The sequence below is a fragment of the Mya arenaria genome, chromosome 10 (assembly GCF_026914265.1).
Source record: "Mya arenaria isolate MELC-2E11 chromosome 10, ASM2691426v1".
NCBI lineage: Eukaryota > Metazoa > Mollusca > Bivalvia > Myida > Myidae > Mya > Mya arenaria.
Window position 1 is genome coordinate 55,564,440 of NC_069131.1, and position 71,427 is coordinate 55,635,866.

The 71,427-nt window shown below is 34.2% G+C and overlaps 4 protein-coding genes across 7 annotated transcripts; 1 reads left to right on the forward strand and 3 right to left on the reverse strand.

The window, feature by feature from the left end:
* Positions 1 to 1,932: 1,932 nt before the first annotated feature.
* On the reverse strand, positions 1,933 to 20,903 carry LOC128204057 (uncharacterized). 2 transcript variants are annotated; one of them, XM_052905394.1, is made up of 12 exons: positions 20,827 to 20,903; positions 12,310 to 13,329; positions 11,817 to 11,965; positions 11,600 to 11,729; positions 11,302 to 11,511; positions 10,911 to 11,095; positions 10,624 to 10,747; positions 10,244 to 10,479; positions 9,834 to 9,978; positions 8,474 to 9,223; positions 7,969 to 8,140; positions 1,933 to 4,870 (listed from the first exon to the last, which is right to left on the reverse strand). In XM_052905394.1, exons 2-11 carry the CDS (start codon positions 12,431 to 12,433, stop codon positions 7,974 to 7,976), a joined length of 2,220 nt encoding a protein of 739 aa, XP_052761354.1. In that variant the 5' UTR covers positions 12,434 to 13,329; positions 20,827 to 20,903; the 3' UTR covers positions 1,933 to 4,870; positions 7,969 to 7,973. The 2 variants fall into 2 exon arrangements, with proteins under 2 accessions (XP_052761354.1, XP_052761355.1); XM_052905395.1 differs by lacking the exon at positions 20,827 to 20,903 and adding an exon at positions 16,854 to 16,923.
* Positions 20,904 to 27,575: 6,672 nt separating this feature from the next.
* Positions 27,576 to 41,460, reverse strand: LOC128206647 (uncharacterized). Of its 3 annotated transcripts, none has more exons than XM_052909240.1 (19): positions 41,315 to 41,460; positions 37,969 to 39,706; positions 37,734 to 37,859; positions 37,512 to 37,606; positions 37,272 to 37,344; positions 36,709 to 37,149; positions 36,363 to 36,617; positions 36,078 to 36,260; positions 35,712 to 35,942; positions 35,471 to 35,596; positions 35,247 to 35,380; positions 35,006 to 35,078; positions 34,588 to 34,772; positions 34,269 to 34,392; positions 33,916 to 34,142; positions 33,314 to 33,458; positions 31,484 to 32,766; positions 31,006 to 31,177; positions 27,576 to 30,606 (listed from the first exon to the last, which is right to left on the reverse strand). In XM_052909240.1, exons 2-17 carry the CDS (start codon positions 39,686 to 39,688, stop codon positions 32,711 to 32,713), a joined length of 4,194 nt encoding a protein of 1,397 aa, XP_052765200.1. In that variant the 5' UTR covers positions 39,689 to 39,706; positions 41,315 to 41,460; the 3' UTR covers positions 27,576 to 30,606; positions 31,006 to 31,177; positions 31,484 to 32,710. The 3 variants fall into 3 exon arrangements, with proteins under 3 accessions (XP_052765200.1, XP_052765201.1, XP_052765199.1); XM_052909241.1 differs by having other exon boundaries at positions 34,687 to 34,772; positions 37,512 to 37,645; XM_052909239.1 differs by having other exon boundaries at positions 37,512 to 37,645.
* Positions 41,461 to 46,101: 4,641 nt separating this feature from the next.
* Positions 46,102 to 47,535, forward strand: LOC128204054 (uncharacterized). The gene is made up of 2 exons (XM_052905386.1): positions 46,102 to 46,236; positions 46,348 to 47,535. Exon 2 carries the CDS (start codon positions 46,368 to 46,370, stop codon positions 47,301 to 47,303), a length of 936 nt encoding a protein of 311 aa, XP_052761346.1. The 5' UTR covers positions 46,102 to 46,236; positions 46,348 to 46,367; the 3' UTR covers positions 47,304 to 47,535.
* Positions 47,536 to 56,993: 9,458 nt separating this feature from the next.
* On the reverse strand, positions 56,994 to 59,345 carry LOC128207002 (uncharacterized). The gene is made up of 2 exons (XM_052909784.1): positions 59,267 to 59,345; positions 56,994 to 59,143 (listed from the first exon to the last, which is right to left on the reverse strand). Exons 1-2 carry the CDS (start codon positions 59,274 to 59,276, stop codon positions 58,200 to 58,202), a joined length of 954 nt encoding a protein of 317 aa, XP_052765744.1. The 5' UTR covers positions 59,277 to 59,345; the 3' UTR covers positions 56,994 to 58,199.
* Between the last annotated feature and the right edge of the window lie 12,082 nt (positions 59,346 to 71,427).

A 71,427-nucleotide genomic window follows, 5' to 3' on the forward strand; every position in this document is an offset into this window, starting at 1 on the left:
GTTGTTTTTAAAGTGAACTAGCGTTCGGTTGGAACGAACCGATGAAACCGCCACCGGTAGGGGTTTCGATTGTTTCAAAAACCGGTTTCGGTTTTCGTTAAAAAAGCGATAAAACTGGTTTTGGTTTCACTTGAAACTGTTACAACAAATGCACAGTTGTTCGTGAAATCGATATAAAACCGAACCCAGTTTAATTATCAGCAAAACCGCCCTTAGTGACGTCACTCAATTTGTCAGGAAACAAAAATGGAGGTAATGCGTCGTATAGAATTTATGAATGATGTTCGATAGGTATTGTTAGTCTTGTATTTTGAGCGCTCCCTTGTTCAGGACCTCATGGGTCGTAGCATTGTGCCTCAAGACAGATCTTACATTTAAATGATAAAGCTCGTGTATTGCCCATCTCACTTCCTCTACTATGTGTCTGCTGTTTCACTAGCCACGATCCAGAATGTACTGATGATAATTCAGTTACATATGAATATTACGATGACCTGCCAATACACGAGTCTAGCTGCACATTGACATTTGGCTGTGATTGATATTCCATAGGAATTCACTTTATAGTGAAATAGTTCATTCCCATCTACATAGTGTGCGGCAATATTCAAAATATCAAATGGAACAATTGGAGCGTTACACGGGATAAATTCAGACAAGGAAAGAAGTCGGTATTGGAGCGTCAGCGTACATGTTTTCACTATTAGACAGAGGAGAAGATTGAGAAGAATGTCATATTCAAATACACACTCATTTTTATATATGACATTTAGAAACCCAACTAAAAACAAAGCTACTGAAACATATTCACGATACTAGCAAGGTTTCACTTGTTCACGGAAATCAGGTCAGGAAACCCGCAAACGGTTCATCGTTTCATGAAATAGAAAATGTAGTCTCCTTCTTTAGATACATGTACGTTGCAGTTAATTACGGACTGCCATGCAAGTTGCACCCTTCTGGGTGAGAAAGACAAGGATTCTTCGATTTCCCTCCCCAGCTCAAAGACAAAGAAGACGTTGTAAACAACGTATGCAAAGTGTTGGGAAGCCGCCTCTAGATGCGTCGAAGATAGGACACTGCATACTGTTGCACGAGCTATGACAATACATCGAGGTGTTATATGAGCTATTCACCACTTCAATCATCTTTATTTCCTATTGTAAGCTTCATTTCCACGACAGCTTTGAATTGTTTTCTTCTGATACTTGTGCCATAATAGAGGCTCTTATCAACTTAACCAGCCCAATTAAGATTTCAACAACAATTAGCAAGGACACTTACAATACTTTATGCACCACAATAACAGACACACTATCCTCAAAACAAGCACAATACATGCATGGTAAAACTATCTTTAGGGACTATTCCTCCAGCAAATAAAACCACGAGTAGGAAATTATTGACCGCCAAAAGAAGGTGTATGAGTTGGCGCGGAAAAACAATTCTCTGGATTTCTAAAATCAGGTCACGACTCCAGCCACAGAAAGCAGTTTGGGACAAACAACGTTTTAAAGAACTCCGCAGTTCCTTTCCTCATTACTTTGTCTACTGTTCGTTATATAGCAGCCAGTGAAACAGACATATTTGCTACAAATTAAATCTTAAGTACATTTTAGATATACAGCAGTTTTAATGCCGCTCTTTGCTACTGTATAAATTACCTTTTTAAGCGGCAAAAAGGTTTGTTCTTTCAAATTTTCACATTAAACAATGTTTATCTATTGCAAACAAGCTTCTGTATTACTGTCTGGAAAATGCTTAAGAAAACCTGATGCAAATAACAGTGACACAATGACATAAAAGTTGTTTGTTTGGTAAAATTTAAAGTTATTTGACATGATAGAATTGTTAATAACAATTCCAATTTTGTAACTATTTCGATAGTATTTTGCATCAATGTCTTTACAAGAAAAAACAAATTACTGATTACACACTTTATTTACAAAATTTATAAGTTCTTCAAAACACCACTTTAAGGCATTCAGAATTCCTCGGCCATTTTCTATCAAAACAATCTCGGAGCTTTGCCGGTACTACAATTAAAGTAGTTCGTAATATTTTAAATTAAATCGTTAATTAAATGTAGTGCTTTTGTAGTAGCATTGTAAATCTTAGTTTAAATTGATTACAAAAGAGGTGTATTATAAATGCATACATAATACAGATTTCCATGAGTTAAGTCAAGTTTAATTGCCAAATTGAGATTACTGAGCGATCTTCTTGAAGCGAAGTTAATATGGACCGATTTCTGACATTGCAAACCGTCCATATACATCAGAGGTTGTTTGGATAGAAATAGGCCGTCGAGTTCCGAATGCGTTTTAAAGCTGCACTCTCACAGATTGAACGTTTTGACAACTTTTTTATTTTGTGTCTTAAAACGAGCCAATTTTTGCGAAAATCCATGAAAACCAGTTATATAAGACTGCTGACAAAAACAAAGATCGCATAATTTTATATTGAAGTTCCAAAATAATTATTGATGTTTTATGCAATTTTCTTAAACCGTTAGTAACGGTTTAAGCCACAAAACATGAATATTCGAACGGAAATATGAAAATCTACGGTCTGATTTTTGTCAGCAATCTTCTATTATTGGTTTGCAGATATTTACGCAAACATTTGATCTTTCCAAGACAAAAAATAAAAAAAAGTTGTAAAAATGGTATATCTGCGAGAGTGCAGCTTTAAGGCCGATATCAACAGTTTCCGCCCTACCGTCTATAACACTCCGTCTATATACTTTTCTCAATGTTAACCAACATTTTGGCAAGGATTCCAGTTAAGATACTTACGCAAATTGCACATCATGTAACTTTTATAAAATAATATATTGGTCCAATAAAGGACAATCTATAGTATTTAATGCTTGATACCCAGTGATTAAAGTTGAATTAATAGTATCCAAAGTTCCAAAACAAAATGTACGTTAATCCAGTTTTTTCAACAATATCCTTGTTGTTAACGTGTATGGTATAAGATTGCTACGCTGCCTATTTGCATCAGAATGATCTTCTAAAACATCGATTGTTTTTTCAACAAGTGATTTGAATTGCTGCCAAATATAAGTGAACATGTATATTTTCTTAAATTTACACACTGTACACTATCATGTATTTAAATCCAGGCCAAGATGTTGATTGTAAATACTCATATAACGTTATCAAAAATAATTATACAACATTGTTCACCTATTACAAACTATATAATATCATACACCACTATAATATACGTTCTATCTTTAGCCTTAGACTTCCATTTCCTTATCGACTTACATATATGCACCGACCTTTTACCATATGAATATTTAGTCCCATTTTCTTCTTAACACGTAGATCAGTGGTAGGAATGTCATTAATTGATATATCTTGATGGTCTATCTGCTTGGTACAACATGAATTAACTCTTATCTTTTCATTTCATTAAATTCACCTAAGCAAAATATTTACAATACCAGATTCATTTTGATAACAAATCAATGTCAAGATAATCTTATACAGATAAATTGCATGGCGAACTATATAAAATACAATGGAAAAAATGTACATAGCATCAGAAAATAAACTTTGGTTTAACAGAACATAAAACCAGTTTTGACATAAGCGTAAATAAATCATCAAAGCATTACACGAACTACTTACAAGTACAATTTATACATACATAATGATATGATCATGTAGGGTAAAGCACATGCCTCCTCTATATTTTAAAATACTTGAAGGTAATTGGACTTAATGATCTTGTCACTTTGTAAGTGAACATGCTCAATAAACTTATTACTGCATAAACAAATTAATGTGATAATATTTTTTTCAAATTTTCTTTAAAAATACACATATATGGCCTTCGCAATGTATCCCTTACCTGGACGGTAATAAGCTGCTACCATATCAAATGTTTAACACTTTAAATTGATATTGTGGTTAACAAGTCAAAGCCAATGCCTGAATCGTGTAATGTTCTATCCAATCCATTAATGTTTCAGGAACCATGGTTATACACAGTTCAGACTCAGATTAAAAAACAACAACATTTTTATGATTGAACAATAGATAATCTTATTCCATCTGAGATACAAATATATATGTGAATATTAGTAAACATTCATATAGTTACATAATTAAACAAAGTTCACCATTAATGCAATAATTATTTGCTCTTCAGACTGAACACAGATTTAAGACTGTCCGTAATATAATCACTGTCCCTTAAATAAACGGACTGTTGCTCAGTTTGACACCCTTAATCTTAGGTCAATATATATGCAAAAAGCTACAGAAACATGCTCAGTAGCAAAAAGTTTAAACATAAACCCGGTTTAGTGGCAATGGGCAAACGCCAAAGACATAGAACACAATTTCACAAACAAGAAACATAGAACAGCACAAAACTCTACAAACAGCACAGTGCATAAATACTATATATATATATAAATAATTGATATGTTTATCAAGAATTGTTAGGTACCGCCTTGGAACGGTCAGTAAAATGTTATTCAAATACTACTAGATTTTGCTGATATTATCAGACATATTAGCATACAAAGGCTGTTCCTATGATTGACTCAAACCCTACCTACAGGTAATCATTCAAATATCTGCCAAGTCACTTTCCTGACAACATCAGCACTACCACTGTTTAAGAATGTTGATTAAAAATGCCATATCTTAACACCTAAATAAGTTCTTGCCAAAAAAAACACACACACAAGTATTTGTAGGTGTTTGATAGATGTTCTAACAATCATAAATAGATATTAACCGTTGTTATTTACTTAGATTATTTCTTATTCATATTCAAAATGCCTGCTGAAATCTTTTCTGGTATTTCAATGCCACATCTTGTCCAGTGTGTGTAGGCCATCCCACTGAAAACAAAAACTCCTTTGCTGTTACATGTCTTGAAAGCTACACGACTTTGAATTCTGGTGACATGTCGTGCAGACATTTGTAGGTTTCAATAGCAATGTATCTTACCCTGCTCAGATGTAATGCTGGCAATTGAACTCTATGAAGAAGATTTTTGTAAGTTGATGTGTGATCATTAAAACCAATTGTTAAAGCTCTGTATTGCATTTTTTCTAAAAAAAATTCTGTTTTGTTATTGCTACTATGATGCCCTCAAAACAATACAGTAATTAAAATTGGATCTGATTAAGATAATAAGCTTAATATTACTTTGAAGGATACGCAGTTGCTAAGCGGTGTTTTAGAAATCTGGGCAACATTAATACATTATCTAACTGAACGCCTATAAGTTTAAAACTTGCTTTTCAGAAACAATAGTATAATTAAATATATTGATTTGTTTAAGTCTTGAACAGTCTTTGAGTAAACTGAAAATGCTTGAAAATTGTCATGGTTAACCTGCATTTGATTTATCACACACATAAAGAGTATTGTCATCTGCATAATAATATAAGACATTAATTTTGAAAAACGGCATTGAGAAAGATGTTAAAGATTAGAGGCCTAAATGTTGGTCTTTGTGGTATGCCTTTCAGGAAGGAGCCCCACTCACTGGTCAGTTGACCAAGTTTGATACTTTGTGTTCTGTTTATTAGATATCTGTGCATTGGTTTACAGGCTTGGGCTGAGAGCCCATAAGCAATAAGCTTGTCTGAGATGAAATCATGTTTTTCAAACTATACCGAAAGTATATTGAAATTGAAATTTATCTATGTACCTGCATCAATAAGGCCAAAAAAAAACACCTGTGTATCCGGTAACATGGCAAAAGCAATAGGGTCGGACGGTCGGGATTTTTTTTACAAAAAGTCAGAAAAAAACAGACTTGTTTAATGTCTGAAATCATTTCCTTTTCTTCGACTACCGTATTTTCCCGCCAATTTTGCCCATGAAAGTTGGTGTTTTTTGTATACAATACTCCTTTATAAGACGCCGCGATCGGTTTTTAGAACAAATCAAGCACTCCAATTACTACAAATCTATGATGTTGTTCTAGCGAAACGGTCATTTATCAACTACATTTGTTAATTTACTTGAAGAAAATCGCCGATTTTCTCGTCAACTGTGAGCTCTCTTATGTGGAGGTAGGTTAATAATAGAACAGGTAAACGCAGGTAAGGATTTATTTTACGCATCTTATTTTATTATTTATAATTTATCATTATTCTCGTACCAATCAAAGTTTTATGCATATTCTTAGTGATTTCAAACATTCCGGTCATTGTTTTAAGATTCCCAGACGACGATTATTGATTATTAATATTACATTTTTTCGATCGTACGGTATTTTCTTACCAGCCTAGACGAAATCCTGGCAATCAAATAGTATTATACGGTATCCGACCGACCGATTTAAATGCAAACCATAGCCACGCGCCTTTGATCTTATTACCGCTCGTGCTATTACGTCACAAATTGAACCGTTTGATCTGCAGCCGACACATTCCTATAAATGTGTCGTTATAACTTTCGCAGGTTTTTGTTTGGATTTCAGTTCATGGGACTTAAATTAGGCGAAATAAATAACCATTGTTAACTGCGGATAAATAAATGTAACTATTAATGAAATGTGAACCTCGCAGTTAAGCCTGCATGAATTCGCAAAGCCTAATCGTAAGAAGCCTGCATGATATACGCAAAGCCTAAAAAAGTAAGTTCTATTTTGGACATGGATAAATAACACCGCGAACTATATCCTTTATATTTTCATTTTGTGATCAACCACGTGTTTGGACCATAAACATGCGTTTGCCTGATATCGGACAGGAATCGCCGAACTCCGCCATTTTGTTTCCCTGTTGACAAAGCGTCTCGGTAATACATAATCAGGAATGAAAGTTTATTCTCCGGGAACAGATACAGACAAACAACGAAAATAACGACGATATATTTGAGTTTTTCCTTTTTGCCTAAAAAAGATTAGGGTCGGCGAGGCAAATATAGGGTCAGTCGGGTTACCGGAAACACAGGTATTTTTTTTTGCCTAATCAATATGAAAAAAACAAGGTGGATGTCAATACACTACCAACCACGCGTTCTTTAAAAATGACGCGTTGCCACCGCGGGAGAGATTGCGTCATCGCGGGAAACCGCGGCGATATATTCCGCGGTAGCAAACGCGGTGGTGCGCGTATAGCCGCGTTCACCTCTGCTACCGCGTGCGACTTCCGAAAATATGCACGCGGCGTATCGCCGCGAACGCAGAATGGGTTCCACTTGATTGCTAGGGAAAACAATTTCATCACCGACGTTTGATCATTATGTCGATGGAATATTGAGTGTTTCCTAAAGTATTTTTAATGAGTTGATTGATACCAAAATATGCTTTCGAAATGGCTTTAACGCCTTTGTACTAGTAGCTCCGGATCCGATCGTTTATCACGCGTCTTTGTTGAAAGAACAGAGATCATTGTGCGTTTTTAGGTGTCAAAATCACTAAAACGAAAATGAATTTAGTTTTCGTTTAAAAAGTGATCATTGAACAAAGTGTTTGTTTGAATGTAATTTGTAAAATGCATTTAATTCTTAACGTATATTACAAATATTTAATATATGTAAAGTTTCACATATTTTTAGGGATCAAACTACGTTTTAAGTACGAACCAAGAGTTTTAGAAAACGGATCGAGTTTGTATGCAATGACATTTTTATGTTAATGCTAATAAAACTTTGACTTGACTTGTATGAGTTTAATAAAACTAACTAGAATTACATGTATAAGAAGGGAACAAAGAAAACGCCTTCAGAGAATTGACAGCTACCTATTTACCTTCATAACCGTTTATTGACACATCGTTCTTCCACCGCATTCTATGGCGTCGAGCCACTGCGATACCCGGCGTAAGAACGCGTTGGGCATTATAAGTCAATCGCAGCGTATAGGGAAAATTATATCAAAAAGATAACGTCCGCGGTAAGGAAAAATCGCGGCGAGGCGCGTGGTTGGTAGTGTATGTCACGTAAATATACATTTCAACGGAAAGGGAAGTAAGCGTACCTTTTTCAAGTGATAATTTGTACTCTGTTCACGTTTCCAACTTGAACGGCTTTTATGTCGTATTTCCCTTGTATCAAAAGCTTCAACGAACATCCTTCTATCAAAATCCGGTTTCCTTTTAATGTTTGCAAACCCTTCTTCTTTATTGTCCGCAAACCTTCTTTGACATCATCTGTAAATTGTTGAAAATTAGTTTAAATTCAGGTTTAAGTTCAATTGCAGATTTCTTCACGTTATATATTTATTATTGTTTTGTCTTTTTTTATGCTGTCTCTATGATCAACATTTGACTCAGTTTGTATTCAAAACAATAGCCAGTTTATAGGGGAAATTGATATAATGATAATGCAAACGATCATAGGGGTTTTCCTGGTTTTCTCTTTGGAATAACAGAGTTTTGAACATATCGTCAAATAATAAAGAACACGTAATGGGGGTTTATTTTCTAACAACAGTGTATATAAATAGTCAAAGCATATTTATGTGGAATCCCAGCAATACTTACATATGATTATGTATTGTTCTCCAATTGACAAGACTAACTGTCTCATCTCTTTGATACGGATGTGGTGGTCTGATTCACCCTCCGCTGATTCTTGTGTTGGGGACACAGTGACGGTGAGACATTCTTTTTTACGCTCCATAGGCTTATACCATTCTTTGTCATCCGTTGCAGTTGAGTTCATTTTACATTTTATGCCAACGCTTGTATTCTTAGAATTGCCATTTGGACAGTCTGAATCGTCAATGTGAAACTCCACATCACTTATGGCATTTTCTATATTTAAATAGTTGTTGTTTCTGAGGTCCGATGTACCGTACATACTAATGTTAGAATAATCGAAATCTTCAGTCCTCGCAGATGACATGGAATACATACTGCTGTAAGAATGATTGTTGCTATGGTCAGATGCACCGTACATACTACTGTCATAATTCTTTATTTCTTCGTTTCTCTCAGATGAAATGGAACCAATACTTCTGTAAGATCCATTGTTGCTGACGCCAGATGCTCCATACAAACTACTGCTATAATTTTCGTAATCTTCGTTCCATTCAGATGAAATGGAACCAATACTTCTGTCACTATCATTGTAGCTGACGTCCGATGCATCATACATACTACTGGCATAGTTCTTTAGTTCTTCGTTTCTCTCAGATGTTATGGAACCAATACTTCTGTAAGAATTTTTATTGCTAACGTCCGATGCATCGAACATTCTGCTGTTACTCTCAGAATCCATACTATTGTAACCTGAAATATATGGATACATTTTAGAAATCTGTATAATCTGGGTGCAAATGTATAATAACATTAATGTTAATATATTTATTTTATAACCCCTTTAATAGTCAATATGTTGTGTCCCTTAGGTTTCATTATATTATTGCTATTTTATCTGTCTACATTTCACAACCCAATCAATATATGTATTTGGTTGTTGGTAAGGGTTTGTACATGTTGAAGCAAAGTTAATCGTACGAAATACAAAACAATGATTATCTTTAAGTAAATGAAACGTGATTTTGGATAATGTATTGCTACATACATTATTATTGATTTCATTTAATTGAAAAAAATGTATTTAAAATTGAAGTTTCTTTTCATGCGACTTTCTTTTGAAAACATATCCTTGTTTTCAATTGTTTTAGAAACAAGTTGACTCATCTATTTATTGTACAATTAAGTTTTAAAGCCCATACTTGACATCATTCAAAAAGGTTTCAACGATACCTTGTTTAATTCGTAAACTTTATCGTGTAACTTTTTCAATGCACCCTTGACACCTCTATATATCTTTATAACAATGCGAACTACATGGACATCCTGATTAGCTTAAAATTAAACTAGGTGAGAAAAGTACCATCATCGCTGTCTGATTGGTCGAGTATTAACGTTTTTTGCTCCCCAAATTGAATTGTGGTTTCCTCAAGTGACGACTTGTCGGTCAAAACATGTATACCGATCTGCTTTTCAGACTGACAGTCTATGTCGCAAAAACTTATTGTCTGAAAAATGGAGAAAAAAGGCATACTGTAGCACAAACCAAGAAGCACAAACTGTATACGAAACAAGAAACTGCGATTTGATTGTAACAGCTCATGGACAGCAGTAAGAAAGTCTAACACTTATGCCTACAATAACTGGCGTAGGCGGTATCTTATATCCAACAATTAATAACACATTTTCAATAATCAGGACCAGAAAATAAGTTATAGGCAACATTCTTTTAGAAAGGTACTGTCATAAATACTAGTATTGATAAATCTTTACCATAAGAACTATTTTGCAAGTTGAAGAATCCGTTTTCGAAGATTGATTTGTTAAGCACCAAACAGGAAACAGAACGTCATAATAAAGTCCACTTTTGCATTGGAGATCCTCAGGTCTCAGTATTTGCAAATTCTTTGTTTCTTCTAACTGTTCTCGGGTGTCAGGGATTGTATCCACTTCAATATCGCTTTCTGTATTAGTGACGTCTTCCGTTAAACTTTCTAAACTGCCGTAGCCTGAACAAAACATTGATAATGTTTACTGTCGCGTACAATTATGTTTATCATTTTCTTGGATTATGTTTACTGTCTTTTTTAAAATTTAAAATAATAGTTGTTTACTTATTATTTTTATTTTAATATTGCAATATGTATAATTACCAATATCAATTTCATTGCGTAAATCCACGCAAATAGAGTTGGCTTTCCCTCTCTGAATTGACCCGCCTTGAGTATGTTTTACGCTCGACACGTTACTTTTTTGTGTCGTTTCTTGGCCTTTATGCTTCAATAAAACAATACGGTTTTCAAATAAATTTAGTGTATGCATCCCATATAGAACATGGGCATATACATCTACATTCCTAGTATTTTAAATAATACTTATAATAGTGTTATGTTTCGCATAAAAACATATTGTGCCTGTGTTTACATAACTGATATCTTACCAACTCCTCAGATGTGACAGCCAAATTGTCTGGCCTGCTGTTTAGAGATAACCTGTCGAAACGTGTCGAATTCAAACTGTAGTTTCTTTGAAATCCTTGCACAATCATGTATTTTGAATTGTTCGCAAGTAGTTGGTCTGCACGACATAAACGTATGTCGGAACATGCATATGCTTCCGTCATGTCTGTAAATAATTGATTGCAAGATTTATACATTCTGAAACAGGGGCATAACATAAAATACAACTGTTATTGCACCATTCGCCTGAACTTAAGTTTATCGCCGTCGTTAATGTATATTACCCACATTTTTCATGATGGCAGTTATTGTACAGCAAATTGCCTTTACTGTCGTATTCAGCAGCATAACACTCTGTTTCAAATATGTTACCTTCCGGCAGTTTCTCTTTTTTCTCCAGGGAGACATCATGGACATCAGGGTACTTTCTTTGATGTTTGTAACACTCTCTTTGACCATGTTTTACAGATTCGATATGAATTGGTTGAAAGCTTTGATTCCAATTTGCTTGAATTGTATTTGGGAATACTCTTATTGTGTCAGCTTCTTCAAACTTACTCGCTAAACATAGATTCACATGACCTGCAATAAGTAGAACATCTCAGTCATGTAAGAGATACATTACATGGGCGAAAATTAAGATGAACACATAAAAGTGAAGCCAACTTACCTTTTAAATCAATTTGTAGTTGTAGCTTGAAGTAATGCTCAATAACTACGTTTTTAAGCGGTCCTAGATAGCTGAGTTTTATTTCAATGGTACCCGAACAGAAAGCTCCAGGTATCGTAAAATGATGTTTCTGAAATGCATGTAATGGATGACATTAACCTGAACCTACATATTACATATATGATGTGTTACAAAATCCAAATGATATACAGCTTACCAACAACCGAAACACCACTACAGCAATACCCCGTTTTGTCACAACGCGACAATGAACTTCAATCCGGTATGTATGTTCATTCTTCGACCGATATGTTGTATGAGCAGTTTTCGTTCGGCCGTCTTGACCCTTTTCTACAGGGCCCGCATCTGCAACAGTAAAAGCCTTTTTAGAAATCATCAATGTCTGTAAAAGAATTATGTATTTCTATGTCTTCATTCATTTTTTGTTAGTAGGAAAAATGTGAATATCAAACTCGACTGAGTTTTCCACAGCAATATGTTCAATATAATCAACCATTTTAATTGCAATTGTTTCAGAGACGGCTTGTTTGTAGTCGCGTTAGCGCCGTTCGATGTTAGGTTGTAAGTTTTATCTGTGAAAGTTGGTAACAAACATACATAGATACACTGCAAGTGTTTGCCTAAAATAATAGTAATTGCAAATGTTATTTCATATTAGTCAAAAGAAACATTGGTAAAGTATACCTTACCGATGTAATCATAATCTGATTCAAATTGCTCTGATTGTTCTGCAGGAAGTTGGTGAAACTTTGTTTCATCGTTTGATTCCAAAAGCCCTCGTATATGCGTCAAAATGTTGCATGTTGGACACATGGTGTTAATTTCTAAATCATTTGTATTGCATGTTTTATGCACTTCTTGGCATTCTAACTCGTATTTGTGAAGAACTTTCTTTTCTTTGTTGTGTTTGACGTTTTTTCGAACGTCATCGCGCAAACCAATCTTTTTCTGCGATAAGGTCCGTTCTCGTACACTGCCATGAGACAATGTTTCAGAAGCAGAATCAAATTTCTTTTCCGGTGGTAATGTAGCCGCTTTAAAATGACTGCGATGTTAACAGCGAGTGTTCTTTCTTTTGCGTTTCACATTTGACATAACTGCATGTGTGTGTTTCTCAGACAATGCGTTTGTGCTTCCTTCAGGTTCAACAGAGAGGTTTAATCTCTCAATCGGCATTTCGCGTTCGCATTCCCTCAATAACTTACCACCAACCTCGCCAGCATCTCCAGCAATGCCAGCAACGCCATCACCTCGGACATCAACACGATCGACCAGGTTTTCCGGTCGTACATTATTTGAGCTACAGGGAACCGCCTCTTCCACAAAGAAGAGCGTTTGTTTTTGTGAATTCCCTTTCTGTTCTTCATCCGTTACACCAACAGTTGTATTAAGTGTTTTTGTCACAGTGCAATAGCCATTGTTATCACTAAATACAACAATATGTTTGTCCACGATTTTTGGTCGTAAATAATTTGAGCTACAGGAAACCGTTTCATCGTCAAGGGAGAACGTTTGATTTTGTGAATTCCCTTTCTCTTCTTTATCCTTTTCAACCACACATGTATTGTGTTTTTGATTAGTTTCACCAATTTGTGTGATCAAACGACGGAGGATATATATAACAAAGATGTGCAACACTACACTTAATACAGGAAAGACGATACACGCCAACACCGTAATATCAAACATCGTGGTTGCGGCCTCGTTCTCTGAAAGAAAAAGAAAACTTGAAACAAACATCCGGTCGTTATGGCATAAAGCAAACGAGTTTACAGATTCAGATTTTTTTATTAATGTAAGTATTAAGCCATTTTAGTCGCAAATAAACGTGTGTATTTAGAAACGATATCGTTGCATTTCCAGGTGTTTCTTGATTGATAATACAATTAGGGGGTACTGTTGCCAAAAAAATAATAAACACACTGGCACATGTTATTCTGCTGTTTCAGTTATACCATTTATGAACTATATAAAGGTATGCTCATGTAACTATAGATTCCACCTGCGTAGTCTTCGCCCAATATCATTTACATTTCGAATCATTTTAATCTTAAATAATTTCCCTTAGTGAATATTGAAAACGTCCCTTTGTCGATGTTACCAGTGCCTCAGATTGTGTTCAATCCCGATTGCTATAAAATTATTATCATATAGATTGGGGGGGGGGGTATTTGGTTGTGTTTCTAAATAGTTTTGTTCTTATTATTATACCACTCAAAAGACTACTAATGTCTTTTCCTCAGCTTGTTCTGATAGTTTCTCATTTCATTATAACTATCTTGTATTTAATATGTCCAATATTGTGACAGACCAACTGTCATTTAAACTATTACTGATGTCATTCCTCCTTTGAAAACAGCTAATGGTAATGTTGCTACTACTAATAAAGAAAATGCAATATGATTTCTTCGTGTCAATATCTAACGAGGATTCAAATGCTATTCTCCCCTTGTTCACTTATAAATCACAGTCACGGTTATCTAACTTCGTAATTACAGAACGGGATGTAACTGATGTTTTAGAAAACCGTAATGTTAACAAAGCTATTGGCCCAGCTATTGGTTACCACTAGTGTGTTAACAAGGTTTTCCATATTTGGGCTCTGTGACCTAGTTTTTGACCCAAAAATACATATTCGAACTTAAGCTAGAAATCAACGAAACAACCTTTCTGACAAATTTTAAAGATATTTGGGCTTAAAATGTTACCTCTAGGGTGTTAACCACGTTTTGCCATATTTTGGCCCTGTGACCTCGTTTTTGAACCAGATGACCCATATTCAAAGTTGAGCTATAAACTGCAAAAACAATTATTTTGACAAATATCCAGGATATTACGGCCGAAAATGTCACCCTTTAGAGTGTTAACAACAGTTTGCCATATTTGGGCTCTGTTACCTAGGTTTTCCATATTTGGACTCCGTGACCTAGTTTTTGACCCCAGATGACCCATATTCGAACTTCAGCTGAAAATCAACCAAAGAACCTTTCTGACAAATTTCCAGGATATTTGGGCTGAAAATGTTACCTCTAGACTGTAAACAAGGTTTTTACATATTTGGGCTGTGTGACCTAGTTTTGACCCCAGATGACCCATATTCGAACTTGAGTTAGAAATCACGAAACAAGCTATCTAACAAATTTCTAGGATATTTGGGCTGAAAATGTTACCTCTAGAGTGTAGACAAAGTTTTTCTGTATCTGAGCTCTGTGACCTAGTTTTTGACCCAAGATATCCAATATTGGAACTTGAGCTAGAAATTAACAAAACAACATTTCTGACAAATTTCCAGAATAATTGGGCTGAAAATGTAACCTCTAGAGTGTTAAAAATGTTTTTAATTATTTGGGTTCAGTGACCTAGGTTTTCCATATTTGGGCTCTGTGACTTAGTTTTCGACCCTGATGACTCATATTCGAATTTGAACTAGAACTCAACAAAACGACATTTCTGACAAATTTCCACTAATTTCCACACAAATATTTGGGCATATTTTAAGTTTTGACCCTATATGACCCATATTCAAACTTGAGCTTAAACATCGAGACAACCTTTTTTGACATATTTCAAGGATAATTGAGCTAATAATGTTACCACTAGATTGTCAAAAAGGTTTTTCCATATTTTGGCTCTGTGACCTAGTTTTTGACCCAGGTAACCAATATTCCAACTTGAGCTAGAAACCAGATGATCCATATTCGATCTTGATTTAGAAATCATCGAAACAGCCTTTCTGTCAAATTTCCAGGATATTTGGGCTGAAAATGTTACCTCTATAGTGGTTACAAGGTTTTTCCATAATTGGGCTCTGTGACGTAGTTATTGACCCCAGATGACCCATATTCGCACTTGAGCTGGAAATCAAACTAAGTGTGGACTGACGACGGACGACAGACGACAGGCGACAGACGTTTATCGATTCTAACAACTCATCCTCAGCCTACTGCTAAGGTGAGCTAAGACGGCTAAAAATTCATTATGGTTTTAGTATTGTTCGAGCCCGGTCAAGTCAAGAAAAAAAGGAAAACCGAGCAGCCTTGTCCTCACGGCCACCGGGACGGTAGCGCGAGTTGTAGGTATGTTAACATTTTAAGGATACATTGATAACATCACATGATAATGTCAATCAACCAATCACGCAACATCACAGTCGTAATAAATTTTCAATCGCGTTGCTGTCTTCAAAGACTATAATATCAACATTTGCTGAAGGGAATTTAGTATTTTTGTTTTTAAGTTAACACTCCTTATGATTTGCCACTCTTTATTTCGTAATTAAAAGAAATTTGCATGTTACAAATCATGAGCAAGTTACTTTATAAAAGGTTAGTGTTACATATTTTCCTAAGGACTCGTTTTTGTTGAATACTACGTTATGTAATTACCAATTCGTGTGTTCATCGTAATTTGGATAAACGTTATGTGATTTGTTTTGTTTTTGGAATTGAATTTGTTGTTGTTCTTATCTTATTTGTTAAATAGTTGTTTTCTTGTTGTTAGTTCTGTAAATACGGATGAGAAAGCAGACAGATTTGCAGACATTAAATACAATAAATCATTAAAACGGATAACTACAGGTGGAGTGCAAGTGTTTATTAGTGGATGACATCTGTAGACCGTTCGTCATCAATCTCACTCAAGTAATTCGTCTAAGTCATCGAATGTCAGTACCGATCCTTCTTAACAGACATGGTCATTTCGAATTGTATCAAATTGACGTCAATCTGAACGGGTGTCAGCGTACGGTTATTTCAAATATCTCAAAACAAAAGTATGACCCCCAAAAGCATTTCTGCCGGAAGCATGATTTAAAATTCATTCATGGGTACCATGAATCGTAAAAGAAGAACTTTTAAGAATGACGAGGGATCTATTATTAAAAGCATTGTATTATACATGGTTTTAAAACCCCTACAGTGACCCCCTTTAGTCATATCAATCTGATTAAAAGGACCATAACAAGGAAGTATATTAACAAAAGCAGGATGTTATTTTATGAGGAATGTTTTTTAATGAAATACGTGTATGTCAATAATTTGTTATTGATTGTTTTACCTTAAGAAATATTTATTGTATAAATATAAAAAAACTCAAAGCCATCTTTCGGAATTTCTAAGTCTAGCTTACCCGGAAATGGCATTGAAAATTAGGGTAGACTATAAAATTAAAAGGTTTTAAACAGAAGAAAGTTATTTAAAGAAGTACTAAAACTTTTGTATTAATATATATTTACCAACACACTAATAACGATTATTAATTATATTCCTTTTTGAGAGTTTAAAATACATCCAAATTTAAGCACGTCACAATAGCTACTGTATGCTAGTTATCTGTGGGAAACCATAAACCATACTGTATTACTTCGCTACAATGTAATTATAAACAGAAGTATTAATAGCAAAATAGTGGGCAGTTGCTTCGATTATAAGCATTTAGTCACTGATAATCGGAATAATTCGTTTATATTATTCATCGTTTCTTGTTTTATTTTTGACTGAATAATTTGCTAACATCATGATGAATACAATGTCTCCATATGTTGAATTTTTCTTTTTTGGAGGGCGATTTACAAAATTCCTTGCACGGCATGAATTAATAAAGAACAGTTTGCCCAGCTGCGAGCACCATTTGATTTACTCCAGAATACACATTCCCTGAACTGGGCTAGCAACTTGTTATTGGGGTTATACATTTTGGCCACTGGTAGTAAAACAACCGAGTCCAGCTGAGATGTGATTAAGGAAAAGACTGTTACCTAATTTGGAAAGATGCACCACATCAGAAAACAGACGAAAAACGCTTAGCTTTATGTCACTACTTGATAAAACTGTCCCCCATGTTCAACACCAGTCTTGCTGCATAGCTATTTATTATTTTTCTTGCCTTTTTCATGGAAGATCAATTTGTACTATGAAGCTATGACATTCTTAGCAATACCTGAGACCAAATAATGATAGTACCCGGCATATTCTGATGGAGAAATTTATTAACTATAGCCCGGATCAAGATGCATATTTAGACGGACTTTGTTTCGCCGATATCGTTAGCACCACAGTGAATCAAAATACAGTTTGGGGGATACCTAAACTTATACACAGTCCTTAGTTTGCTCCAGCACTCGAAGTAACCCCAAGCCAACTGAAGCATTGCCACCAAATTTCTAGGTTTTGAAACCCCGGGGCTCCAAGCCATGCCAAGAACGCCTGTTTGATTGTTGATGAACCAAACATCCAAACAAAAATAAATTAAAAACATGACTGCCTTCATAGAGGGGCCAACTAGCATGTTTATAGTATTTTAGAAATGAAACCATATTCGGGCGTATGTACATGCGGACAGAGTCAGGGCACCACCTACCGGCGAGCTTATTTTCATCCAAAGGAACCCCTATTAGGGCTACTAAAGTTGCAGCCCAATTCGAAAGCTATGAGAGCTAAAGCAGGCGTAATAAAGTCCTAAGTGCAAGACAGGTTTTTCAGCACTGTCGAGAATTGGTTCCTGGTGACTGGGGGTCCATTGAAATGACACAATAGGGGGCCCTCGAATTTTCGAACTTCGGTATTTGGTTATTGCTGTAACGGGGCAAATTGGACCGCTATAAGCCAGTTGTTTGATCCACTATGACGCCACATACTGGTCATTTTTTGAAAAGCGCAGCCTTATTTGAACAATTTCCTTGCAAACAGAGACGTCGCCAGCCGATATTCATTCCTTTGTCTTGTGAATTTTCCTTTGTTACGGTAAGTTTCCCAACCCGCAAAAATGCATCATGTATATTGCTAGTGGTATCTGGCTGTTTCTTTATAATTATTCGTTTCCTACTTTTATACCATTAAAAAGAGCTACTACGTCGGCTGCTCTTGTAGTTTCTTATTTCATTATAAGTACATTGAATTATATATATCCAATATTGTGTTATTAAAACCATAATTAATTTTAAGATGAAAAAGACATTAATAAAACTCATTATTCGGAAGCACATCCAAACACAGCGGTCTCGGCAATCGGAACAACTCGGTCATTATCCAACAGATATTGACCCGGAAATTATATAGTTTAATAGTCAGTCCATCGTGGTGTTTCAACTGTCAATGGTCATATCTAATGTTTTAGGTTAGAGAAGTAGGGTCATTATAGGGTCATTATACCTGTCCTAAAATATTATTTTCAGGTTTCTCGAAAGAGTAGTTAAGACATTTATTAAAATCATTCATTTCTGTACATTGTTTGAGTTAATCGCGGCGCCCGTATCGCATTTTCGTATATCTTTAAGTTTTTTGAAAAGGTCTATCACGAAGTTGCCGGATATGGCCGAGTTGTTACAATTGTGGTCTTGGTTTTAAAGAGACTGTTTGTTGACGGCAATAGTTGGCCAAAGTAGTTCAATGGCTTAAGTGTCCTTCTTTTAGTCAAGAGGCTCTGGGTTCGATCCCCATAAGGTGTAATGTTTTCATCAAAATGGATACCAGTCCTGGTTTCTACACAGACACGGACGCGAGTATTATTCTATGAGCTGTCCGCTTCCGTCACAACGAAGTTAAAAGAAATAAGTATACTCTCATCTCAGCAACGCTTGGCACCGGCACAAGCGTTTGTTTTATTTTCATGAACCACAGGTTATATTTATATTGTTCTGGCAGATCAGAAATTGCAAAATTCGAACCGACACAAATATATATAAATACCTTATCATCCGACGTATTTCCCCGGTGCACTTTATATTGTAATTTATCAATATATACTTCATAAACTGATACATCGTTATTCTATATTCATGAATCACTAGGTCTTAGTGAATTTGTGGTTGTTCTTATCTTACTTGTTTTGTTTTTTTTCTTATTGTTTGTTGTGTAAACACGGAAGTAAATGCAGACAAATTTGCAGACATTTAAATCAATACATCATTTTAATGGATTTCTACAATGGGGACACTATAGCGGTTTAAACGGAAATATCTTAACAGGTTTTTGAGTGAATTACATCCCCAGACCAAGCATAATCAACGTCTTTTGGAGGCGAGTCATTCGTCTACGTCATCAAAGGTCAGAACCGACGCTACTTAACGGCGACGGTCTTTTTAAATTGTACCCAATGGACGTCAATATGAACGGGTGTCCAATACAGACGCCACTTTACTTCCACGCTTTTTCAAATTATATCTCATGGACGTCAATTCGAACGAGTGTCAAGTATGGACACTACTTTACAGCGATGGTCATTTTAAATTGTATCCAATGGACGTCAATATGAACGGGTGTCAAATGCAGACGCCACTCTACAAAGACGGTCGTTTCAAATTGTATCTCATGGACGTCAATTAGAACGAGTGTAAAGTATGGACGCCACTTTACAGCGATGGTCATTTTAAATTGTATCCAATGGACGTCAATTTGAAAGAGTGTCAAGATACCTGTTGAACAACCATTTGAGATTTTTTTTGCATCTGTTCGGACCGAATGTTTATTCGGTATAAATTGTTCTCACAGTGTGATAGAAGACATTTTGACTGTGATATACCTGTTTTTCTTTGACGTTATTTATTATTCATTATTACAATAAATTGTTTGATCCTGTTCACATATACTATATATTGTTTTACATTTTCATACCAAAATATTTATTCGGTATAATAAAATAAGTATCAGATCCCATGGAGGGAGGCGTTAGATGAGGGTGACATTCTGTTTCGAGGGTTGACAATATCAATTAGTTAAAATATCGCTTTGTCGGTCAAAAGGATTTTACAATTGTAGACAAAAGTGAGGTATAATAACAAATAATGTTAACTCTCTAATGTTAACGCCTCAGTTGACATGAACTTTCTCGGGTTAACAACTGATATTTATATAATAACATTGTATTATTCATTATTCCAAAAGTCCTTCAGTGGCAGTCTTTAGTCATATCAAGCTGATTAAGAGGAATATAATAAGGAAGTATAATAAACAGGAAGTTATTTTATGTAAAATATTTCTCAATTAAAAACGTTAATTGTGTAGATATCAATACATTGTAATGAATTGATGTACCTTAAGAATTAAATATTTCTTTAAAAAAACAATACCCACTTTTGGAAGTTCAAAACTAAACCGTTAGTGGCATTGTAAATGAGAAAGTAAAACATTGAACTTTACATTTAAAACAGAGGAAAATTGTTTGAAACAAGATAAAAAAACATTTGTATTATGATATATTTACCAACATACCAATAACGATCGACTATTTATTATCTTCCTGTTTGAGAGCCTAAATAAAGATATCCAAATTTAAGGTAAAACGTCACAATAGTTATACGGGAAAACCGATACTGATTCACTATAGTGTAAATAATATGAACTAAGGCGCTGTGTTATTGCAGGACACGTTAAAGTTAAAGTTTACCTCACGACTAAGTAATTAAATAGCGAGCATTTTTGCTGCGTTTTAAAATTTATTTAATACATGCAAACACACATATACAATAATATTGTATACATTATACTATAATTATATCAAAACTGGAGTTGTCCTTATCAATTCAACTTAAATAGAGCTACTGTGCATTTGAATTAAAGTACCCATTCACATAAGATGAATATGAAACAAAAAGAGAATAAATAAAAAAATATCACATAACAATAATGAATGCACAGAAGAACATAACTATCAGGAGTAATTGTAATTTTTACTGGAATTGAATGTGAAAAAAATATATTTAAATATGATGGTAAATCATGCACAAACATAAGTTTTCAACGTATAATAATGAAGCAAAATGATCCATAACCCTACAATTTGAAGAAATTATTGAGTGTACATTAACTTACAAAACATCTCAGTGAGAATGCAGAATGTATTCTTGTTTTAGATTTTTACAAAAATAACACAACCCAAAAAACTTTTGAAAAATGTTGCAAAAAAGTTAATTTAAAAAATGTGTTGATTAGATTTATACAAGGAAAATACAAATATTTCTTTCATTAAGACCAACACAACAGAAAAATATAAGCAATGATTTTCAAAAACTTTTAAAATCACTTTAAGAGTTTGAACTGATGACTGAATTTGACAAACATCATGTAAAGCTAGAAGTGGTGTTCTAAACCTGTTTAATAATATTAAAAGTACATTAGACTTTGAACAATATTTGAACATTCTACCGCATGACTTACGATTTTATATTACTAAATAAAGAGTGTCTGCTCATTCATTAAGAATCCACACCGGTAGATATGCAAATAACAACATTCCTAGAAATGAACGTTATTGTACTTTTTGTAATTCAAATGATCTAGAAGATGAATTTCATTTCATATTAATATTTATCACATGCTTACCCTTGTTTTCCGTGTAATATACCCATTACGAATATGTTTATCTTACACATGTGTAAGATAACCTATCAGACATTTCGATTGGCCAGACTAATCACACGCAACCTAGATATCCCTCCGCATTGTTTGTAAACAAAATGGTTTAAATGCCAGCAAATACTAATAATTCAAGAATTTTATTAAACTCGTCCATGAAAGTTGTTAGTAAGCTCGCCAGAGGCTCGCTTACTAACAAATTTCATGAACTCGTTTAATAAAATCTTGTATTAAATGACAACTCGTGTCAGATCCTATATGTCCTTGTTATAATGACATCAGAAGGAAATACATTAAAAATATTTCTATGTCAGACCAAGCATGTACAAGTTTATAGAACTGCTTAAGTCAGACAACAAAAATACTGTATTTAAATTATCCAAATATATAAAAGAAGCTCTTAAACATAGAACTTCCATTACATATAGTGATTAGTTTATATCAGCTCATCCTCATGTTTTATCATTTGCATATTATTTTTTTTCACGTATGGACAATTATTCATATCTACATATAGACATTGCCTGTATCGAATCTGTATTATGTGGTATGTTGAATTCACGTTATATAAATGTATTTATATTCTATGACTATGTACCTTGTTGGTATACGTCGAATAAAATTATGTTCTGTTCTGTTCTGTTCTGTAAACAGGTACATAATAAAAAATAACTAATTTCAATTCATTAATATTTTAAACAGCCTTGCTAAAACCAGATATATTCTAAAAGAAATCTGTTTCAGACATTTCACAGTTAAATAAGTATGCATGTACACATGAACTTTTTATCTTTCTTTTTCAAAAAAAGGTTTACTTTTTACATCTGGTTGGAAACTAAATTGTATGAATAAGTTCATGTTAAAATTTTCAAGGCCCAATATGTTTTATAAATGTAAACTTATCTAAGTGTATGTGTATTCAAATGGCCTCTCTTAACCTTTTTTGGCATCTGTTTAACCCAAGAATGGAAAAAAATGGATTTATCGCAAAACAATTATGCAACATAACTGAAAGTATGTTCTGAACCATGTGACTTTCATTAAGGCCCAATATGTTTAAGCAGATAAAACTTATCAACCCGCATTTACATACAAATGACTTCTCTTAACCCTCGCAAAGTATTTTAACCAACATGATGAGAAAAGAAATGCAGTTATTTCAATTACAATTAACATTCAACAGAAACAATACAATGTAGCGTAAAATTATATGATATTGAATATTGGTGGTTTAAAATAGTTAGTGACATTTTGAGGATTATTCCACAGAAAACAAGGCAAGTAGGCCATATCCATGTGCTATGAACTTTAAATGCATGTTTGACCTTTTAATTTAGATTTGCAAAATATCTTTAAATAGTCACATATATTGTAGCCTGTTTCCGGTGTAGTGTATTTATCAATGTTTTTACTATATAAAAAATGCCATTATTTAGTCATGATGCAATTTAACTTAAACATTGTCAACAAGAGCACGTCTCGTTCTGATATGCATTGGCAAATAAGACTGCATCTATTGAGGTAAGCTAACTTCATGCAAAGGTAATGTTTTTAAAGTCTATTGAATATATTCTCGGAAATGGACCTGAAAACAGCTATTTAGTGTAGCCATAAAAAATGAAATTCCTATATAAAGGGAGGATGGCATACGGGGAGTGCTTTCGGTAATACCACCAGCCGCACAATACATACCAAACATCACAATCATTTAAGCCCTTAAATACAATACACATGTCAGTTAGTATGTTGTTTTAACGAGATCAGTAAAAGACACATGAACACCTAAACAAATAAACATGTGTATGTTACATCAGTCTATTACCTTCTGCTATTAATGTGGCAACTAGCCAAATTATTCTTTTATTTCAAATGTTTTTAATTTTTTCATATTATTCAACCCTTCAATACGTACAGCATTGTGACTCACATATTTAGAAAGTACAGACTAAATACTGTTTAGTTTTTGTGTGTTATAGGTCATAATGCAGATCGCTCAGAATATTCAAAATGGCCGCGAACTTCGGCATCACACAAACAATTATGATGATTAAGTATAACATTTTAGCAGCTTATTTACCCAAACAAACGTAGTAAATCGATACTTAGACGTTTTAACTCATGATGTCAAACATCAAATGATCAATTTAATGAATTATAAAGTGTATTATTAAAGAAAAGTCTGTGAATGTAAAGTTAAAATGCTAATATTTACATTGTGTCAGAACGGATGTTGGAGATTTCGTACCACTTCAATATCGTATCACTACTACATCTTACCATTAAAGGTAATTCTTTCAAGCCGAATCATCGTCGATTGTTACGAATGCTTCTGTAACGATATTGTAGTGGTTACTGGAACGAAGTATTCGTAAATCGGGGGAAACCCGTACCCTGAAATCAGAATCTCGGTTGGAAAGCGAAGATTTAGTTTCTAGTGAAAAGTGTTCATTTTATGTACTATGCAATACAAAATCAAATTTGTGCAGCTCAGATAAACCCATGTTTACAAGATTTAATCAGACTTATTTGCTCTGCTTCCAAACTGGGAGTGGGCTTTGCCATTGGTATAAGTTCCATATAAACAAAATGGCGTCCAATGTTCACGTGAAATCTTCACCAAATTCATTGTAGCGTGAAATGCGGATTAATATATTTAAATTTCATTCCATAAATATTTAGTTTTAACAATACTTCGTGAATTTGTCGGGTTTAATAACTGCTTAAATGACAAAAACAGTTTGCTACGTGCTGTATTGTACAGTAATAAAACATACTTTCTTATCAAAAGTAGAATTATGGTGAAGGCATGTCCATATATGGTCGTGACGATCTAATAAGTACATGTACCTCAGGTGTTTCCGTATTGAGTTTCTATGGTTAACGGAGGTCAAACCCCGCCCAAATCATATACAATTTGCTTGCCGGCCTGCACGTGCTTTATATTAACTATGTATGACAAGCTTTTCTGGTTCCCATTTTCATGGTTCAGTGGTGCCCATTGTTTTAAACCTATCACTCCGTAAAAGAAAGAAAATAGTTCCTTGCGTACACGTTAACGTAAGGGGCTTGTAAAGACAAACGCATCAATTCCGTATAAACAGTAGGTTAAGTTGCAAAATAGTGTGCAGTTGCTTCGATGATTGGCATTTTAGTAACTGACAAGCGAGATAATCATGTATAATTTTCATAGTGTTTTTAACTTTAGAGTGAAAATTTTTCTTACATTAAGAAGAAAAAAATGTCTTGCGTCGTTGAGAAAACGTACTTCTTTTATACTTTTTGATGAAGTATGAAGTTTTATTAGTGAAATAACAACAGTGAAGTTATCAATTTGATATTTTGACTGCAAAATAAGGAGTGAAAATATCAACTTTTACAATTTCTTTTTAAAATCTGTGTAGTTACTTCCCCTTGATCAAAACAAAACACTTCACGTTGAACAAGAAAATCTTGCCAATTTTTTTTTTAAAATGAATTTTAAAAAAAGGATACATAAGTTTAAATACAGATATATTTGAAAATAAACAACATAACGTTTATTAGAAAAATGGTAATCCCGTTTTTCAAACGTTTTCTTGAACTTTGTGGCTGCATGTTCGAACAGTTGCTTTCATACCAAACATATTACAGACGAAAACAACTGCTCGAACATAAATAGAATATTATATCATCGTTCAAATATAGCTTGAACTGTTTGTCGTTGTAATACGTAATAGGAACTCCCCGGAAAATATCACACGGCAATTAACTTATGATTTCTTTTACCCCACCAACGCCTCCAAATTTGTCAAGAACCTAGCGTGGTCTTCACTCCTTACCTCGAAATCGACCTGTCTTCAACGGACCAGACTGGTCTCTGAAAGTGGAATGACTGAATACCCATGTATCATAAAACAAACTCTAAAACTAAGAAAAATGTTTTACAAGGGAGAGGACGTAATTTCATTTCATGCAAACATTAAGTGAGAAAAATATTTCATGGCAAACAAAATGGCGGATTTAGAAAAAAAAGTACCGATTCAGGTACCAATTTTTGCCTGGTAAGTGGACTTTTTCTTTAAATTTTGAAAAATGTATGCGTCCAGTATATTATTCGATCGACATCTTAGTTTGGTAGCAGAACTTTAAAGATAAAAAAGGTTATTAAACAGATGGTGGCTTAGGAGGCAATGTTTACAAATAAACGTATCGATTTTATCCACAGCTTTAGTATTTTCTCGGCAAATATGGCATATCTGTGCATGTTGTAACTGAACTTGCATGTATATATTCCTATTTTTCAAACTTCATGGTTATAACTCGACTGCACACGTTTCTTGGCCGATTTTTTGTTCCTTAAATCCCCATTTTGTTTATTGCAAGCACATTACCCACATTTTGGTGAAATGCAAACAAATTTCTGCACAGTTGTTTAGCCTTGAGAGGAAACGTTTTTAGTTCTGAGAATCGCTAATGATCACGAGTCTTTCAGTTTGGTATGTGATGTGTGTCATAATTTGAAGTCAATGACGTTTTCACTTTCGGAACGGACTTAAACTTCACCATGTCCAGAGTGAAGGCGAACGAGCCTCACGTTATTCAGAAAATCACAGAAGACCGCAGTGACAAAGAAATCCGTCAATACATGAACAGAAAATGCTAGCCTGTCGCCGATGAAAAATCGCACTGGTGCGATTACAACTCTCAAAGAAGTTGGATTATCAGTAAACAAAAATATATATTCATCGTCTTTAACCCCTAACAGCAGAAGGTGGATGGAGATTTCGACGCGGATTTTTTCATATAAAATTAAGACACGACTCATACCACAGTCAACAGTTCTGGACATATAACAGTTTTAAGAACATTTGCGGCAATCAGGAGTTCCTTCCCCAGTCACTTCGTTTATTATTCGTTATATAGTAGTCAGGGAACCAGACATATGCGCTACATAAAACATCTTCAGTACATTTGAGACTTACACCAATGTGAGTGCCGTTCTCTGCCGCCGAATCAATTACTGCATTATGTGGAAATAAGTTTTTTTCTTCAAATTGTCTTCCCAAACAATGTTTGACTACTTCATACAGGCTTCTTTCTTATTAAATGAATAATTATCTGCTTTAGAAAAACTGATGAAAATACAAGAATGATATAAAGGGCGTTTGGTGAAATTCAAAAGTCATGTTACAGATTGAAAATTTCATAGCTAAAGCATTAAATATTAACAGTAGTGGCCTAATTATCGTTCATTAACTGTACCTACCCACGATTGTAACGTAACACACATAGTCAAAGTGGTAGTATTTATCATTAACTGTTTGATAAGTAAAACAAATAATTGATTTCAGGCTTTATTTACAGATATTTGTTTTATCAATTTTGACATGGTCCTATCACTTGTTGTTTACAAGGGTGATATCGGACAGTCACATTGCATGTTTTTCATCCAAATGCTTTTCTAAAGCATCGATTTAAACCTTTAAGCATCTGATTAAAATTGCCACCAAATAAAAGCAAGCATGTGCAGTTTACTGTATACTATGATGTACATATATTTATCTCGTGCAGGCAATGGTATAAAACTTAGATAGGGTGTCCGAAAAATGTCCAATGTTAAGGCTAGGTTGAACATTTAAAGTGGCACTTTTAATCAAAATCAATATATACACATGTATAACAAACATCAATTTTGACTGAACATTCTTTAGCTACTTATTAAGTAAAACATTTATGGAAAATATTAATTACTGATAACAAGATTGTAACCGTGTATTTAATAGCAGAAAGCGCAAAAATGTTAAATGATTGGTGAATACTAAGAACTTTACTGTGGTCTACTATAGTCTCATAATGTAGAAATACCGTGTTTTATGCTCATTTCTCTCAAATTATACTCTGTATCCTTCATAAGAACCATTGTTTTCTACATTTATTCATCTTTTTTAAAATATTAAAACAATACTATTGGTTGTGGTAAATCTTATTTGTGAGTAAGAGTGCATCTTGAAATGATTTGCTTTGTTGTTAATATCATCTTCTTCTAATGGCATTGACCGCTGAATAACTTTTTTGGCTTACTCAAAACAAATACTTTAGTGGTTTTGTACAATTGGCTGCGTGCCAAAATATTGATTAACCAATATGCATGATACATTATCAAAAAAAATAAGTAAACATCATGTCCGAATAACAAATAATATAACAATATAAGCAACTATGTTACACGTACTATCTTTGCGAAGACTTTCATTTCCTTTTCAACTTACACGTGTGTACTAACCTTTTTCCCACATGAATCTTAAGAACCATGGTGGTTTACATCTGGACCAATGGCAGGAATACCATATATTATATATTTATGTTCTATATATCAGCCAGGTACAATATGATTTGACCCGAAACCTCTCATTGCATTAAATATTCTAAGCTTAAAGGTCAATACCAGATCCATTTTGTTAACGAATCAATATCTACATTATCTAACACAGATAAAATGCATAATACAAGAAATAAAATATAAATGAAAATATCTTAGCCACAGAAAATGTGGGAAATAAACTTGTTCACAACAGCAACATAACAGAATATTGATTTTTGACTCAAGCATAAATAGCTCATCATAGCATCATACAAAATGCATACATATACAATTCATACATACATAAGTATATTTTCTCCCACCTCAGATAAGTAGATCCATTAATTTAACCATGCTCAAAATTCTTATCTTGCACACGGTCGAAGATAAAATGCCCGTATGGAACTTCTTTTAAGAGTCACCACATTGTAATTACCTCCCTTGTTGAAGTCTGTAGCGCATCATGGAAACCTTGTCTGGTCGCAATATTTAGAACACGAGTTAATTATTTCTCGCTTCAAATGTCACCAGAAAACAGTTTTCACGCACCTTTCAAGAAATAATGCTTCACTCTTCTTAGAACTATTTAAAGACCGTCAGACCATTTACATACTCTAAATCACTGCGCGAATATCCATGACAACCACGAATTATTGCATATCCGTACGCAATTATTTTTACTTAGCACAAAAGAGTTCCGGTAAAAAAATACATTTTTACTTTATTTTGTTTGACTTAGGTGGGAGAAAAAGCATCTACCATAGCCGCTCGTGTAAGATAGGTTCATCCCGACCCTCGCGCAGGGTGTTTTGCGGAAACTCGGTAAACCTCGTTTCCGCAAAACACCCTACGCTCGGGTCGGAATGGACCTATCTTACACTCTCGGCCATGGAAGATACTTATAATCTCGAATGGTAAAGTATGGACCTTTTTCCATATTATACAGATACTTGAACTGAATGAAGTGATTATGTACAATGGAATTAATGACATCGAAACAAATAAATTCTACAATATGCCACATCGATATATACAATTATAATGAGTTTTGAATTTCATGTTTTTTTTTCAAATATACAGATATGCCCCGCCATTCAACACTCTTTCCTGAAATGTAATGAATTGCTACCATATTTAAATATAAAATATTCACAACTATAAATTGAAATGTTCATGTATAGTATTTGAAATCCAAGTCCATGTTAATACAGCATTATCTTTATTATATATTATTGCTATAAAATCTTGATCGCACATTCTTCAATTCCAATCCATAATTGTTCCAGGATAGACTGACATTTGCTCGGTCGAGTCGGTTGGTTTATTGAGTTCCCAATCGATGAATAAAAAAGGTCCTTCTATTATTGCGCCTTTTTCTTTACCTCGTTCTGCTTGTTTACTGGGATCAAATGTTTTTCCGGCTTTCCAAACGGTCATTGGCCATTGCTTTACTAACACTATTAGAATTTTGCTTTAAAAATTGCCAATTTTAATTGAATTTTTCGAATTAGTTCGCGACTAGTAATTAGTCAAAAATTGTAAAGTGCTGATGCAAGAGAAAACATGGAAATGAAAAAAATCATTCCATATTCAATTATAAATATTGAATCAACATGTAATGTATGTTCCGGACGCCTTTTTACAATATACTGTGAACATGATGAAAATGAAAAAAATAATATTATGTTTTAACAATCATCTTTATAATAACAATTGTTCAGATACGCTTAGCGATATCATGCAATATACTTCTTACAATCATCTTATACTATTCTTTTAATAATTGACATATAAAATGAAATTCAAATAGCCAACTTAATCAATCAATATACATAAAACTACTAGCTATATATACGTGTTCAAAGTTACAAGAATTCAGACGAATTACCTACTTTTTCCACTAGTGCATTACGCTCCTCCCCACGCTCTATACACATGTCAAATTATCCAAGTGAAATGTTGATGCAAAAATGATAGAAAGAACATAAAATACATCAAAATGCACGATTTTAAACTTATATTTGTCAATATGTTCACGGGCGAAGACACCCAAACCCACATTTAATGTAAATATTTTAAGATCGAAGGACATCAGTCTCGAAGTGTACCCTAAGTCGCAAGTTCCTCTAGCGGAAAATCCTGGAAACTGAATTTAGTTGAACTCAAATAAGAGTTTTCAGTTCATTGAAACTGATATAACTTTTTTGGGTGTTGTTTTTCAAACAATACCGAAGGTATATTGAAAATGTCATCTTTAAAGCCGTTGCGTTGGAGAAATTATATATATATATATGTTCCTGCAATTTAAAACAATATTGTTAGTCATGTGGTGTTGAACAACATTAAGTGTACAAATCTTTCCATGGAAACACACTCAATGCTACTGTCCATGGTAAAGTAATACTAGTTAATAGGTCATATATTTCAGCTTCCATCGAACCACGAATTCAATAATACACTGGACACTTAAATGACAGAAGTGTAAAACGTCTGTTTTAAGGAACGATGATCCAAACCCAATATACTTTTGCGATTTAGATAGTCGTTGCTTTGCCACCAGTCGGCAAACCATCAACATTTAAATTTAAAACATTTGGCGTATGGACACGTTTACATTTCTAACTTGTGTTCGATTCACATCATCATAAAATAATAAACCTTCGTGAACATTTCAAAGAAACATGAAATAAATATACCTTTGTCAAGTGTTGACTTGTACTATGTTTCTATTTCCAACTTGAACGGCTATGATGTCATATCTCCCCTTTATTGAAAGCTTTATCGAACATCCTGCTAGTAGAATACGATTTCCTTTCAATATTTGCAAACCCGTTTTCTTTCTTTCTCGCATACATTCTTCAATATCGTCTGTAAATTCATGACAATTGGATTAAATTCATATTTTAAACACACAGTTCAGTTGCATATTATTTAAAGGTTCATTTATATTGTTTCATGGTATAATGTAGACAGTTTCAATAGTAACAATTTGAAACACCTTTAAATAAATCAAAACTTTAGCAAGCTAAAAGGGTCACGGAATTTACCAACTGCTAACGATTATAGGTATTTTCCTAGTAAATGTTTGAAAAGAAAATAGAAATTTGAACATATCTTACAATAATAAAGCGCATTTTTAGGCGCTTAATTTGATAACAATTTTGAAGTACTTACATATGTGCATGTCTTGTTCTCCAATTGACAAGACTATCTGGCTCCCGTCTTTAATACAGATGCGGTCATCTTTTTTACCCACCGCTGGTTCTAATGTTGGCGATAAAATGCAGGTGCGATACTCTTTTTCACGCTCCAAAGGGTCAAACACTGTGCCAACTTCAACATTACACTGATGCCCAACCCTTGAAGATTGCAAATGAAATCTTTGTTGCTCTAATGTTGGCGGCACGGGTATAGTACAGATGCGAAAATCTGTGTTTTCTCCAACTTGTCCAAATGCATGTGAAACAGTGCTATCTGTTAAATGAGGCTGGTCTTCAACTCTAAAAGTGTGCATGTTGTCGTTTCTTGTTGAGTTTGTACTTATATCAGTTCTTTTGCTTTGATTCTGATAACACTGCATTCTGATATATTCAGGTGTCGCTTGTACTGCCATTTTCTTTTCCTGGACACTATATTTAATGAATGTTTCGGATTTTTCTATAACGCTGAGTTCCCAATCGCTAATATTTTGATACCATTCTTTGTCATTCGTTTCAGTGGGTTTCATTTTACATTTTATGCCAACGGCTGCATCGTCATCCTTGCAATTTGGACAGCATGAATCTTCAATGTGACACTCCGTGTCAATTTCGCCATGGACTATATTAAAAGATATTGTTGCTGATGTCCGATGATCCATAAATACTACTGTCGGAATCATTGTTGCTGACGTCAGATGCTTCGTACCTACTTCTATTAGGACTCTCGAACTGTTTGTTACTCTCAGATGACATGGAATCCATACTTTTGTATGAATCATTGTTGCTGATGTCAGACCTTTGGTACCTACGTCTATTAGAACTCTGGAATTGTTTGTTCCTCTCAGATGACGTGGAATCCCTACTTCTGTAAGAATCATTATTGGTGACGTCAGATTTTTCGTACCTACTTGTATTAGATCTCTCGAATTGTTTATTCCCCTGAAATGACATGGGATCCATACTGTGGTAGAATTCATTGTTGCTGACGTCAGATCCTTCGTACCTACTTCTATTAAAACTCTCGAATTCCTTGTTCCTCTTAGATGACGTGGAATCCATACAACTGTCGGAATCATTATTGCTGACGTCAGATGCTTGGTACCTATTAATATCAAAACTCTCGAATTTGTTCCTCTTAGACGGCATGGAATCCATACTGCTGTAAAAATCATCGTTGCTGACATAAGTTGCTCCATGCAAACTATTGTAAGAATTGTTCGTTCCCATCCGATGAAAAGGAGTCCATACTATTGTACGCTGGAAATAACACGGACAGTTAACAAAATATGTACGTTTTGATAATTAAATAATTCGGACACCAAATGTATTGTAGGACACCCTTCATAAGTCACCGGTCAATACTTTTTGTCCCTTTAATTGCATTTGTCAATATTTCGCTATTCAGTCAATTGATGTATTTGATTTTTGGCGAAGGTATGTTTGTTCAATTGAATAGATTTAAGTTTTACTGTATGTTAAAAAATGTTAGAAATTCAAGAGATAATTAAAAGCATTTACGGAAAAAAGTATAGCTTCGTTGTGTATTACTTCTATCATTTGATTAAAAATGCAGTTATAATTGAACTGAAGTCTAATACCATGCAACTAGATAACAAAAATGTTCTGCCACTTGTCATTGTTTTTTTAACTTTTTCAAGTGACAAGAGGAGTCACTCTTAAATGGTGCAATTTATTTATTATTCGGGCAAATATATTTGAATGCTGGTTGTTGAAATTGTGATCATTATATTATGCGATTTTCAATTTATAAAGTTATACAAATATGATAAAGTTTAATAAGTACCACTATCGCTGCTGGACCTATCTAGGGTGATGGTGTTTTGCTCCCCATCTTGAATGGTTGAGTCCTTTAGTGACACACAGTCGGACACAACAACAAGATTGATCTTCTGTTGAGACTGAAAGTTGTTGCTGCAACGTGTTACCGTCTGAAATGTTGGACCACAGCTTTATGCATGCTGTAAGGGTATTCACTTGGAAAAACACTCTTTCATCAAATACTGAAACTAGCAGCTTCGGTTTGATTGAAACTTGACAGCAAACTTAAGAGCAATAATGTTTCCCCCCTATAACTGACTTAAGTGCAAATCGATATCCAAGAGTTATTTAGACATCAATCATCACGAAGTAAGCAGCCAAATGTATACAACTTGGATAATTATACTTTTGGCCTGCTGATGTATTAGTTCAAAAGTAATTATTGAGTAAATATAGACCAATCAATATACATTTTGACAACCTCTGACCAAATCAAAGACTTAACAAGTTTTATATCATTCAGGTGTCTGAATTACAAGATATTTCTAGAAGGTTTAGGCAGAAAAATGGATAATAATATATAAAAAAAGGTTGTGCTAATGAATACTAATAATTATTCATTTCTACCAGAAGTACTCTTTCGTAAGTTGTAGAATCCGACTCCGAGGCTTGGTCGTTATAGCAACTGTTTGGATACGGGTCGCTTGAATGATTTCCACGATTACACTGGAGATCTTCAGGTCTTAATATTTGCAAAATGTTTGCATTATCTCGCACGTCAGGAGCAGTATCCACTTCAATTTCGCAATCGGTATGTATGACGCCTCCCGTTTCACTTTCTAAACTACTGTAACCTGAAAAATTGCATTGATCATGTTTACAATCATGTTTACAATTAATTATTTTTACCTTTAGTTTTGAAATTAACTTGTACTGATTTTTTACTACATTTTGTTTACTACCGAAAAATGCATATATACCACCAACAACATCTTGGCGTAGATTGACGAACATAGAATTGTCTTCTCCTATCTTAATTTTACGTCCTGGACTATGTTTTACGCTCGAAACTTCACTCTTTAGTTGCGTTTCGTGGACCTGATGCTACAATAAATCAATATGGTTTTGATATGAAATAATTGTATGCATTCTCCATTCATAAAAGATAAGCAATTGTATATATATATTCATTTCCAAGTATGCTGAAAGAAATTTCTTCAAGTATATGCAAAACAAGGTTATGATTAATTTGATGTTATAAACTATATTGTGCCTCTGTTTACATAAAGGATGTCGTACCAACTCCTCAGCAGTGTTAGCTAAATGTTCTGGCCTGCTTTTCGGACATAACCTGTCGGGAAGTGTCGGATTCAAACAGCTGGGTCGTTGTTGTCCTACCTTAATTATGGTGTCCACATCGTTCGCAAGTAGTTGGGCTCCAGGATTTAAGGGTTTGTCAGGAATTGCATCTGTTTCGGTTATGTCTGTAAAACAATGATTGCAAAATCCATACATTCCCATGAAATTTGGTATATAGCCATTTTCAATGTAAATTATCTTTTGTTATAAAAAAAAAATTTATTGGTGCAGATGTGAAAAACCGAAATTTAAATGCACAATTCGACGAACGTACTCAACGCTCTAAATTGATTATTTATGTAACATTTGCGTTATAATTAGCTATAGCAGTATCGTACATTTTAATAAAATGACCGACCTGAAGTGAGTAGCGTTTCGCTCGGTTCCTTGATATCTTTGCTACCGGAATCAGGAAACCATTGTCTGGATGCCTTAAGTAGAATATATGTTTTTGAACAGAATAATGTTACTTGTTAAATTTATATTTGATGCATCGAACAAGTGCAAGTATTTCATGCGTTTGAAACACACGTAAGCAAATTACATTTTATAACGGCATTACTGTAAACAAATGCTATTGGTTGATAACATTTTTTTACCTCTTGAGGCGCTTCAACATCACATCTGTTGACATCAATGAACACTTTGTTGACGGCAGTTTTTTTAGATGCTGTTGTATTACAAAGGTTTCCTTCCATAATAGTTGTACAATCTTCACTATCATTTTCCTTGTCTGCAAATCATTAAGTAGGCATAGTTTAAACATATGTTACTGTATTTGTAAATGTTGAAGCAAAACATACAATTTTAATATTCTACTTGCCTTCAGTTTTAGATTCTTTCGTAGCATTCTGTTCAGCATCACCGAGAATTTTTACTTGCATATTTTTCAGAGACGGCTTGTGAACTTCCATGTAACAAACGTCTGATGCCAAGTAGCCCACTTCGTCTGAAGGAGAATACAAAAGGAGCATAAGACTTAAAATGAACTACAGAAATATAGTAGTAGAGTAAAATATATGATTAATAACAATTTAAAGTAAAACATGATGAGTATTCCTTACCGACGGTTTGGCAAGTTGAAGAATCCGACTTCAAGGCTTGATTTGTATAGCACTTGACAGGAAATTGGCCGTCAGAATAAGGTCCACGATGACATTGGAAACATTCAGGTGTCAGTTTTTGCAAACTGTTCGTTTCTTTTAATTGAACTTGGATGTCAGGAACAGTATCGACTTCAATATCGCAATCTGTATAAGTGACGCCATCCGTTTCACTCTCAAAACTGTTGTAGCCTGAACAATACATAGATTATGGTTATTCCAATTATGGTTATTAATTTGTTGTATTATGTATACTGTTTTTTTTAATGTAAGCTAACAGATGTTTACATTATTATTTTACTTTGATAGTGTAATATGTATATTTACCATCATCAACTTCTTGGCGTAAATGCACACACATATGATTGTCTTCCCGTATCTGAATTGACCCCTTTTGCTTATGTTTTGCGCTCGATACTTCAAGCTTAATCATGGTGTCCACATCGTTCGCAAGTAGTTGGACTCCAGGATTTAAGCGTATATCAGGAAATGCATCTGTTTCTGTTATGCCTGTAAAAAAATGCAGGATTTATTCTTTCTGAAACTTGTGCGAAATTAAAGTACAACTGTAATTGAACAGTTCGCATGGGATCACCATCGGTAATTACGCACCTTTTTCATGATGGAAGTTGTGCAGCAGGAAACTGCCTTCACTGTCTTTTTCAGGGGTATAAAGTTCTACATCCGTTTTCAATATGTCACGCAGTGGTTGTTCCTTCTGCAAACTGATGGGTGACTCTCTTTGACCACGGATAGAAGGTTTAATCTGGATTGGTAGGGAGCTTTGATCGCATGTTTCTTGACTTGGGAATACAATTACAGTATCAGCTTCTTCAGACTTCTTCGCTTCATGTAGACTCATATGCCCTACAATAAATAGACAACTTAAGCCATGTTAGATTTCTCTACACGGGCGATAATTCCGACTAATGAATCTTTATAAATGAAGCTTACTTACCTTCGTTAACATTTTGTAGCTGTCGCTTTAAATAATGTTCAATGCCTCTATCGTTAAGCGGTTGCTGGAAGCTGAGTTTTAGTTCAATGGTACCCGAACAAGAAGCCCATGGTACTGTAATAGGATGTTTCTGAAATGCAGCTTTACAGCTTACCCACACCTTATCCACCGCAAGAGCGAAACGAGAGTCTGCCCAAATGTGAGCTTGACCACTAATTGGATTGGACTGTTTCTTTGGTCGACAGATAGCATAAACATTATTCTTTCTCGCGATTGATGTCTTCGGGAAGGACATTTGAATTATAAGGGTCGGGGTGTCCATGAGCATAAAGTCCATGTTTGTTTTACAGGATATTGCAAAGGTGTAACTGTTATTTTGTTGTTGTTGCGAAGAAGGCCCTGTACATGCAATAGTCCTTTGTCTAGTCCGGTTGTGAAAAACTGAAATACAAAATTTTATGCACAGTCCGTAAAACGTACTCTTCGCAGTATGATGATTATTTGTGTAAGATCTGCATAAAATTTGCTAAAACATGATCGTCAATTTTAATACAAAGACCGACCTGAAGTGGATGGTGTTTCCTTCTGTTCCTTGACATCTTTACTACCACAATCAGGAAAAAAATGTCCAGATGCCTTAAGTAGAATTTGTTTTGAACAAAATATTACTTGTAAAATCTATATTTGTTGCATCTAACAAGTGCAAGTACTTTATGTGTTTGAAACACACGGAAACAAATTACATTTTATAAAGGGCATTAATAAATAAATTTGCTATTGGTTTATGACATTTTTTATCGTACCTCTTGAGGCGCTTCAACAACACATCTGTTGACACCCATGACCATTTTCTTGACGGCGTTTTCGTTAGATGTTTTTGTATTCGAAGTTTTTCCATCTATAACAGTAATACAATCTTGATTATCATTTTCCTTGCCTGCAAAGTATTTAGTAGGCATAGATTAAAAATGTATTACTATATTTGTACAAAATGAAGCAGAACAAATTTTTAATATTCTACTTGCCTGCAGTTTTAGATTCTTTCGTAGCATTTTCTTCAGCATCACCGAGAATCTTTACTTGCAGTTTTTTCAGAGACGGCTTGTGAACTTTCACATAGAAAACGTCTGATGTCAGGTAGTCCACTTCGTCTGAAAGAGTATACAAAAGGACGTTTAGACTACAAAAGACATGAAACAATTGTACAATGCAGATATGATTTATTACAATTAAAAGTGAAAAATGGTAAGTATTCCTCACCGACGAAATCATAAGGGTCGAACTCTGATCCGCATTGTAGTTCTTCATCTAGACATTGTTGTAGCTTTGTCTCGGTTTCAATTTCAGTGATACTTTCTATTTGAGGGTCGATGTGATCTTGCTCGGGGATATATTCAGAGACTGGAACAGGTTGGGCAGCATCTGGGCCGTGATGACTTAAGTCATTACAAACAACGTTTTTGTCTTGTTCAACAGAAGAACACTTCTTACGAATAGACTCAATCAGATCGGTGTCTAATGCACTGTTTCTTGTATCGAACACATTACATTTGGATGAGCACGTGTTATCTAAGCCTTGCGCACACAAGCTTTCAGAGACATATAAATCACGATTCATGTCGTTAATGTCGCTTCCACATGTTGTATCATTAGAAATGATGTGTTCATAAGGTTCAATCGATTCCTTTTCACTGAAAGGTTCTTGCACACCCTGGCATTTGAAATCATGTTCATCTTGCTTTGTCATGGAGTTTGAATATCTTTCAGCTTTGTATTGGTCACCGTTGTTATTAACGTTGTTAAAACATACATCAGTGTTCTCAATTGTACAATCAGTACTTACAAATGCATTATCATCCGTTCCATTGTAACTATTTTGATTTCTTTCAATACAGCTATTTACAGAAGCAGTAAACTCACACGTATCGTATGCATAGTTACAGGTTGTATTAATAGCTACAGCAGGGCGACAATAATCTTCTTTTCCATTATGGCAATTTTTATACATAACATTTTCTTCAACGGAACAGTCTTGAGCAGAAGAATCGAGGGGCGAGTTCTGTCCAAATGCTACGTTATTTCGATGTCCTAATTCATTGCCACATGATTCGCGAATTGCGGGTATTTTTGAAGCCTCGTGTAGACTTACAGAGGACACATTATTCACTTCAAAATCAGCATCAGGAATATCATTCCATGATATCGGGATTGTCATTTCATTGTTATTCTGGGAATTATTATCGACTTTTTCGTTCAATAAAACAGTATCATATCTATCAATGTTAGCGTGTACGTCCAAATGCAAGGATACACTTCTTTCTCCTGGTATATTGACTTTGTTATTCCTTTGACTTTTTCCATCAACCTGATCATGATTGTTGGATTGCTCATGTTTTGCTTCCGCAAAGTCAAACTCTGATGGCCCATGGCATATCTCAACCTCGTCATGCCTTTTAATATTCCTTTGTAATTTCGCTTCATTTGTATCAAAGGAGCTGCATTGACTGTCAATATTCTCATCTTCCCCCTGATCGGTTTCACTCTCCACACTACCAATATCAATAGCTGTAGTGTCAGTTTCATCCACCAAACAATTGTCATTGTTGCTAGTATCTTCAGTTGAATTTTGTTCGCATGCGGACAGGGGAAAGCTGCAGCTGCATACTCTTTCTTTAGCACACACATTACACTTGTTATCAGATTTATCAGGAAAATCTATCGCAGGTAGCTGCTGTTTTATGTCTTCTTTAGCACTTATGTCTTGGAATTGTTTTGAATCACATTTCGCTTTAAAAAATGCAAAGAGACAGGCAGATAAATCTTCATCAGGGGTTAGTGTCAGTGAAACCTTTTCCTCCATAGCAACACGCAAATGTCCGCAAATTCCTGTACGACGGGGGGTGCATAGGACGAGTATTTGTAAAACTAATACCAGTATCACGACGAACAAATTCAGCAGCGTCAGAGCGTTCTCCCACATGGTTCATGATATCGTTCTCTGAAATAATGACGATAACTTATTGACATAACACAAGACAGAAAATCGCAAATCGCAACCGACGATTTTGTTATCCGTGCCAAACTGGGGTAAACCAACAAACAGCATCGAAAATACAGGTATGTGTTCATATGTCAAGCGATTCAGTCCTGCACACAAACTACTATCACAAGGAAGGGTCTATTGCATTTACGAAAACATGTTGATGACTCAAATGATTTTCAAGAAAAGAATCAAAGCGACCTAATTATATTTTATAGGTAAAGCAGGGAGGAACCGAGACATAATAAGACCAAAGTGGCAAGTGCTTAATTATCGAAATCACGAAAAAGGAAGAATTACCATTCTTCTACTGGCATCGTTTAACTGTTAAAAATGTATTGTAATTTTACTCAATGTTGGCATTCAGAAAGCCTGGAAATGGTTCTTTCGTCACTGTATTCCTAAGAATGTTCCTGCAGGAGATGACACGAGTTTGAATCCAAACTAATGAAAGACCTTCATATGTTGTAAAACGGGCTTACACTTTAAACTACTTCTGGCTCGCCTCTGTAAAGTACTAGTCGAATCATAATCTTCTATGATAATTTAGCGTGACTATATAACGTAGACTACGGTGAATTATCACAGTTACTATCGTAACTGAGTCAATGTCGGCGTCGGCGATGCAGTTTGGTTAAAGTGTTGTTGTTTTCAACAGTCATGTTCTTATATCAGTAAGCAATCTTGCTATTAAAACTCAACGTCATTGATGTTCCTAGGAGGTCAGAAGATCAAGTTGCGTAAATTTTGGTTACACTTTATGCAACTATGTACAACATGCACCTGACAAGGTTAGTACGTAAATTATAACTTTGAATCTTTACCTTTGTCATATTGGATTATATCATGCATTTATTTACGGTTGAAATATGTTAATCTTGTGCCTTTTCTTAATTAGAGTTTGGATAAAGTGTTACGTAAATAAATATGAATATGCTTTTCGCAGTATCAACACGTATGGGATGAGGTGGTGGGTAGAAAGGGGACTGTAGATCGACTTCGAGGAAATTGACATGGATAGATGTTATCAAAGTTTTTCGATTCTGGATAATTATCAACAAATTGATTCACAAATTTCCCTGTTCCAGGAATAGGATCTAAGTTTGCCGATTAGCTTAATTACTACACCCCATCAATTTGCTTTCTATTAAACTTTGTAGACATTGATGGACACCCAAAGTATTTCTAATTTGGATTGAGTTGTTCTGGTTTGCGGAGCAGAATGCTTTAACAAACATAGCGTTACAAATACTTTAATCGATCAAAACATAGGCTGATTAAGGCAAAAAATAGAACAAGGAAGTATAAAAACAGGGTTTTTTTCAGTGAAGAATTAATTTAATAATAATAAGCAAATATTATCCTATTTTTTATGATTTTATAAATAATGTTTATTCTTTAAAGTTATATAATTATATCATAAATAATCGAATGTTACATGTCAGTGAATACTTTACACCTCAAGACAAAAAAAAGCTTAAATCGAAAGTACAAAACAAAACAAATCAAAATCATTTCCTGAAGTAATTCTAAAACTGTTTTATATCGAGGTAAAAATAAACTTACCATTATACAAATAACAAATATGAATGATATTCCTCTTTGAGAAATGTCCAATCAAGAAATCCAAATTTTAAACTAAATTAGTATTAACGATAATTAACATTGAGTTATTAGTACTTTACGTCTTGATGTAAACCTTGTTACTGAGCCTTGCAAAAATACGGAGGCGTTTTAAATCGATTAACGTTTAGAAATTGAAAATATGATATATAAGTATCTCATGAAGAGATGATAAATAATTTTAATATTATTTCAAGTACATCTTTAAAAGTAGGATGTATGATGACAATACACACGCGTTATACTGTTTTTTATATCAGGGTGTTTTTTTTAATTATAAGTCATGGATTTCTTAGTGAATGCGTCATTTAATGTTTATGACACCGTCGCATTGTTCGGAAATTACAGCAACATTTCGAACTTCCGTCCAGCAAAGAAAAGTCGCAATAGCGCATGCTGATTGTTTGACTTTTCTCTTCATCCACGTCCTCAAAAGTTACGATTTTGCTCGCTTTATCGGGCAAACATGTAAAGAACATGATTAATACGGAGTAGGCACTGGCACCGGATTTTCAAACTCAATATTTTATTTTTTTTATCTTTAAATCTTATTATGCCAAAATGAAAATAGAAATACCGAAAATGGGAAAAAATATTTATTTTATTTAAATATTAGAATATGCATTGTTTATATAAATACTAACATTAAGTATATATATATACAGCACAAAGTGCATATTGATATCAAAATATTTTTCTTTTTTTTTTTAATTTTCGGTATTCTCATTTTTAGTTTGGAATTATAAGATTTTTTTTGATTTTTTTTAAAAATAATTCAGTTTGAAACTCCGGTGCCAGTGGTTGTGGGCATCAATGCAACGTTTTAACCCAAAGCTTTATAAATAAGCTATTTCAAAGTGAGGTATGTCAGTGATGTCTGGTACGCTACGTGTCACTCGTTCAGTGTCTGTGTTGTCTTGTACGCTACGTGTCGCTCGTTCAGTGTTTGTGTTGCCTGGTACGCTACGTGTCGCTCGCGTGTCTCTCGTTCAGTGTCTGTGTTGTCTGGTACGCTACGTGTCGCTCGTTTAAGTGTCGGTGTTGTCTGGTACGCTACGTGTCTCTTGTACAGTATCTGTGTTGTCTCGTACGCTGCGTGTCGCTCGATCAATCTTCTACTTCCAAAACGAAGAAAGTGCTAGCTGTTTTGTTAAAAAGTTGTCTATCAAATGTTAAAATACGTTTATTTAGTAATACAAGCGAACAACGAAAGCTACAAGGAAATATTCATTGGTTATTTTCATTTGCGTTTATGTTTATAACATTCGCCTTTCAATATACTTAAATATGACTAAGAGCTAGACTATTTAAACTAAATGTTTTAAACCTAAATGTCGAACTAGGAAGTATGCAAATTTCTTGGCTATAAACAGGTCTGTGCCGGGATATCCAAATGGTATCCCACAACTGCTAATAATAGATAAGATGGTTTCCTAATTATCGAAAGGCAATGTTGAAATACTTAACAATTGTTAATTTGAATTCAACCAAATCGGCGACTGCAACTAGGCCAATTATTAAAAAAAAGAGGCATACCCTGTTGGTTTAAAATACGGCGGTTTTACGTCTGCTAGGAATCGGACATAGTTAGAGCTACACCCGATTCATTCTCTAGATGGCGACTTTGTACTGGATACATCAGGAGTCAGTTTGTGCGTTGTGTCCTGTAAGAGTAGCTCTGACTACTTACTGACTACTTACATCTTCAGTCTGTATTTGAGACTGAATTATTAAATGTTTCAAATATCAAAAAAAATATGAAGACTATTAATTTTGAGAAAAATATTTGTTTGATTGTAACACAATTCATTATTTCATTTATTTGTAACAGATTCATCAATTTTACCATCTTTGCTCCTGTTTTTCGAACAAAACTAAAATTTTATTTTTTGTGTCTGAGGCTCAATTCTGACTCAAGAGATTAAGTTAATATATGTCCTTTATTTAGACCACCACGACACGAGGTTGAGTTCAATCTTAAACCATTTCCGAGTGCCGTTTAAGTGCCGTATAAGTACCGTATAACATACATGTCGGTCATAAATTTGCCGCAAGTAGATTTTGCACAATATAATGTATAAAAACATACAATAAACAGCCCTTTGAATAAAATTAGTACCAACTTCCTCATGTTCCCTTCAGTACCTATATCGACGATTGTAGGGAGAGGGGCGAATATAAAACATTGCGCCTATCCCTTAGGTCAAATCTTCAATCAGCCCCTGTTCAAACTGTTCAGACGACTGTAAAACCTAGAACCCGAAACAATGACCCGATTTTAATAAATTTGTGAAGTTAACAGCGTATATAACGTCAACGTTGTTAACTTTTTAATGTGACATACTTTACGCTGTGCTCAAACATCTAAATCAACCAAATACAGCTGAAACAGTTGTCTTTAGTTTCGTTAGAAATATTGAAAATCAAAACTGTTTCTGTGAAACTTATTGAAAAAAAACGTAAGCGTAATTAACGACATCATTATTAACTTTTAAGGTGACATATTTAACGGTGTGTTCGTACATCTAAATAAAACAAATACTGCGGAAATAGTTGTCGCATGTTTCGTCAGAAATATTGCAAATGAAAACTGTTTCGTGAAACTTATAGAGAAAAAACTATTTGAAAGTTAGTAACGATGGCGTTGTCAACGTTGTATAATTATTACGTCATTTTCCCGCCATAAATAATTGAAGTTTTTAAAAATGTTCGACTTTTATTAAAAATTAAGGGAAAAAATACAAAGTTAATTGAGTTGACTGATGACATTAGGCCAATATGACTGAAAGCTGCACTCTCACAGATTGAATGTTTTGACATCTTTTTATTTATTGTCCTGGAACGAGCCAATTATTGCAATTATTGCAAAAATGCATGAAAAACAGAGGTATAAGGTTGCTGACAAAAAGTCAAATTGCAGAGTTTCATATTTAAGGTCAAAAATTGATGTTTTATGCATTTTTCGTAAACCGTTAGTAACGCTTTTTGACATAAACATAAATTTTAAAATCTGCAATCGGCAGTCTTATGTCACTGGTTTGCAGAGATTAACGCATAAATTGGCTCATTCCAAGACAAAATAAGTTGTCAAAACGCTAAATCTGTGAGAGTGAAGCTTTAAGGTGCATTTTTTTAAACACATAGAACATGGAAAATGTAGTGTATTCAATATAGGGAAAATTCTGTTTAACAAATAATTTGTTTTTCTTGTCGTGTGGCGGATTTGTGGTCTAGTGGTGAGACAACGTCGCAGGTTAGATTCCTCTTCTCTACACTAACAAAGATAACCGTCTTCGGGAGGGCCATTTAGCGAGGGTCACGTGTGACAATGCTATACACTGGTGTATGTTAAAGAGCAAGAGTATCTAAAACCAGGGTTACATCCTTTTATGGACCCACAACCTTACAAGACTTAGGGCCACCAAAGTCAAACAGATAATCCGATATGTATGTATTTGTACTGTATTTATCACTTGATGAAGTGGAGTTTTAGCGTGGAGTGTGAATACGAACAGATCACTTAAGTAACACTTTCTTTATTTCAATCAATTGGTCACTTGAGTGTCCCTTACGGCAATGTGGTTGGAGTGTGAGTGAGAGTGGATGTTCTGAATTCGGCCCTTAGGGCCACCATAGTCAAAGAGATAATCCGATATGACCATGAAGATATGTATGTATTTGTACTGTATTTATCACTTGATGAAGTGGAGTGTTAGCGTGAAGTGTGAATACGAACAGATCACTTAGGTATTACTCCCTTTATTTCAATCAATTGGTCACTTGAGTGTCCCTTACGGGAGTGTGAGTGAAAGTGGTTGATCTGGATTCGGCCCTTATACTCTCACTGGATCTGATGTTAGTATTTCCCGGTGGCGTCGGAAAATAAACTTACACCTACCACTTCATTGGAAACTGGAATAATGTAGAACACAACGATAAAAAGTGTTTATTTTGTAACTATAATAGCATAGGAGATGAATATCATTATTTGTTGCAATAACAAGAATTTGTTGGTAAAAGAAAAGGTTTTCTTGATAATAAATATATTAGACATCCAAATACTATTAAATTTAAACAAGTAATGCAAAAAAGACCTGATTCAGGTATACATTTTGAAAAAACTCTGTTAACTTATTAAAGAGATAATGGTTAGATTTTGATAATGATACATACATTGATGTATTTTGTTTCCCTTTAAATTTCTCCTCCATTATAAAGGTATAATGTTAATATTGGATGACACTGATTGAATTTATTGATTCTTATAGTATATGACTTAAAAATGTTGAGACTATTCTCTTTCTTTACATAGTTATTTATATATATTTATTTCAAAACTCTTTTCGTCATGTTTTGTGACATGAGTTATACGATATAAACTTGGAAACAGGGAAACATTAGACGAAGATGTTACCTTCTTGAACTAAGCTTAAATGTCATGTTTTGTGACATGAGTTATACGATATAAACTTGGAAACAGGGAAACATTAGACGAAGATGTTACCTTCTTGAACTAAGCTTAAATGTGTAAGAGGTGAATTGGGAAATAAAATAAGTAATTCATTCCTACTGCTTAAAGTATGTTTACTTGTTCATGTACTAAACACACTGCCATTTAAATCTATTCGCAAGGGGTTTGTAATCATTTGTAATCAATATACAACTAGATCACACTATACCCCGCTTCAATTTAACATGAATTGTTTACCATTGTGAAATACAACCTGAGTGTTAAGATTTCATACCGATATTAATAACATGAACAATTATAATTTGTACTGCAATGAATTTGGGTTAACTGTATGTAGGTTATGAGACATTGATTATTAGGATATTTATACGGACTCAATTTACAACGTTAACAGGTAAAATGCGATTAATTTATGTTGTGATGATATGTTTTATATCAACTTTTTCTCCTAAATTTAATGTGTTCTTATTTTCTTAAATATTACTTGTCCTTGTCAATTTCACAGATACTACGCCGACTGTGGAAATGGAGGACGTCGAGGAAATTATAACCTGTTCTATATGCATGGAGATATTCAATTCACCTCGGGTTTTGCCGTGTCAACATACATTCTGTGAACATTGCCTATCGAGTTTTATAAAGAATGAAGTAGAAAGTAAGAAATCAAATAAGAAGATAGTTTCATGCCCACTTTGTCGCACTGTTACGGTTATTAAGAAAGCACCATATGATGGAACAGCCTTTCCAAAGAATTTGACTGTTGTAGCACTGATGGATTCATCTGCTGTGCAAGGTATGATTTCAGAGGGAAAATCTACCGACGAACCTAAAGAAAGGCTTGACAGCGAACAGAAGGAAGACGTTTTGTGCTGGTTTGAAACAAACTATGCTAACGCGCCGTTTCCGAAACTTATTTTGCGCATTGCAAAATACATATTCTTGAATTTGTGTTATTCAAAGGCTAAAATAATCCGATGTGTGTTTGCCTATTTACTTTTGTTGCTAAATGTCTTCATTTACTCATACGGGCTCGTTATACTGCTAAACAATAACTGTTGGCTGGTAATATTTATATTATATTTCGTTGGAAAGTCTCTATATTGTTTGTTGAAAAAGATGTTTTATTTGATGAGATCTAATAATTCAATTGAAATTCGAAAACTATTACAATTACATATTCTACTATCTTTGGTGGAAACCGCTGTTATTCTTGTACTCATATGTTTTGCTTTAATTCTCGTTTTTGCTGTTTGGACATTTCTATCCCTTTCATTGATATGGTACACTGAATATAACAAAATGGGTCAGCCCGTGTGCGTTAAATTCTGGGAATTTGAGTTTAATATTTTCAAAAGGAAACTACAGAGTCTGTCGCGTACTCAGTTACAGGTTATGTGTGACTGGATTCAAGCCGTTCAAAGCCATATCATTCATGGTATAAGCCATTTCTTATGGAAGTGATTTGTAAAAATTGTCTGAATAATAAAACCTCATAAGTGAGCGTGTCACGGACATTATAGCAATAACAGTTGATATGTGACTGGATTGATTCAGGGGCGGATTAGAGAGGGCGTAAATTTAGGGCGCAATCTTTTGTCATGTGACGGTCACGCAGACCCGAAATTTATTTGGTTTAAAATACTTGCTGTGGATTTTAACAATTTCTATTGCGAAATGGTGCATTAATGGCGTATTGTACTTCTTTTTCTTTTCTCTTCTTTCTTCTGTATCGAGATATAAGTAAACGTAAGGGGAGGGGAAAGAGGGGGTGGGGGTCAATCTTGCAGCCATTTACTGTGGAAGTTATTTAAATGGCATATGCTGAAACCGAATATGTATACACATATCATATATACATTGCAATTGCCTCTGATGTAATGAAAATATGTTGAGTAATATAAATATTTTTTAACAAATATTGCAAAGTAAACGCTGGTCATCTTGTTTAATTCCATTAGTGAGAGTTCTGCTGACACAGATACAGTTTATGTGTGATTGGATTCAGGAATGGCAGGCATTTTATGTGGAAGTGATTTAATTGCCATATTCCGAAACCGAGTATGTAGAAACATAGCATATATAAATTGTAATCGTGAATGATTTAATAAATGTATATTTAGTGATTGGTACTTTTTCAGAAAATGCTGTATGTTAATGAAATCCTGTTAAATTCCATTTCACCATTTTGTTGTTAAGGGCCTCCATCAATGCAAAAATTGGTTAGAAGTACCAAAACACAAAATGTATTAAGTATTAAACATGCATAATGAATACATCCCTTAGGTAAAGGGTAGGTGTAATATAACGTTGATAGACTTGTATGAATGAATATCTTATCAAACTTTGGCTAAAAAGGATTTGTGTTCTTTTAGAAAAGAATTTGTACACAATATGTTTTTGTGTCAAAGAATTCAAGATTACCCAACAATGTTTTGTTGCTTTGTGTGATTGCAACAATTTTAAGAAAGAATTCACACTTGTGACTTGTGTAACCAGGCATTGATTTCACTATTTTATTTAATGTTTTTCTAGTTTGAAAGTATTTTATCATGACACGACAATATATGTTGATAAGGTAGTCGTGAGCGCTTTGACATGAACCAATGTCCGTACTGTCAACAGACTTTTCCGAACAAATACAAATGCCTCTTGAGCTAAACTTCTGCCGTTAAACTTTCCTTATTACATCAACACATTTGAAAAGGATGCAGTTTTACTCTTAAAAAAGGTTGTTCATCAAAACTTAATATATCATCAGCTTTTGAAATACCTGATTGTTTCGCCTTCACCATCCACTTTTGCATTGAGTGAGGCTCTAGGCTATTCTTTAAAAAATCTTGTTAAAATAGTGATAAAAAATTTGTCAACATTCATTAGAAATTAAAAACGGGAGATACACCATCATAGGTAGAGAGAACAGAAAATGTAATACCAACATGGTTGAATCAGAGTATCACTTTATGTACATGTGTATCACTTTAGGTTAACCTGAATCGATATTTGATCGCTTTAAAAAAAATTGTACCCCAACAGGCGGGCTTTTAAAAACATTTTAAGCTTTGTATTAATGCTATGACAAACGTATCTGATACTCTTGCTGTCGTTGCTTCTTTGTTGGATATTATCTATTGTTTTTCTTAATTGATATACGTATGCATATAAGTGTAGTGTTTGTGGCTACAACTTATAGTTGTCAGATATCAATCTCGTTTTTAGCTCGACTATTCGAAGAATAAGGAGAGCTATACTACTCACCCAAGCGTCGGCGTCGGCGTCGGCGTCGGCGTCACCCCTTGGTTAAGGTTTTGCGTGCAAGCACACATAGGTTAATATCTCAGCGACTACTTGAGGTATTGCATTGACACTTTATACAGTGGTGCTCAACCATCCAACCTACTTAATTAACCAAGTTAGATAACTCTAGTTTGCATTTAATGCCAATAATAGGCCTTTATTATTTGACTTAGAAATTCTGGTTGAGGTTTTGCGTGCAAGCACACATAGGTTAATATCTCAGCAACTGCTTGAGGTATTGCATTGAGACTCGATACAATGGTACTCAACCATCCAACCTACTTAATTAACCAAGTTAGATAACTCTAGTTTGCATTTAATGCAAATAATTGCCCTTTATTATTCGACTTAGAATTTCTGGTTAAGGTTTTGCGTGCAAGCACACATTGGTTAATATCTCAGCAACCACTTGAGGTATTGCATTGAGACTCGATACAATGGTACTCAACCATCCAACCTACTTAATTAACCAAGTTAGATAACTCTAGTTTGCATTTAATGCAAATAATTGCCCTTTATTATTTGACTTAGAAATTCTATTTAAGGTTTTGCGTGTAAGGACACATAGGTTAATATCTCAGCAACTACTTGAGGTATTGCATTGAGACTTTATACAATGGTACTCAACCATCCAACCTTCTACATTAATCAAGTAAGATAACTCTAGTTTGCATTTTATTCGAAATAATTGCCCTTTATTATTCGACTTAGAAATTCTGGTAAAGGTTTTGCATGAAACCACATTTAAGTCAATATCTCAGCAAATATATCATGTATTGCATTGAAACTTAACATATGTATTCCCAACTATATGACCTACTAAATTAATGAAGTAAGGTAACAATTTTTTGAATATAAAGGAAATTATGGGCCTTTATTATTTGACCTAGAAATTCTGGTTTAGGTTTTGCATGTAAGCACACATAGGTTAATATCTCAGCAACTACTGGATGTATTGCATTGAGACTTTTTGCATGTGACCACTTTTAAGTCAATCCTTACACTGAAAAGCGGCGGAATAGTCGAGCGCGCTGTCTCTGTGACAGCTCTTGTTTTTTGTGTGACCGTCTGGGTATATACTATGTTATATGTCTTGTCGTTGTAACTTTATTCTCCTTCTCGTGTTCTTCAATAAGTTCTTGATTTTTAATTAGAAATTGTGGTGCTTGAACAGCTAATACACTTCCACGCTAATTGCTCTCAATATTAGCACTCTTTAGCAAACACAATAAAGTACAAACATCCCAAGGCGAACATATCGACGGTGTATCAGCTCGTTGCCATTAAGGCAATGTTGGTTGCATAGTATTATATACCAAGGCAGTATTCTTAGCCTAAATACTACTTTCGAATGACTCACTTTTGCTACTATCTGCTTTATCCTTTATAAAGCTCGACATGCAATGTTCACAGAATGTATGTTGACATGGCAAAACCCGAGGTGAAATGAATATCTCCATGCATATAGAACAGATTATAATTTCCTCGAAGTCCTAAATGTCCACAGTCGACGTAGTATCTGTAAAATAGGGAATCACACGCATTATTTAAAAAAAAATGAATTTAAGCAAAAATAATAGATTTAAGTCGAGTTCTTAAAAGATATTGACAAAACACAAATAAATCGCATTTTACCAGTAATTGTTGAAAATTTGAGTTTGTATAAATATCCTTATAATCAATATCTCTATCCGTCTGTCCTGGTAGCCTAGACACAGTCCAACATGTTTCATTCGTTCATGTAATTATCAGTGGTGGGGGCCTTTCAAACTACAAAAAAGGTGGGGAACGTCAAAAAATTTAAACGTTTCAAAAGTTCGTGTTTTATTTGGTTTCGAAAAACAATCTATTTGGGGTGTACAACATTCATTCTTGATGATATGTTTTGGGGTTGTAAGAAGATGAGCAAATTTTAAAAAAGAAGATTTTATCAGATTTTGGAAAACTTTCACATTTTTTTTGAAAAAGTCTGTCGCCATTATAACTGTGTTTGTGTGTTTAAATGCCCAAAACTACCTTATCAAAAATGTATTCAGAGTTCTTGATGATGTCTTTTCAAATAAGAACGTTTTTCAATAAAGCAATGGGAAATAGTGGATGAATTCGTTTCCTGGTAACAAAAATGCAAATATCTTGTTTTAAACATATTCATTTTGTATTAAGACATTTCCTGGAAAATGTTAATGGTTTTGGAAATCTAATGAAATCTTCCATCGTAAATAGAAATCTGCTCAACTCCTCATTACAACTTCACACGTTGCAACGAATTTGTAAACTATGCTTGCTAAATATTTAACCTTAAAACTAAATAATGATTGATTTTAAAGCGTTTTGGTTTTGGTCTTTCAAACGACGTTTGCACTGTGGATTGCCCTTAAATATCATTACTCTTATTGTATTACACAATGGTAATCAAAGCATGTAAATCATTAAAGCTATTTTTGTAAAGCTCGGGCTATAGTGTGATCTATTTGGTTTATAGTATATTATAAAAGTTCCTAAACCCACTAATGAATAGTTTTAAATGGTCATGTATGTACTGTTTGAACAAGTGATCTTAAGTTAAATTGAAAGAAAGTGCCCCCCCGCCCAATTCACCCCCTTACGCATTCAAGCTAGGATAAAGAAAATAACACCTTCGTCTTAGAAAGGAGTAGGTGGACGTTTATTTTTCGACGCCTAAGGAAGACTACCATAAATATTTATATGAAAAACTACAGAAACAAGCTCAAGAGTCGAAAGTTTAAACATAAAATCCGTCTAATTGCTTAGCGTTAACGCCAGCGACACAGAACACAACAGCAAACAATCACAAACCAGAAACATGGAACAACAGCACAAAACTCCACAAACAACACAGTACATTTATACTATTTAAAAAAACTAAGGGTGTTTATCAAGGATTGTTAGGTACCGCCATGGAACGGTCAGTAAATTGTAAATTTATTGGGGGTTTTAACCAGTAAGTGTGCACAACCTCAATATTATCCCTACAATCCCGAATAAAGTAGAAACATAAATGGTAAGTCTTGTCAATGTATACTTTAACTTGAGGAAACAATAAAAAAATGACTTGATAGCTTAACCCAAGTAATTCTATGATTAGCACCAGTGAGAGTGTTGTACGTTTGTTTTGAATCAAATCGGCATAAACAACATCAGTCCGGGGTTGGGAAAGAAAAGTGTGGTATGACACATTACAGACAATCTAACGGTCCCAGGTGCGATTCTCCGCCGCAACACCAACAAGTACGCGTCTACGAGAGAGACGTTAAACTAGGGTCCTGGTTGACAGTGGTATACACTGGTGCATGTTAAGAAAACAAAAAAGTAGCTTTAACCTATGGCTCACAACCTACAAGACACTCCCACTGGGTCCGATGCCGATGGATAGATTTCCCGGTGGTCAGTCAAATGATATTCTGTTTTGTATCATCTAGTGTCTAGTCCCTTTAAATGTTTAATGCGTTTCTTGACATGCCAGCAAAACTATTTATTAACAGCACTGGAATAATATAAGTGTATAATAGTTTCAACAGATTTAAGGCATCCGCCCCACTAATATTTTTCTGGATGTCTGGTGACCACATATATTGTTTGTGTTTTTAAACGCTTTTGTATACAAAAAAGGAAATATTTGACGATATTGTTTATTTACAGTTTCTCTTGATTTTTTCTGTTGTTTGAATTGTTGTTGTTCACATCGTTATTTTCATAATTTTGCATTTTCATTTCTTCAAAATCTGCAAACTCCCTACCAAACGCGATTCGTCCATTGTGCCCATTGTTGCAGTAAAGACGACAACAAACATGTATACAGTACTCTTCATATATCATACAAATACTTTTTCAAGTAAAGGGAGGCAATTCTTACAAAAAAGGTAAAAAGTAGTCTAGATTTGTCATTTTGCATTTTTTTTTCAAAATCTGTGTTTAAAAACATTTCTGAATAAGCCGATGCCGATGGATGTATTGACCAGTGGTTTCAAAAAATTAACGAACATCTCCCCCTTTCTTAATGGCTGTTACCTTTTTTAACCTTAGCTTAAATGTTTAGGGGTGAATTGAGAAATAAAAATGCTTGAACTTCGTTGACTTGTTCAGAAAGTAAGCAAATGGGCATTTCGAATTATTCACATGTGGGTTTACAAACGTTTATAAAGTTATATTACCTAACACATCTAGTTCATACCCAACTTCGTTCTTTACAAATAGCTTCAATGCTTACCATGTTTATGTTTCCATTGTGTAATACAATACAAATTTTGATATTCAATACCGATAATTACATAAATGGATGTAAATTTGTAATGGACTGTATCTGTGATCACGACATAAGGTATGAGACATTGATTATTAAGATATTTATACAGACTCGGAAACGGGGTTAACTGCGATTTATTTATGTTTTGTCGATATTTTCTAAAATTCGGCTTAAATATAATATTCTTTTATATACTAGCATTTAAAATTGTCTTCCTTTCTTAAATACTATTTGTGATTATCAAATGAACAGATAATACGACGACAATACACATGGAGGACGTCGAGGAGATTATAACCTGTTCCATCTGCATGGAGATATTCAATTCACCACGGGTTTTGCCATGTCAACATACATTCTGTGAACATTGCCTATCGAGCTTCATAAACGATAAAACAGACCGGAAGAAATCAAATAAGAAGATATTTTCGTGCCCACTTTGTCGCGCTGTTACAGTTATTAAACAAGACCCATATGATGGAACAGCCTTTCCAAAGAATTTGACTGTCGTAGCACTAATGGATTCTTCTGCTGTACAAGGTGTTATCATAGAGGGAAATTCTACCGAGGAAACTAAAGAAAGGCTTGACAGCGAACAGAAAGAAGACGTTTTGTGCTGGTTTAAAACATACTATGCTAACGCACGATTTTCAAAAATGACTTTGTGCATTGCAAATTATATGTTCTTGAATTTGTTGAATTCAAAGGCTGTAACAATCCGGCGTGTGTTTGCCTTTTTACTGTTCTTTCTCAATGCCTTCATTTACTCATACTGGCTCGTTATACTGCTTTACAATAATTGTTGGCTGGTAATATTTATATTATATTTCGTTCGAACACTTCCATATTGTTTGTTGAAAAAGATGTTTAATTTGATGAGATCTAATAACTCAATTGAAATTCGAAAATTAATGCACTTGCATATTCTTATATATTTTGTTGAGACAGCCGTCATTCTTGCATGCATAGCTTCGGTTTTGATTCTACTTTTGTCTGTTTGGACATTTCAAACCCTTCCATGGAAATGGTACACTGGCTATAACAAAATGGGTCAGCCCGTGTGCGTGAAATTCTGGGAAATGGATTATATTTTTTTCAAAATTAGACTTCTGTTCGAGTGGTGGACTGCGTTACAGATTATGTGTGACTGGATTCAAGATATTCAAAGAGATATTATTCATTGTATGAGCTTTTTCCTTTGGCATTGATATATATAAATTGCAGTTGTGTCTGATGTAATGAAACGTCAAAAGTGAGCGTGTCACGTGTAGTAGTAACATTTAATTTGCGACTGGATTCAGGAGCGGATTAGAGAGGGTGTAACTTAACCTTTCGATATGCGACCTACCCGCAGATCCGAATCTATTTGGTTTAAAATATTTCCTGTGGGATTTTAGCAATTTCTAGACAAGTATGAAATGGTGCTTTCTCTTTTCTTGAATCAAATAAAAGTTAACATGGACGATTTTAGGTGAGTGTGTGTTTGGGGGGGGGGGGGTAAATTTTGCAGCCATTTTCTGTGGAAGTTATTTTAATGCCATATTCCAAAACCAAATATTAAGAAACATAACATAAATATACTAGTTTGTATGTTTACGCCCTCGATTCTGTTAAACCTTCTTTGCATCTCACCATTACGTTGTTAAGGGCCTTCCTCAATGCAAAGGTTATTTACAAGTATCAAAACACAAAAGGTTACAAACGTTTGATTTAGTATTGAGTTTCAATATTTCGCATGCAAAACAAATACCCCAATTGCATATATGTATGTGTAATAAAAAGTTGGGAAACTTTTAGGGAGGAATGTTTTATAAAATGTTGGCTGAAAAGCATTTGTGTATGTTGTATGTTTTTAAAAGTCTTTCTACACAATAATTTTTTTCGAGATAACCAAACAATGTTGTGTGTTTTGTGGTGATTGAATTAAATTTAAGAAAGATATTACAATTTTGCATATTGTAACCAGGCAATAATTTCACTATGTTATTGAATGTCCTTTTTATTTGAAAAAAATGTTATCAAGAAACAACAATAAAGTACCAACATCCCAAAGTAAAACCTGAATGGCGAACATATCAACGGTTTATCAGCTAGTTGCCATTAAGACAATGTAGGTTGCATACTGTATATACCAAGGTAATTAACTGAGCCTGAATATTAGTACTACTTTCTGAACGACTCACTGTTTACTGATTGCTATGAACACCATATGAGGCTGACGTGTACCAAACACGGCAAACATGAATGCCGCTATCATAAAACTCATTATTCACCGATTGATATGAAAATCATGAATGGCTGTCGTGTTCCAAACTTATAAACAATGATTGTTGCTAGCATGCAACTCACGTTTCACTGATTGTTATAATTACCATGAGATTCAGACGTGTACGAGACTAAACAAACATAAATACCACTGTCATGCAGCTCGCTTACTTAATATTCTCTTCTGATTAATATGGTGTTTATATCGATCTACATCCAAGGTTGTTTTCGATGGAAATTTTGACAATGACCAGGGTGTTTCGAATCGACGATCGAAATAAGATCCGTCAAAATGGCAAACTACAAAGTATGAGCCCAACACCAATCAGTTTCGAATAATGTGTTCATTGGCGGTAAAGAAAAGCACAGAGAGCAAACATTCATCTCAAGATGCGGGGAAAGCGTTTGGGAAAATAAAACAACACTTACGATGAGGGTGAGAGTGGTCCAGTGCCCTGGGTTTTTCCGCATCTCACCGAAGACTCCGAATACTTGAGCTCGATCAGTGACACAGTATCTAAGCATCTTAATATGGACAACGTTCAATTGTATTTTATTATAAGCTTTAATAGAACTGAATTCAGAGAAAGCACACAAATTGACATAAACCAACTTGGACGCTCTCATCTCTTAATTTTGTTTTATATGATTTAGTAGGAACAGGGTATCAACAACGGAATCATTTGGACAAACCTTAATTAATTATCGAGACACAAGGTCGACCCCAAATTGTGTAAGGCTTAAAGCAATCAGACATTTTTAGTTTCAGCTTATTGGCAATATCAGCAAATACATGCCTTTGGCTAAGCACATATAGCATGGTACATACCCAGATGGTTTCAAAAAAGAAAACGAGATTGGTATCTGACAACTGTACATACGTATATCAATTAAGTAAAGCAATACATCAAATGCAACCAAGAAGCAACGCCAGCAAGAGTATCAGATACGTTCTGTCCTAGCCTTTATCACAAATTTTGTTAAAAGACCGTCTGTGTGGGCACAAATTTGTCTATAGTGTTAAAATATTGATTCAGGTTAACCTTAGTTCACATATCAGTATACAAATGACAAATATACATAAAGGTGATACTTTGATACAACCATGTTTGTTTTACATGCTCTGTTCTCTCTACCTAAGATGGTGTATCTCCCGGTTTCTATTCCTAATGCATGTTGTCAAAGCAATTCGATGGTATTCTTTATCACTCATTCCAACAAGTTTTTCAAAGAATAACTTAGGGCCTCACCCAACGCAAAAGTGGTCGGGGATGACGAAACAATAAGTTATTTCAAAAGCTCATGATTTATTAAGTTTTGAGGAACAATCTTTTTTCAAGAGTAAAAACATACATCATTTTCAAATGTGTTGGTGTTATAAAGAATAAAGCAATTTTTATAACGGAAAGTTAAGCTGAAAAAGAATTTGCATTTGTTTAGGAAAGTATGTTGACAATACATACATACTTTCGTGTCAAACTGCTCCAGATTTACTATCAACACTGTATTGTCGTTTCTTGATAAAATAATTTCAAATAATAAAGACATTCAATAAAATAGTGTAATCATTTCCTGGTTAAAATGTTTTAATATCTTTATTAAAATTGATGCAATCCTCAGACAAATCACAAAACATTGTTAGGTAATCTTAAATATTTAAACACAAATACATATTCATTGTGTAGAAAGACTTTTCCAAGAAAATACAAATGCATTTCAACCAGACTTCATAAAACATTCTTTCGTAAAAGTTTCTCAACTCCTTATTATACATACACATTATGAAAGGGAATTATTTATTATGCATGCTAAACATTTGACTTAAAAACAAAATCAAACTCTTGTAACATTTTAAATGTTGGTACTTCTAATCATCCTTTGCCTTGAGGAAAGCCCTGAACAATGTTATGGTGAATACAAAATGAGGTATACTATGATATAGAGCGTTAACTATACAACATTTGTTAAAAAATACATAGCAACAAAATACTTCAATCAAATTAACATAATTGCAATTTATGTATGCTATGTTTCTACATATTCGAATTCGGCAGATGACATTTGAATCACTTCCACAGAAAATTGCACACTTATGAGAGAAAATAGGATTTAGAGCGTTATCTTGAAATCATTTGTTAAAAGAAATGATTACGTTACTCAACATACTTTAACAACATCAGAAGCAATTGCAGTGTACATATGATATGTGTGTACATATTCGGTATCGGCATATGGCAGTTAAATAACTTCCAAAGAAAATGGCTGAAATCGTCCAATTTCACTTTTATCTTATTATAGAAGAGAAAAGTAAATACCCCAACAAGGACAAGAAATTGATAAAATCCCACAATACGTCCTTTTAAACCAAATCAATTTCGGGTTTGTGGGAGGTCATGTCAAAAGGTGACGCCCATAAGTTCCGCCCTCTCTAATCGCCCTGAATCAAGTCATAAATAAACTCATACTAATGTTATGCCAGTGACACGCTCACTTATGAGGTTTTAATAATCAGACACAATAACAATTAATATAAATCACTGCCATAGGAAATGGCTTATACCATGCATGATATGTCTTTGAATGTGTTGAATCCAGTCACAAATAACCTGTAACTGAGTCCTCGACACGCTCTGAAATCTCGTTATGAAAATATTATAATCAAATTCCCAGAATTTAACGCACTCGGGCTGACCCATTCTGTTGTAGTGAGTTTGCCATTTCCATGGAAGGGTTGAAAATGTCAAAACAGCAAAATTGAAAATCAAAACAGAGACTATGAGTACAAGAAAAATGGCGGTTGCAACCAAAGATATCAGAATAAGCAATTGCAATAGTTTTTGATTTTCAAGCGAATTATTAGATCTTATTAAGTTAAACATATTTTTCCACAAACAAAATGGAGGCTTTCCAACGGAAAATACAATTAATATTACCAGCCAACAATTATTGTTATGCAGTATTACGAGACCGTATGAGCAAATAAAGACATTCAAAAACAACAGTAAAAAGGCAAATGCACGCCGCGTTATTTCAGCATTTGAATGACACAAGTGCAAGTAGATGTAATTTACAATGCGCAGTGTAATTTTCGAAAATAGCACGTCATCAAACCAGCACAAAACGTCTTCCTTCTTTTCACTATCATGCCTTTCTTTAGGTTCCTGGTTAGATTCTCCCTCTGTGTTCACACCTTGCACAGCAGAAGAATCCATTAGTGCTACAACAGTCAAATTCTTTGGAAATGCTGTTCCATCATATGGCGCTTGCTTAATAACCGTAACAGCGCGACAAAGTGGGCACGAAACTATCTTCTTATTTGATTTCTTCCGGTCTGTTTTATCCTTTATAAAGCTCGATAGGCAATGTTCACAGAATGTATGTTGACATGGCAAAACACAAGGTAAATTGAATATCTCCATGCATATCGAACAGGTTATAATCTCCTCGACGTCTTCCATGTTGAAAGTCGTTGTAGTATCTGTGAAATTGACAATCACAAGTTTTATTTAAGAAAGGAAAAGAACTTTGGATATAAAAAATTAATGGATTGAAGTCGAGTTTTTAAAACATTTCAGCACAACATAAATAAATCTCAGTTTACCTGTTAACATTGTAGGTTTGAGTTTGTATAATATCCTTATAATCAATATCTCAAACCGTCTGTCCTGATAGCCGTGACACATTCAACCATGTTTCATTCGCTCATGTAATTATCGGTATTGAATTTCACTTCTCTTATTGTATTACACAATGGTAAACAAGGTATGCAAAGTATTGAAACTATTTTTGTAAAGCTGTAGTATGATCTAGTTGGCTTATGTTATATTAAAGAAGTTTCTGAACCCACAGGTAAATAATTTTAAATAATCATGTTTTTACTTTTTGAACAAGTGAGCATAATTTAAGCAGAAAGAACGATTTATTTTTTATTCCCCAATTCTCCTAAATGTGATACACATTTAAGCTAGTGTACAGAAAATAGCACCTTCGTCCAAGAAAGGGGTAGGTGCACATTTATTTCCACCGGAAAAGTTTACCATACATATCTATATGAAAAACTACAGAAACAAGCTCATGAGACGAAAGTTTAAACATTAATCCCGTTTAATGGAACAGCGTTAACGCCAACGACACAGAACACACAAACACATAATCACAAACCAAAAACATGGAACAACAGCACAACACGCCACAAACAACACAGTACATTTATACTATATAAAAAAAACTAAGTGTGTTTATCAAGTATTGTTAGGTACCTCCTTGGAACGGTCAGTAAATTGTATGTTTATTGGGGGGTTTAACCAGTAAGTGAGCACAACCTCACTCTTATCCCAACAATCCCGAATAAAGCAGAAACGTATATGGTAAGTCTTGTCAAATTATGCTTAAACTTGAGGAAACTTAATTATAAAAGAAACAATAATAAATTATTGGTAAACCCAATTAATTCTATGATTAGCCCCAGTGAGTGTTATACGTTTGTTTTGAATCAAATCGGCAGAAATAACATCAGTCCGGAGGGGTTAGGAAAGAAAAGTGTGGTATAACACATTACAGACAATCTAACGGTCGCAGGTGCGATTCTCTACCACAACACCAACAGAAGTAAGCGTCTTCGAGAGAGAAGTTAAACTAGGGACATGATTGACAGTGGTAAACACTGCTGCATGATAAAAAACAACAGAGTAGCTTTAACCGGGGAGGAGACATCCTGTCTGTGACCTATAGCTCACAACCTACAAGACACTCCCACTGGGTCCGACAACGATGAATAAATTTCCCGGTGGCTTCGTCAAATGATACTCTCTTTTGTATAATCTAGTGTCTAGTCCCTTTAAATGTACAATGCGTTTCTTGACATGTCAGCAAAACTTACATATTGACAGCACTGGAAAAATAAAAGTGTATAATATGTTCAACAGATTTAAGGCATCTGACCCACAAATATATCATTTTTCTAAATGTCTGGTGACCACATATATTATTAAACGGTTTTATATACCGAAAATAGGACATTTCTGACGATATTGTTTATTTACAGTTTCTTGTTTTTCTCCGGTGTTTGAATTGTTGTTGTTCACATCGTTATTTTCATAATTTTGCATTTTCATTTCTTCAAAATCTGCAAACTCCACACCAAACGCGATTCGTCCATTGTGTCCATTGTTGCAGTAAAGACGACAACAAACATGTATATAGTACTCTACATATATCATACAAATACTTTTTCAAGTCAAGGGAAGCAAATCTTACAAAAAAGGTAAAAAGTAGTCTGGATTTGTCATTTTGCATTTTTTTTCTTCAAAATCTGCGTTTATTTATTTTTTGCATAAGCCGATGCCGATGGATGTATTGAGCAGTGGTTTCAAAAAATAAACGAACATCTCCCCCTTTCTTAATGGCTGTTACCTTTTTTAACCTTAGCTTAAATGTTTTAGGGGTGAATTGAGAAATAAAAATGCTTTAATTAAGTAAGCAAATGGGCATTTAAATTATTCACATGTGGGTTTACAAACGTTTATAAAGTTATATTATCTAACACATCTAGTTCATACCCAACCTCGTTCTTTACAAATAGCTTCAATGCTTACCATGTTTATGTTTCCATTGTGTAATACAATACAAATTTTGATATTCAATACCGATAATTACATAAATGGATGTAAATTTACCATAGACTGTATCTGTGGTCACGACATAAGGTATGAGACATTGATTATTATGATATTTATACAGACTCGTAATACGGGGTTAACTGCGATTTATTTATGTTTTGTCGATATTTTCTAAAATTCGGCTTAAATATAATATTCTTTTATATACTAGCATTTAAAATTTCTTCCTTTCTTAATTACTATTTGTGATTATCAAATGAACAGATAATACGACGACAATACACATGGAGGACGTCGAGGAGATTATAACCTGTCCCATATGCATGGAGATATTCAATTCACCTCGGGTTTTGCCATGTCAACATACATTCTGTGAACATTGCCTATCGAGCTTCATAAACGATAAAACAGACCGGAAGAAATCAAATAAGAAGATATTTTCGTGCCCACTTTGTCGCGCTGTTACAGTTATTAAACAAGACCCATATGATGGAACAGCCTTTCCAAAGAATTTGACTGTCGTAGCACTAATGGATTCTTCTGCTGTGCAAGGTGTTATCATAGAGGGAAATTCTACCGAGGAAACTAAAGAAAGGCTTGAAAGCGAACAGAAAGAAGACGTTTTGTGCTGGTTTAAAACATACTATGCTAACGCACGATTTTCAAAAATGACTTTGTGCATTGCAAATTATATGTTCTTGAATTTGTCGAATTCAAAGGCTGTAACAATCCGGCGTGTGTTTGCCTTTTTACTGTTCTTTCTCAATGCCTTCATTTACTCATACTGGCTCGTTATACTGCTTTACAATAATTGTTGGCTGGTAATATTTATATTATATTTCGTTCGAACACTTCCATATTGTTTGTTGAAAAAGATGTTTAATTTGATGAGATCTGCAGTTGTGTCTGATGTAATGAAACGTCAGAAGTGAGCGTGTCACGGACATATAGTAGTAACATTTAATTTGCGACTGGATTCAGGAGTGGATTAGAGAGGGTGTAACTTAAGGTTATTTGGTTTAAAATACTTCCTGTGGGATTTTAACAATTTCTAGTACGTAATGTTGCACTCTCTCTTCTTGAATCAGATAAAAGTTAACTTTGACGATTTTAGGAGAGGGGGATGGGGTAAATCTTGCAGCCATTTATTGTGGAAGTTATTTCAATACCATATTCCGAAACCAAATATTAAGAAACATAGCATATATATAGATTGCAATTTTTGATTGGTTTGAAACAGAATTTCGAGTGATATGTACTTTTATAAACAATTGTTGTATGTTAAAGCTCTCGATTCTGTTAAAATGTCTTTGCATCTCACCATTACGTTTTTAACGGCCTTCCTCAAAAGTTATTTACAAGTATCAAAACACAAAATGTTACAAACTTTTGATTTAGTTTTGAGGTTCAATATTTACCATGCCAAATAAATACACCTATTGCATGATGTGAATGTGTAATAATGAGTTGGGAAACTTTTACGGAGGAATATTTAATCAAATGTTCGTTTAAAATCATTTTTGTTTGGGGTTTTTGGAAAAGTCTTTCTTCACAGTCGTTATAGTTTTTGTCAAAATAGTCGAGATTACCCAAAAATGTCCTATGGCTTTGTTGTGATAGCATTTTTTTTAAGAAAGATATTTCAATTTTGCATTTTGTAACCAGGCAATAATTTCACTATGTTATTAAATGTCTTTCTTATTTTATCAAGAAGGTACAGTACATTGTTGATAAGGTAGTCTGGAACATTTTGACACGCAATTGAACAAATTTAAATGCTGTTTTAGCTAAACCTCACGTGTCAAAAGTTGCTTTATTCCTAATTTCACTAACACATTTTAAAAGCATGTATGTTTAACTTTTTAAATGAGTAGTTCCTCAAAAACAAATAAATCATGAACTTGTAAAAACTATATTGTTTCGCGTTTCCCACCCACTTTTTCATTGTGGAAGGCTCTTAGAATTTCTATGTGTGTGTATGTATTTTGCGTAGCTACAACTTTTAATTGTCAGATACCAATCTGTTTTCTTTTTCTTTTGTGTATCCATCTGCGTATATACTTTGTTATATGTATCTGGGCAAAGGCATGCTTTGCTGCTATTGCAAATACACTGAAACTAAACAAATCTTCTGATTGCTTAAGTGACAATACAATTTGAGGGTGACCCTTGTGTCTTGAAAATATATTGAGGTTTAAATATGTATTATAAAACCTCAAAAGTTTGACACAGAAGAATATTTTAACAACAATTTCCTACTTTTATAAACAAATCTTATATGTTAACGCTCTCTTTTGTTAAACCTTCTTTGCATATCACCATTGCGTTATTAAGGGCCTTCCTCAATGCAAAAGTTATTTTTAAGTATCAAAACACAATAGGTTACATACGTTTGATTTAGTTTTCAGGTTCAATAGATAGAATGCAAAATAAATACAACAATTGCATAATGTGTAGGTGAAATAAATAGTTGGGAAACTTTTACAGAGGAATATTTTATCAAATTTTGGCTGAACCTCATTTTTATATTTTTTTTAAAAGGTCTTTCTACACAATGAATATCTTTTTGTCAAAATATTCGAGATTACCAACAATGTTTGCTGGTTTGTGGTGATTGCTTCAAATTGAAGAAAGATATTACAATTTTGCATTGTGTAATCAGGCAATGATTTCACTATGTTATTGAATGTCTTTATTATTTCAAAAGGTTTTATCAAGAAACGACAATTCATTACTGATAAAAGCCTAAAGCATTTTGAAACGAAATTGTGTCTTTATTGTCAACAGACTTTCCCGAACAAATGCAAATGCTTTTTAGCTAAACCTTCTTTGTTAAATTTGCCTTATTACACCAACACATGTAAAATGATGTATATTAAACTTTTAATAAAGTAGTTCCTCAAAACTAAATAACACATGATCGTTTGAAATACCTTATTGTTTCGCGTTCTCCTCCCACTTTTGCATTTTAGAAGGCTCTCATGCAAAGTTAATCTTTGTGTGTGTTGTTTGCGAAGCTACAATTTATAATTGGCAGATACCAATCTGTTTTCTTTTTTTCGTGTGTATCAATCTGCGTATATAATGTGTTATATGTGTTAGGCGAAATGCATGCGTGCTTTTGCTGCAAAATGCAAATACACAAAAACTAAACAAATCTTCAGATTGCTTTAGTTGTTATACAATTTGGGGTTTACACTTGTGTCTGATAACTTCTTGAGGTTTGTTCAGATGATTTAGATGTTGATACCGTGTACCTGATTCAAAATCAAAAAAAAAATATAATTGAGAGATGAGTGCAGCTAAAGCGGTTTTATGTCCAATTGTGTACTATAATGGAATTCAGTTCTATTAAAGCCGATAATCGAATACAAATCTTACACAATAAATGAGGAAAATTAACAAGGTTTACTCATATATTGTGCTTTTTTTCTAATATTAAGGCAATTTTGTATCGGACTGGCTACTTGCTGCAGATTGTAAATGAAAGGCCTTTTATTATTCGTCTTCCAGTAAAAACCGGTAGACGTGTCCTTATTAAGTGGCCTCGAGACCGTGTCACTGTTGGAGCTCGACCCTTCGAATGGCTGAAGTGTACCAAACTAGGAAAACATGAATACCGCTAGCATGCACCTCATTTTTACTGATTGTTTTGGAAACCGTGTATGGCTGAAGTGTACCAAACTAGGAAAACATGAATACCGCTAGCATGCACCTCATTTTTACTCATTGTTTTGGAAACCGTGTATGGCTGAAGTGTACCAAACTAGGAAAACATGAATACCGCTAGCATGCAACTCATTTTTACTGATTGTTTTGGACACCGTGTTTGGCTGAAGTGTACCACACTAGGAAAACATGACTACTATTATCATGCAACCCATGGGTACTGATTGATTTGGAGACCATATATGACTGACGCGTACCAAACTAGGCAAACATGAATACCGCTATCCTGCAACCCAATATTTGCTGATTGTTTTGAGGATTATGTAGGGCAGACGTGTACAAAACTAGGAAACTGCATTCTTGCATTCACTATGCAAATGTACTAAACTAATAAAGCATGAATATCGCTTATATGCAATTTATTATTAACTGATTGTTATAATTTGCATGCAATTCAGGCGTATACCAAACTAAACCAAACATAAATTTTAGATTTTATGAAAGTCGATACCGGTGTCATAAAGTTCAATACTCTTTTCTGATTTATATAACCACAATATAGGGCAGACGTGTACCAAACATGGGAAATACATGTAAGTTATTAATTTGCTGCCAGTTAATTTGTCTTCGATACATATCTGAGCAATAGTCGTGCTTCCAAAAAATAGTTGCCGATCGTACACGTCCAAGTAACTCGCCATCCTGTTGTTCAGTCAAGCAATCCCCCGGTAAAGATAGTCATGCATATTGTAGGAGTGTGCTCATGGGTGGTTTGTTTGCTTTTACATCGTAGGTCTGTCGTTTCTCTGGTGCCTCTAAGCTTTATAAAACTCATATCAAGTGGTATTTTTAGTTTATGATAATCATGCATTTAAAGGGACTGAATTTAAAAGAGTTCGTATCCATTTTCGACTTGTATGGTTACTAGAAAAAAAGTATCGCTAACGGCGTACATTTCCATTTTGATTTATTCTTAAATAGTACTTGAAACAGAATTCTTATCCAAATAGAAGATTCCCTTTAAACCCTGCGCTCAGTAAGTATAGCGTGACTTACACATATATTGCTGTCACATGACTGTCCCCGGAATGTTTGCGCAAAACTAAACAGGTAACGACAACTCGTAGTAAACTGTTACAACTTTGTTCTTGTAAATATTTTCATATTTTTTAACGATCAATTGTGTTTAGAATGTAATATGTAAAATACGGTTATAATATTGGCACTTGTCAAACTAGTTTCAAACATATAGAACTGAAATACATATAGTTTACTAAAGGTTTCAAAGACGGTTTGATTAGGCTTAAGATTTATTGAAATGATTCTGAGGTTTATCGATTAGTTTTGTTTTTTACAGTTGTATATTCGTGACATCTTACTTTTTAACGGTACATACTGGATAGCAAAGTGCTGTAATATTTACAAAAAGCTTCAAAGTTTTAAATGAATTGTTTACCGTTGTTGGAAATACTTGAGGTTTAAGATATGAAACCGATTATTACATGAACAGACATAAAATGTGAACTGCATTATCTTGAGGTTAACTGTATCTAGGTTATCACGGCGCTCCCTTTGAGACATGCCATTTGGATAATTATATAGACATATTGCAGTTAACGGCGTGATCAGGTAAACTGCTATTTACTTTTTGTTATGTTGTTTTTTTCTTAAATCAACTATTTTGTTTATTTTTCTTCTCAAATATTTTTTGTGCTGTTTAATTTCACAGATACTACGACGATTGTGGAAATGGAGGACATCGAGGAAATTATAACCTGTTCTATATGCATGGAGTTATTCAATTCACCTCGGGTTTTGCCATGTCAACATACATTCTGTGAACATTGCCTATCGAGCTTTATAAAGGATAAAGCCGACAGAAAGAAATCAAATAAGAAGATAGTATCGTGCCCGCTTTGTCGCGCTGTTACGGTAATTGAGCAAGCGCCATATGATGGAACAGCATTTCCAAAGAATTTGACTGTTATTGCACTAATGGATTCTTCTGTTGTGCAAGGTATGAACACAGACGAAAACTCTACAGAGGATCCTAAAGAAAGGCGTGATAGCGAAAAGGAGGAAACCCTTTTGAGCTGGATGAAAGCATTATATGCTGATGACATTCTATTATCGAAATACACAGTACACATTGCTTATTACATCTTCTTTCATTTGCGTATTTCAAAGGCTAAAATAACCAATGTATTTGTGCTTTTACTTTTGTTCCTTACTGTTATCATTAACGCATACGCGCTCGTTATACTTGTAAACAACAATTGTTGGCTGGTATTTATGATGGTTTATTTCGGTGGAGAACTTCAGTGTCAAATATTAGAATTGATGTATTATAAGGTGATATATCGTCATTCAGTTGGACACTTATTGCTAATGCATATTTTAGTAGCTTTGGTAGAATACACCGTTAGACTTGTGTTCATAGTTTTTGTTTTGATTCTTGTTTTAGCTGTTTTGACATTACAAAACCTTCCATGGAAATGGTACACTTATGTTAACAAAATGGGTCAGCCCATTTGCGTTGAATTCTGGGAATTTGATTTTTATGCTTTCATAACGAGACTACCGATCGTGTCGCGTACTAAGTTACCGGTTATTTGTGACTGCATTCTAGAGGTTCAAATACATATTATTCATTTTATGAACAAAACCTGCTTTTGGTAATTTATATAAATTGTAATTATGTCCGATTTAATTTAACTATGTTAAGTTAAATAAAACAATTATTTTACATTTAACACTCTTAATCTTGTTTAACCTTGTAAGTGAGAGTATCGCGGACATTTTTACAGTTTATGTGTGTCTGGATTCAATATTGCAGCAATGTGTTGTGGAAGTTATTCAAATGTCAACTGCCGAATTCGAATATGTAGAAACATGGCATATATAAAATGTAATCTTGATTGATTAAAGTTTTTTTAATGAGTTGTACTTTTTTAACAAATTTTATATGTTAATGCTCTAGATCCTATTTAACATTATTCCTGTTTTACCATCATGTTGTTAAGGACCTTCCTCAGTGCTAAAGTTAGTTAGAAGTACCGAAACACAAAGAGTTACAAACGTTTGTTTTAGGTGTGTGGCTATAAAATTAAGCATGCATGATAAATAAACCCCTTGCATTATATTTAGGTGCAGTAAGGAGTTGATCAACTTTTCAATAATAAATGTTTTATCAAATTTAGCTGTAAAAGCATTTGCACTTTATTGTTTTGGAAAGTCTTTCGACACAATGAAATTGTATTTTGTGTCAAAGATTACTCAACAATGTGGCTTTGGAATTATTGCATCAATTTTCATAAAGATATTAAAATATTGCATTTTGTAGCCAGGAAATGATTTCACTAATGTATTGAATGTATTTCTTATTTGAAACGATTTTATCAAGAAAGACCATACATTTTTGAAAAGCAAGTCTAAAACAGTCTGACACAAAATAATGTCTATATTGTCAACAGACTTTTCCGAATAAATGCAAATCTTTTAGCTAAAACACCGGTGTTCAAATTTCTTATTCCACCAACACATTTCAAAAGGATGTATGTTTAACTTTTAAAAAAGTACTTACTCAAAACTAAATAAATCATGAACTTGTGGAAACCTGATTGTTTCGCCTTTTCCACCCACTTTCGCAATGTAGAAGGCTCTAAGCTATTCTTTGTGTGTGTAATTTGTGTAGCTACAACTTACTGTTGTCAGATATGAATCTACTTTTCTTTCCTTTTGTGTGGCCAACTGGATATAGACTGTGTTATATGTATTTGGCCATAAACATGTATTTGCTGATATTGTGATATTACCAATATACTAAAACTAAAAAATATTCTGATTGCTTTTGTTTTTACACATTTTTTGGGTGACCCTTCTGTCTTGGTAATTTATTGAGGTTTGTCCAAACATGCAGTTGTGTAACCTGATTGTGTGGTGGCAAATTGGGAAGTATAAAGGCCATTGAATGAACAGCATTTGAGATCTAAGTTAAAATCCAAAGTTGCGCAAAAACTTTTTAAGGATCAAGGTAATTTGTTGTATTAAGGATTATATGAAATTATGTAACCTAATTGTGTGAAGGCCGTTAACAACTGTGTGAAGTATTACGTCAATCGAATTAAGGGTATAGAAGACATTAGTGAAATATCCCAACTTACTCTTAAACTTGAATCGGACAAAATGTAACCTAAAGCTTTACCTAAGTTTCTTAGTCAATTAGGGGCCATAATATGTATTATGGATGGCATGGTGTTATGTAACCTAATTGTTAAATGGTCGTCAATAACTTGTGAAGTAGTAATTCAATTGAATGAAGCGTAAAGAAGTTATTAGAATTTATATTAAAATTCCAACTTGCCCTTAAAATTTAATCTGACACAATGTGCCCTGAAACGTTAACCTTAGATGCTTATTCATATCAGAGGGCATTATTTGTATTTAGGATACTATGGAGTTATGCTACCTCTTAGCGTGATGGTACTGATCACTGTGTGAATTATTAAGTGAATTAAATGAAGGGTATTGTAGTTATATATGAAAATGCCAATTTGCCCTAAAAAATGTATCCGGACACCGACGTAGACGCCGACGCAGACGCCGACGCCGCGGCGAGTTGTATAGCCCCGTTATTCTTGAAATAGTCGAGCTAAACGTCGTTATCTTGTTCTGATGGTTAACAAATGGCCATTTAAAACTATTTACCAGCCAGTTTACAAACTTTAAAGTAAGATTTACTATACACTACTCGTTACCATGCTCGGGCTTTAAAAATAGCTTTAACGCTTAACATGTATAGTTTACCATTGTGTAGATACTATTGATATTTGATAATGAAAATAAATGAACGAATGATTGACTGTATCTACGTTTTCGCGGCATTGATTTGAACAGGATATTTATACAGACAAGGTTTACAACGTAAGCAGGTTAACTGCGATTTATGTATGTCATGTTAGATTTTTCTTAAAAATTGGACTAAAGTTTATCATCATGGTGTTGAATTTTAGGATATTTATACGGACAAAGTTTAAGACGGTAGATTATTAACTGCGGGTTCGGATACAGTTTAAGACGGTAGAATATTAACTGCGGGTTCGGACACAGTTTAAGACGGCAGATTATTAACTGTGGGTTCGGACACAGTTTAAGACGGCAGAATATCAACTGTGGGTACGGACGCAGTTTAAGACGGCAGATTATTAACTGTTGATTCGGACACAGTTCAAAACGGCAGAATATCAACTGTGGGTTCGGACGCAGTTTAAGACGGCAGAATATCAACTGTGGGTACGGACGCAGTTTAAGACGGCAGATTATTTACTGTGGGTTCGGACACAGTTAAGACGGTAGAATATTAACTGTCGTTTCTTTATGTCAGGTAAATATTGACTTAAAATTAGACTGAATTATACTATTGATAAAGGGACTAAACACCAGATGGTCCCAAAATCGGCATATACAATATTTCCTCAATACAAGCCTAGATTGTAGTCGATAATACTGCAATTTAAGATAAAAAGAATATTTCGTTGCTGTCTCAGTTGAGATGACTCGTTTAAAAATAGCGCATAATACTTAATTGGTTTAAAGTGTGGTCATATAACTTGTAAAAGTCACGTGATTAGTACAGATACATATACCGACGCTTTTAAGTGTACTGTGGTAGTCACATCCAGTAAATTTCGAATGAATTAGAAAAATACGCAAAAACGGCGAAAGATACATGTGTCGTAAGCGATAGGATACATCAGTATTTAGTAAGATTCAATGCATTGTACACAACGCTTTCAATTTATTTTAAGTTTTTGACAATTTTCCTTTTTCTTGCGATTGTATCATCTAGTGCCCAGTCCCTTAAAATGTTGAAAGCGTGTTTGACATGTCAGCAAAACTACATATTGACAGCACTGGAAATGTATAAGTGAATAATATGTTCAACAGATTTAAGGCATCCGATCCACAAATGGATATTTTCTGGATGCCTCGTGACCCAGTATAATTTTGGTATATTTTAAGCGGTTTTGTAAGCAGAAAAAGGAAATATTTGACAACTATTTGTTTATTTACAGTTTGCTGATTATCTCTGGAGTTTAAGTCGTTGTTGTTCACATCGTTATTTTCATCATTTTGCATAATCTTTTCTTCAAATTCTACGTTTAAAAACAGATCTGCATATTCAAAATCTGCAAACTCCCCACCAAACGCCGATTCGGCCGGTTTGGCCATTGCTACAGTACAGCCGACAACAAACATGTATACTGTACTCAACATATATCATCGATGTACTTTTTCAAGTCAAGTGAAGCAAAAAGTAGTCCCGAATTGTCATTTTGCATTTTTTCTTCAAAATCTGCGTTTAAAAACATTTCTGCATAAGCCGATGCCGATGGATGAAATGACCGGTGGTCTCAAAATATAAACGAACATCTTCCCCTTTCTTAATGGGTGTAACCTTTTAAACCTTAGCTTA

Excerpts from the sequence above, each read along its gene's own strand:
- LOC128204057 (XM_052905394.1), bottom strand. The coding sequence starts at position 12,433 with ATGTGTCCAACATGCAACATTTTGACGCATATACGAGGGCTTTTGGAA. Across the intron at positions 11,730-11,816 it reads TAGTGGTGTTTCGGTTGTTG|AAACATCATTTTACGATACC; the intron begins GTAAGCTGTATA and ends CATGCATTTCAG. Across the intron at positions 8,141-8,473 it reads AGAACAATACATAATCATAT|ATGATGTCAAAGAAGGTTTG; the intron begins GTAAGTATTGCT and ends AACAATTTACAG.
- LOC128206647 (XM_052909239.1), bottom strand. The coding sequence starts at position 39,688 with ATGTGGGAGAACGCTCTGACGCTGCTGAATTTGTTCGTCGTGATACTG. Across the intron at positions 37,646-37,733 it reads GAAAGAATCTAAAACTGCAG|GCAAGGAAAATGATAATCAA; the intron begins GCAAGTAGAATA and ends AATACTTTGCAG. Across the intron at positions 35,597-35,711 it reads TTCAACTTGCCAAACCGTCG|ACGAAGTGGGCTACTTGGCA; the intron begins GTAAGGAATACT and ends ATTCTCCTTCAG.
- LOC128204054 (XM_052905386.1), top strand. The coding sequence starts at position 46,368 with ATGGAGGACGTCGAGGAAATTATAACCTGTTCTATATGCATGGAGATA.